Source organism: Maylandia zebra, linkage group LG4 (genome assembly GCF_041146795.1).
Source record: "Maylandia zebra isolate NMK-2024a linkage group LG4, Mzebra_GT3a, whole genome shotgun sequence".
NCBI classification, from domain to species: Eukaryota; Metazoa; Chordata; class Actinopteri; order Cichliformes; family Cichlidae; genus Maylandia; species Maylandia zebra.
Window position 1 is genome coordinate 32,665,206 of NC_135170.1, and position 62,151 is coordinate 32,727,356.

The following is a 62,151-nucleotide window of genomic DNA, read 5'->3' on the forward strand; positions in this document are numbered from 1 at the left end:
TCTGGATGTGTATACTAAATATTTTCCTATGTAAAAGGTCGCATATGAGCTCAGAAATCATGACCAGTGTTTGACATACCGGTTTCGTTCTCTTGATGTTAAATAGTGTTATTCTTCACCCCCCCCCCCCTCCCCCACACAAAAAAACCCGCAGGACGTGGCAGGATGGGTTAGTTTCGATTATGCATGTACATCCGTCTCCCCCGTACTTTGAGGTGGTGTGTTCGAGTTCATTTGGAAGGGAAACGTGGATAAAAAAAAGAGAAAGAAAAAGAAATCTGATAAATACTCGGCTGAAAATTGGGGCATTTTCAGGAAAACACGGTGTACAATAAACACTGTATCATAAAATTCTTTACGATTTAAGGGGGAACATGTTTGTTGTGTTTTCATTAAGAAAAGTCCTTTCAGTCACCACTTTTATTTTCCGATAACACTTGAAGGCAGCATCAGGAAACCAGTTGATCAAGACGAGCAAGTTGTTGTTGTTGCCTGAACGTCAAATGTCGCTACTAAACTTTTTCACCCTCCTTAACAAACAAAAGTCAGCTGACTGTCGATGATCCAAGGTGTTACACAAACAGGTGTGGCTCATAATGTGGAGAAATGAAAACGAAACTTAACATTTGTGACCGGGCAGTTTAATTACTGAGTGGGTATGCAGTTATTTCAGCAGGTCCACTCGAGGCGTGGTATTGGGAGCTTGTTAATTTCTACAACAGCTGGACTGCGGGCTTCAGATCCATCCTGTTCTTGTTTCCTTTGCGCAGATAAAGGTGAGACCTCCGCGAGGACCTGAACACAACACACAGAGAAGAAGAAGATGTCTGAGGCAAGGTAAGGCGGCTCATGGTGCACGGAAAACTTTTAGAGTGCATGTAGTAAAATACTTATATGTACTGATTAAGTGACAGACTAGAACAAAACACGGAAGAAACTATTTTAAAGACACACCCAGCGACTTTAAAAGAATCGTTGGAGGAACAGGACCACTTTACTTCTACGTATCTACTCTTTCACTTTAATCAGCTGCAGTTCCGGTTACATCCAAGTTTTCATGTTAGATTTAATTTTAAAAACTTGTGATGGGACTGCTGGTTTTTACACGAAAACGTGTCTCTTTGTTAGCGGTTAGACTTTTAGTCTTTTTTCATATTTTAATCTTTTAAACCTAAAAAATGTACAAATATGCAATGTCCCCTCCCAAAAAACATATCTTTGCTTTTTTCTTTCTTTTCATCACAATGACTCCTTACATAAACGTTTGGAGGGGCTATAGAAAAAATTTATACAGAGATGTATTAAAGGACAAAGTCTGTGGTTAAGTCATAAACACTGCAACTGTAACAGACATGATACATGAGCACTGTTGCATTAATATTAGCAATCTGCTAATGAGTGTGCTGCTAATTAATATCCCAGGTGTTTTTCTACCACTCTAAACATTGAGGCCTGAAGAAAATACCTCTAGGGCAAAATGACTTAGTCACATTAATGTTACCTGCTTATGCATGTCTGAAGTCGGGCTTTATAATAAGTAATAAAAGTCCCATCAGGACAGGAATTGGGTGACAAATATTCAAGTTTAAATAAATTTGAAACGGATGAAACAGAATATCCACAGTACACACCCAAAGAAGAAGAAGAGCTATATCTTCTGTTGGTGTACAGCAACAGCACCAGGACAAAACAGAGGAAATGTATAAAAAAGAGAAACCACAGAATTGCAGTACACCATTTTATTAAAACCTGTCCTAATAACTCCATTTACTGACCCATAGCCTTTTGTAATTTGGCGCCATCTAGTGGTTATATTATAAAAAAACAGCTACTAAAATACAAAATAGGGACTTTCAGGCCTTTGTTGGTACAAAACCAGTTTGTGTATCTGAGCTAATAAAAGTCCACAACTGGGAGACCCTTTGTTAATCAAACAATGACAAACCCTTGCTGAGGTTTAGTTGCATGTTATTTAAAAATCTCTGTAATAATAGTGCATCTTTAGAATAAAGACAAGAACTAGAACAATAGACACAATATAACAAACCCCAACTGTGTAATAGTATACCTACTAAAAATGGTTCAAAAAGTTTTCAAGTACTTAAATTACAAAACAAACATATAAATGTTTAAAGGGTACATTAATACCAAATCTACATTTTTACCATCAGTCTTAAGCAGGAGTAGGACTGTCCTTTGGTGCCAAAGAGTGCTGACACTTGTTGTCATCTTTTGCTTTCCCCTGGGCACTGTTATCACTTAAAAAAAACCCCAAAAAACAACCCCGTTATCGTTACTTCAAACTGACTATGAAGAAAGTCTATATGATTATTTTGGATCCTGCATCAAATCCACAGTGAGACATCTGTGTAGGCTCTCAGTCATCCAGGTCATGGTAGTGGAAGGATTTTTTTTTTTTTTTTTTTTTTTTTTGCCTGTCCCATTTGGTTCTTTAGCCGTCAGAATTGTTGTCTGAAGACCAACAAGGATACCCAATGGATTTACTTTGCCAAATGGTCATCACGGCCTTGCCGTATGGGTCCATTTGATTAACCTTTGTTGTTATTATTTATTTTATTTTATTTTCAGTTGTTACAGATGGGACAGACATGACTGAGGGATAGGAAAGGGAGAGGAAGGAAAAGAAAAACAGAAGGGAAGAGGGACAGTGCGAAAGGGCACTTAAAAAGAGAAAGACAATCCTGTGAGATGTTAGCCCAAGATTAAACAAAGATTCTTCCACAAATTGAATTTTTGGTACAAAATCTCTAATATTAGCTATTGTGGACAAAGTGCCTACCCACTTAGCACTACTAGCAAAACAAAATCTGAAGTATTTTTTGGTTTGTGTTGGACTCTGTGCTGTGCTGTACATTTTAAATAAAAGTGTTTAAACTATTAAAGTTGTTATGTAGTGCACTTTATACTGAGCTCTGCGACCGAGCTGTCATGTACAAGTTTTGTTTGAATTCCCCTAGAAACCTCACAAACAGATGATGCTTTGTGTTACAGAAAGGAGCTACAGGAGGCCTTGTGCCGCTACACCACAGACACCCTCACCTACATCCACACAGTGAGAGCATTCTGTGAGATGTTCTCTAAATGGATGCTCTGGAGAGACACCGAGGTAGAAATGATGAGGGATATCAAAGATAGACTTGAAGCACTTGACCTAAACGTCAACCATGTTACTAAATCAGAGGAAAAAGGTAAAGCCTTTGTGGAGTATATGAAGAGCAAGGTGACTGTGAATGTAGACAGCAAGCGTGTAGAGCTGGAGAATGAGCTGACTGAAGTGTTGAATGACACTGCAAGTGGCCTGGAGAGTCTCAGCAGCTTCCTGGATGCAGTGGAGAAGCTGGCAGTGACCTCGCTGCATGTGTTCACGGAGAACCAGGTGTTACAACTTCCAGAAGGGATCAGTCCTGAGTATGTTCAGGCTGTCATCTTGGCTGCACGAGTGATCTGTCCTCTGCTGCTGGAGTTTAAAAGAGACGACAACGTCTTCTTCCTTCCCAAACTCCAGAATGTGGAAGTGCTGGCATATCAGCTGGACAGATACATACAGACCTCCAAGACAATCTGTGAGAAGTTGGACAAAAGGTAAACAAATAAATGATATACAAAATATTAAGGAATTTTGCACATTAAGTATCATCTATTGTATAAAATAAGTTGACCTGCGTTCTTCACAGCTGCTTCAGTGACTTTGGTCTGAAGATGGCTGTAGAAACTGTGGTTGATCTTGATGTGGATTTGTCTGAGGATGACGTACAGAGAATGCTTGATCACGTAAATCAGCTCGATGAGATCAGGTAAGTTTTTCTGTTCCCAAATATGTGTCAGTGCAGAACTTGTTTTTTCTTTTTTTTTCTTCATCTCAGGGCTCAGATACTGCTGGTGTCCTACAGGCCTGCATAAGATGTCCTTTGATGTTGGTGCTGTGACGTAGACATTGCCGCTGCAGTGAGACCGGTTTCACTCCTAGTGCATCAGGGGTCTTGAACTCCAGGCCTCGATGGCCAGTGTCCTGCAGGTTTTAGATCTCACCCTGGGCCAACACACCTGAAACAAATGATGAGTTCATTACCAGGCCTCCAGAGAACTTCAAGACAAGTTGAGGAGATAATTTTGCCATTTAAATCAGCTGTGTTGGATCAAGGACACATCTAAAACCTGCAGGACACTGCCCCTCGAGGCCTGGAGTTCGAGACCCCTGATAAACATGCTTGCCTGGACACTACACTATACAAAAAACGATGTAGCTTCTGGATCTGAAAAGTGAAGCCAGTGTAGATGTTTCTTAACCTCCTAGGACCTGGCGTCCACATATGTGGACATAACAATTTGGGTTGTCTAGACCAAAATACAAAATTTTGCTCTACAAGGTCCTGATATCCACTTACGAGGACATTATACTGCCACTGCTCTATCAAAATTTAAAACGAATGTCCTCATATGTGGATCTCATTTCTCTCAGAAACAAAAATCAGGTAAAAAAAAAAAAAAAAATCAAGTAATTCTTTGTTTTTTACATTCACCAGGTCCCAATCAGCCCAAATAGCAAAGAGAAATTAAAAATGCATGACTTGAAAGAGTTTGGGTCGTGGGAGGTTAAACCTCTAGTCTTGTTCATGGGCTACAGGGAGGACTTATATCCCTGCAACCAAAAAAATGTTTTGCAGGACACGTGACATGTTTTTGTTGGTCATGTAACCTTAAAAACTAAACCTAAATATTGTTAATATTGCAATAACATGGTGACATTTTAAAATGTGTCACCCCACTAATTCTTTTTAAATTTCTTCTCTCAGGATGAACGAGCAGTTCCGAATGGTGTTCTTGTTCCAGGAGGAACCGTGCCATGGGTTCATTAGTGAGTTCGACAAGCGACAGCCCACCATGCTGCAGTTTCTAAAGGAGCTGGAGGAGACAGCTGTTCAGTTAGACAAAATGAATAAGGGGGCAAAGATTTCCAGTGTGGCAGGCAGCTCCGTGGGGGCAGTTGGAGGTGTGCTGTCCATTGTTGGTTTGGCATTAATTCCTTTCACAGCAGGAGTTTCTCTAGCTTTGACAATGACTGGAGTCGGGCTGGGAATCACCAGTGGAGTCAACAGTGTTGTGACCACTGCAACAGAGGTTGGAGTAAATGCTACACAACGAAAGAAAGCCTCTGAAGTCTTCAAGAACTTTATGGAGGATGTACAGAGTCTCCAGAGTTGTCTGGAGGAGGTTACCAGGCAAACCATCGCCAAACTGGACGCACTTGACATAAATATAGTTGTGGGAGTTGGCAAGATTGCCAAAAACGCTGGTGCTATTGGAAAGGGTATTGATGCACTTGTTGATAGCGCTTCTGCTGTTAAGATGTTACAAACTGAAGAGCTGCTCACGAGTGCTGGGAAAGTTGTGGCTCAAGAAGGACAAGCCTTACGTAATGCACCCAGGGTTGCTTCAGATATCCCAGATATTGGTCAGGCAGCAGCCAAAGGGACCCTTGCACTCTCCAAGTCAGCAAGAGCAGGTCTCATTGCAGTTAATGCTCTCTTCCTCGGCATGGATATTTTCTTCATCTGTAAAGACAGCATCAGTCTGGCTAAAGGCAGCGAGACTGAAGTCTCACAATTTATCAGAGCCAGAGCTGCACTTTGGAGTTCAGAGATCGACTCATGGCAGAAGATGCATGACTCTCTGAATGAAGGTTTGCCAACATCAGAAAAAAAGAAGGCTGTTCTGGAGACTCCAATTTATCTGGAGATGGAGGTGAAGAAACAGAGTGAAGCAGAAAGGGTAGAACCATCTGCTGAATGATTAAAAAAACTGCAATGAAACAGTTGTAAATTTCTGAGCACTGAAGTGCTCGACTCATGCTGATTGAAACTATGATCAGATCATAGAGCCGTTTAATGTGGAAAATGTTTGAAAGCAATCGTCAGACTGTAGGTCTTTTCAGTAACAGCACGCAGCGAGGCATCCTCATGCTGTAATTACATTAATTGCCAATAAGCCAACTGAAAAAAATGTATATTCTAGAGTTGTGATTACTGCAATATCAAGTATCAGAGAAAATATCTGTCAATGCCAAATTTGAATAATATATGTGATTTGTACATAATTCTGCTGAACATTTTATTTGCACAGTGAAATATAAAACCGTATTAATAACATTATTTAATCAAGTATGCAATAAAATAAAAAAAATAATTACTTCCAGATATAAACTTTTTTTGTAATAGTTCTGTTATTACACAGTAATTACACGAAGTTCTGGTGCATAGATTTTAGAACAGATGAAATATTCTTGTACCAGTCTGACCAGTCTGCTGTGTGTGTACTGCACTGGTAATTTAACAGCAGCACTAATCACATGTAATGATCATAATGTAAATGTAATCTGTTTCTTTTTGTATAAATACTTGTATCCTTAAATTGTCCCTCTGTTGATATATAAAGTTTTAACTGATCCAATGAAATGTGTTAATATCCAGAATTGTTTTAGTGAATATAATTAAAAAGCTATGCCTGTGGTCGATGATAGGCAGCAGATACTAGATGAAAACTCTAAAACAAAAAACAAAACAAAAAATAGATGTTGTAGTTTTTCTTGTTTAAGAATCAATATTTTACATAAAAATAGAATTTAAATTGTTGTCAGAACATTTAGTTGGACTCTCTGGTAATGTGATAAACATGGATACCTTTTCCGGTGGCCTCTTACACATTTGCAAGCTTCACTTATAAAACATGTCACAGTTGTAATTACAGTTTCAAAAGCAAATATATGATGATGATGATGAAATCTTCCAGATGAAGCAAAACAAAATTCCCACAACTGTGATGCTCTTAATTTTATTGCTACAGTATTTAACAAGGTCATTGTTGGTATATGTGCATATTGTCCTTAAAGTAAAACAAACAGACAAATAAACGTACAAGTAAAACCCACTTTTAGTCAGTAATTTGATGTGACAGTTGAAAATGTAAATTCCAACAACCAAAAACTCAGCAGTCATTGTTCTTGCTGAACGTGGTGCTGAGATAAAAGTACAAGGAAAAACAGAGTGAACAGAAAGTGAGTCAAAGAAAAAGAAATACAAAGACAGAGGTTATCAGAAGCAGATGTGGTTGTGGTGGGTGAAGAAACTGCTGCAAGATGCTGAAGCAACAATTTTAAGTAATGCAAGTATTGCAATATGTAACAACAACAAATGTTTCTCAGTTGAAAGCAAAGATTTCTTTTAAGATTTGAAATAAATTCATAAACTAATATATTTGCATGTATGCACGGTGCTGGTTGGATCCCAGCTGCTGTATCATCAGTAATGCAATAAGTTGCACTGTTCCTCCTCTTATGTTAGGTGTTTTACAGGATAATCAATGTTTCACGTAATTCAGTCAGTCATATGATAAAGGAACAGGAGCACAAAATGCAAACAGGGATTAGATGGTTTACAGTTGGCTGACATCATAGAAGTAGACACCTTTTTAAATCTGTTCTCACACCTAAAGCAACCTGTTACACTTTTGTTTGGTTTGCAAGCTTCAAATTAAAATCTTCCCACAGCTGTGGTTCCAGCCCGAGAGGCAGAGATCTGATATAGGCACATCCTGCTGAAGATAAAGTAAATTCAAACAATGGTGAAAGTAAATTTTTTTATCACATCGTGTTTAACATGACTATTACTGATATAACCTCACAGGTACACCTTGTTGTTACTACGTTGGACCCCTCTTGCCTTCAAAACTGCCTTAATTTTTGTAAAAAAGTAAAGAGGTTTTGTAAGCCACACATTGCTTTAATCAAGTATATGTACATTTAAACATGGTTTTAGCTGTCAAAGAGCAATACAAAGAACTGAATAACAATAAAAATTCACAGATTTTATTACTTAAAATATATATATGAAAAAATGAAAAAACATTGTTTTATTATGTTATATATTTATATCTCACCAGTGGAATCAACAGTGCTGTGACCACTGCAGCAGAGATTGGAGTTAAACGCACACAGAAAAGCAAAGTCAAAGATGTCCTCCCGAAGTTCATGGAAGATGTGCAAAGTATTCAGGATTGTCTGGGAGAGGTAATCAATCAACCAACTGCTGACAAAGAAGTGGGTTTTTATAAAGATATGTGCATTGGCTTTAAACAAGTTGGGTCAGTTGGACTGAGCATTCGATCACTGGTTAGAGATGCTTCAGATGTTAAATTGATAAAATCTAAAAACCTGATTACAGGTTGTGGTAAGATGGTGGCCCAGGAAAGTAAAGCCCCCAAGATGGCCTCAGAAATCCCAGAAGTGGGTCTGGCAGCATTCAAAGGGTCACTTGCTCTCTCAAAGACAGCCAGAGCAGCTCTCATTGCACTCAATGCTTTCTTTCTTGGATTAGATATCTTTTTCATCTGTAAAGACAGCATCAGTCTGGCTAAAGGCAGCAAAACTGAAATCTCACAGTTCATCAGAGCAAGAGCTGCACTTTGGAGCTCAGAAATAGACTCATGGCAAAACATCTGTAACTCTCTGAATGAAGGTCTGAAGACAGAAGACAAAAAGAAAGCTTTCCTAGAGATTCCATTTTATACAGCGATGAAGAGACAAGTACAGAAAAAAAAACAGTCTGTGTCTTTTGAGAACAAACAAAGGGACAGAGAACTGAAATTCCAAAAAGAATTTTATTTAATTATGGTGGTTCTAGGAGGCTTATTAGGGTTTGCTGCATGGGTCTGTGGCGCATTTAGGAATTAGACATGAGAGTACTTAAGGTGAGGCCAAAGAGTATAAAAGTGTGCCACTTTGTCTTTGGTCTTAGTGGCTAGTGTGTGGACCTATGTGGAAATTCTGACTGATTTCTTGAGCTATACTCTCTTTCTTGGTCAGGACCAAAGTTTTGCTAACATCTTTCTTGTTGCTCTCAGAAATAGCAGCGTAGCAATATTAATTTAGACTTTGTAATAATTTGTTTTGTTTCTGATTCTGTTTAAGACAGCCCATATAAAAGAAATAGTAAAAACTTATATGATTTACTCATGAAAGTGGCCACTTTCTCATTACTTTCATATATTGTTTTAGTAAATATCCAAAACATACAAGTTTCATTATATAATTTTTCAAGGGATCTTATATCTGTTTTCACTCTTGTATGCTTTTCATACAAGTTTCACACAAGACAGATACAAACTTTATAAGATTTATATATATCTTTTCCATATGGGAGACAAGTTCACTTATAACTTGTCTTTCTCTTAAATATTTACCCACCAATAAAAGCAAAAACAAATAACAAATATTTTATTTCAACAAATATATAAATCTCTTTTCCACCAAGGATGGACCCACTGGGACAGTTTGGCAGTATCCTTTGCGTGTCTTTAGACTTGGACTAGTGTCCAAAACACTTGATCAGCAAAAACGTCAGTCATTAATGATGCCTAATGATGAAAAACTAGGGATTCTACACTTGCCATTTTATCCTTTTATAAAGAGTTAGATTTTTAGAGAAAAACAAATTAAACTTTCGTCTGATCAAAGTGAAGCATAAATTTGAGTTATAGGGTAATCGATCAGTAAACAGACAGGACTGCATTAGATGGGAAAACTGAACCACAGTGTGCTTCACTGTTTTCTAAATGTATGCTATAGTGCAAACGTCATGCAGCAATACATTTTATTAATAATATTACGGAGATATAAATGATATAAATGTGACAATGAAAAGATGAATCATATCAGAATTTTTTCCCTTTTTCTTTTGTGAATTCTGTGATTAAGTTTAAAAACTGGAATCTGCTTTTCAAAGCTTTGGTCTTAACTGATTACAGGCTGTTTACGAGCTGTGATTTTTGGTCATTAGTTTGTTTCTTTTTTTGAAATTGTATTTGCAATGTGTTTTATGCTTTACTATTTTCATTATATAGCAAGTAACATTAAGTAAAATTCAAATTATCTGTACGGTACGTGGATTCTAAATTTAATAAAGATAAATCTTATAACTTTTGGAAAATTGGTTTTTTCATTAGATTAACGGAATTAAGACTGGACTTCGGTCTTCAGTACTGTTTGGAGGGCTGCGTGTGCCCCAAGACTCCTGGGTCCTCTGTCTGCCTCTGGCACCTGAGGGGCATTATTGAGTACAAACACTAATGCACATGTTTACCATATTTTTTTCTTTTTTTTTTCAGGTATTGCTTGTTTTTTGTAATAATCGTGAGCGAGATTAAAGAGATCAGCTATAAGGTCGTCATCATACTCAATCATATCCATGCCGTGCCATATCGCACCATCGGCCCCTCTGGCCAACACCAGTAGGTGGTAGAGTAAAGTGTCTTGCCCAGGGACACAACGACCAGGACAGAGAGCCCTTCCGGTTACAGATGTGCTTCCCAACCCCCTGAGCCACGGTTGCCCCATCATATAAGGCTTATAATAATATAAGGCTTACGTGATTTACTCATGAAAGTGGACACTTTCATATATTGTTTTAGTAAGTATCCAAAACACACAAGTTTCATTTATATAATTTTTCTAGGGATCTTATATCTGTTTTCACTCTTGTATGCTTTTCATACAAGTTTCACACAAGACAGATACAAACTTTATGAGATTTATATATATCTTTTCCATATGGGAGGTAGTGAAGCAGTGACGTGCTGAATGAAGCTTCGGAGGTCATTTATCATGTGACTCTGTTCAGACGAACCAAGTCTTGGCGCAGTGTTTCTGAAGCAGTGTGTTAATTTTTTTTACACATGCTCCTGAGCTTCAGCTATAAACGGGCCATCACTATATGGCGCAATAACACTACTTTTAGAAGTAAATTTTTCCAAACACTTACATTTACATGCATTTATTTAAATTTCCTTTTGTAGGGTTAGGAGTCGCCACCTCAGCATGCAGACAAGTTCTGTCGAGTCTTGCTGATGTCCTACTAATTTAATTCAGGTGTGTTGCAGCAGGGACACATTTAAACGTTTCTGGACACCGGCCCTCAAGGACTGGAGTTTGACACCTGTGCCTTACAGAGGAGCCACACCTTGAGATGTGGGCATGGTTTATATGTGGTTTTATCATTTTTAAGGTGAAAGCAAAACCAACCAAGTTGTAGCAATAACAGAAGCCACAAGCGCCAAGTGAAGAAAGTAGGAAGCTGGGGAAAAGGTAAAGACTCTTTACACTATTTAAAACTGGCAAGTTTATTTACAGCAAGGAATGAATAAAATAAAACCTGTACAATAATTTTGGCATGTAATACGTGTTCATAAATTATGTAAAGTATGTTCAAAGGACTGCACGGTGGTTAACACTGTTGCCTCGCAGCAAGACGTTTCTGAGTTCAATTCCACCACATTTCCCGTGACCTGACACTGAGTGCACTGTTTAAATTTAAGACCAGAGGGAACATATGGTTAATCTTTGCAGTAGAGTCTTGTAAATAAACATCATACAGTGCTGTTGCTTTTGAAGCATTAGGAAGAACATCACAAGTTTTCATTCAAAATATGGTTAGTTAGCCTCAATTTAGATCAAGGTGGTATACAGTTTAAAATACTGTTTGCGTCAAAATGTCCATTACAATTTTGGGCATCACAGGACAGTCTGAGGTGCAACCTGGTGGTGTCGGATGGACAGAAACATATTTTATGACTATTTTTTATTTAACCGTAGGTAATTCCATTGGGACTCAGTGTGTAATCTACAAGAGAGACCTGCTTCATAAACATAATGACCCAGAGATCTTCTTTTGATTAAGGTTAAGCGAATGTGGAGCCTGTCAGTGGTATCAGTTCCTTCATCTTACAGGAACTGCCTCCATACTCTCGCCCCATAAGGCCAGTCATTGTCGTGCAGCAGGAGAACCCTAGGATCCATATGGATACATAATGGCTGCCAGGGTGTCATTTTTGAGCCTGTGGAGGTGTTAGAAAAATGACAAATGACAAATGGAGACCAAGCAGAGGTGTAAAGCTTTACTTTACCTTGCAAGAGGAGTAACAGCATATATAGAGTCTATGCAGTATATACAGAAACATAAATTAGTCTGTCCGTCCCTCTTTATACACAGTGTTGGGAAGGTTACTTTTAAAATGTATTCCACTACAGATTACAGAATACATGCCCGAAAATGTATTTTGTAACATATTCCATTACATTACTTAATGAGAGTAACGTATTCTGAATACTTGGGATTACTTAATATGTTATCATGATTTTTATAACTACATGAATGTACTATTGCTGTGTGATTTATTACTATTACTTAAGGTTACTCGCCATACCAATTATTCTGCATGTGTATAAAACAGGTCCGCGGCTCCGAATCATAGTAAACCGACCTCTGGCTAATACGTCGGGCTCGTAGCCGAAAACTAGCTTTACTTTGTTGTCTGGGTCGACTTTGCTAGTGAGAGACAGAGAGAGACGTTGAAAGGCTTTGGAGGAAAACACGAACACAGCGTACAGTCGAGTCTTAATAGCTTACTTACAACTGGGCTCATCAGGCTCTCTTTTTGGCTGCAGTGGTTATTATTATATTTGCATGCTTCCATCTCAGGTTTCTGCTCGGTGACAGCTCGTACTTTTCGACTGTCCTTTTTCTTCCTCCTTCACGCTCACAGACACATAACGGGTATGGCAGTCCATTCTCCCTGCAGCACTGACTACACTGCCCATGAGGCTACATTCTGTAGGGCTATGCCTGTAACACTCTGGCTATTATCTTCATATTAGATCATTTTTTGAATAATCATTTAAAACCAATTTTTCACGTCATTATGCGGGCCACAAATAGAGCTGACATGGGCCGCGAGATTGAGACACAGGCATTAGAGCCTCTTAATGTGTGTTTTGTTTGGGTTTCCACAGGCGTGGACTTACCAAAAATAGAGAGGGCATAGCCTAACATATGAAACAGGAAAAGGCCGCTGTGTAATCCATTTATTTCAACAAAGTAACTGTATTCTGAATGCCACCTTTTTAAACGGTAACTGTAACAGAATACAGTTACTCATATTTTGTATTTTAAATACGTAACGCTGCTACATGTATTCCATTACTCCCCAACACTGTTTATACACTTAGCCCCGCTCCCTAGTGACACAACATAAAGAATTCCTTCCCCATATGAGGAGATGTTTAAACAAGAGAAACTAGTGGGAGAAAATGTGTTTGCGACGAGTGTTAGCTATGTTTAGCTGGTTCATCATGTATTGTATAGCACAACTGATTGAAAATCAAATATTGCATAACTCTTCCAGCATTTTTCATCAAAAGGTCTGTGTATCCCTCCATGGATATGCCTCCCCAGACCCACCACCAAACTGGTCATGCTGAACAATGCTCTCCAAGGCTTCTCCAGGCCCTTTCATGTTTGTCACATGAGCTCTAATCTATGAAAAGCATAGGATACCAATGGTGGACCTGCAATTTCTGGTATTAAATGGCAAATGGCAGTAAGGCTCCATGGTACCAGGCAATGAGTACAGGGCCCACCAGAGAACTTCAGGCTCTTAGGCCCCCCTCATGAGGTCTGTTTCTGATTGTTTGATCAGAGAAATTCACGCTTGTCTCCTGTTAAAGGTCATATTGGGGATCTAACTGGGCTTGTCCGATTCCTACTTGCAAAAAGGAACATATACCAGTCCTGCTGATGGGTTGAGGGCAGTTAGAAAAGATGAGGAGGGTAAAGATTTTATCTTTATCAGAAAAGAAATTATGAAATCTACATTGATTATTTATTTACTTGTTTTTTTCATTCATTCATTTTGTAAATACTCTGCAGTTGGTTTTTATTACGGTAAATCTTAACTGGATCTAATGTTTTCATTGGGTTAGGGTTAAATTTAAAATACAAATGGCAAATTCAGTTAAGATGTTATTAATATTAACTAAAATCTTGTAGCAACATTGTGATGCCTAAAATATGCTTCTAGTGATAACTTTAGATAAATGGATATATTCCCCTAACTAAACTACTATTACATTGTCTAGATCATAGGTGTTAAACTCCACTCCTCGAGGGATAGTGTCCTGAAACTTTTCTGTGTGTCCCTGCTGCAACACACCTTAATAAAATTAGTAGGTCATTAACAAGACTCGATAGAACTTGACTGCATGCTAAGGTGGCAGTTCAGCCATTTGATTCATGTTACAGCAGCTCATGAGTGAATGAACATGGTGCAATAACAGTACTTTTAGAAGTACAATTTTCCAAACACTTACATTTACTTAAATTTATTTAACATTACTTGAGTGGGGTAAGATTTGCCACTTCTGCATGCAGTCGAGTCCTATAGAGTCTTGCTAATGACCAGGTGTGTTGCAGTGGGGTCACATTTAAAAGTTTCAGGACAGCAGCCGTCAAGGACTGGAGTTCGACACCTCTAGTCTAGATGGTCATTTATCACACCAATGCAAAAAAACCAAAAGAAAAACAAAACCATTTTAGTACTTTTTGGCAACTGGAGAGCAATAGATCAACAGATCAATGCCTGTGAAGTACTTTAAATCTTAGTAGAGTCTCTACTCCCATAAAATCTGTAATTCATATGTTTATTTTCTTAATCACTTGTCTAGGTAAGGATTTAAAATTCATTAATTATTCACACAAAACCCAGTATTACATATATCAACACTCAAAATTTGACATTTATTAAATATGTTGAAATGTCATCTTTACAACCATGTTTTATTGTGGAATTTTAGTTCAGAGCCTCATCATAAATCTGCTAGTATGCTTATCTTATCTGCTCTCTGCTCTGCTCAACCCCATGCTCTTCCTGCATACCTGTTGAAGTTATCACGTGTATGTGGGATGACCCTATCAGAGCGTTAGGTGTTTGTTCAGATAAGTGGCTGTAGCCAGAGCAAAAAAATTATGCAACACATATCTAATGAGAAAAATATCTGAACAGTACTTACTATTACCTTTGGAGACACTGTTAATGGTTATGTGACCTTAACCCAACTGTATTAACGTAAAACTTCATGAAATTGAGTAAAATGCTTTTCATTGAGGGTTTAAATTTTTTTTTTAAGTTTTAAAAAAAACTTTTATCTTTGCAGATTATATATAACAAGCAGGAAATAAAACCATATTTAGGTGGGTAGGAACTCTAACCATACCATTTCTTTTTTTGAATTTTTTCATTGTCAATTATGTAAATTCTGTGTTTGTTGGTCATCATAAATCCATTTACATGAGGACATGGTCTTGGAAACACCGTGTGGAGTTAGCATGTTCTCCCTGTGTTTGCATGCGCTTTCTTCAGATACTCTGGCTTCCTCCCAGAGTCCAAAGACATGCAGTCAGTGGGGTTAGGTTAATTGGTAACTCTAAATTGTTCATAAGTGTGAATGGCTGCCTGTTCCTATGTGTTAGCCCTGCAACAGGCTGGTGAACTGTCTAGTGTGTATTATGCTGCGGTAGGCTCCAGCCCCCCGATAAAGGATAAGTGGAAGAGATAGATTTATTATGTACTACCAAGTACGGAGAGTTATAACATGATAAAAACAAAGTTAAAAGAAAGCAGCAAAGGGTATGTTCTGGTATGTGATATGATAAGTTTTTCTTAGCCATTCCTTTAAAATGTGATTTTTAAAAAAGAAACCATAAAAAAACTCTGGATTTTTTTCTTTTTCCAGCTGATAATTGAAGTCAACAAAAACCTCAGGATGTCAGAAACAAGGTAAAGTAAAAAACAAAACAGTTATGCTGAAGTATTAGCAAAAATGGTAATACTTAAATCTACTATATTAACAAAAATAATCACAGTCATATTCTAAGGATATTCAAATATGGAACAAGTCCAGATGTTTTTTCTACTGTCAACACATAACACATATACATAGGGAAATCAAAGACTGCAATGAATTATATGTATTTATTGTAGCTTCATACACTGTAATCACAACACTATACCACAAGAGGACAGTATTTGAAAGACTTCCAGATCCTTTATCTTACACCCCAGCAGCTTTTACCTAATGCTGTCAAAGGAAACCTATATAAGAAATCAAATGCATATCTCACCTTGGACAACACAGGGACAGCGTTAAAAACAGAGGTGTGACTGTCAGCATTTTTACACACCAGAGAAGGAGAAAGGACGGTCTGTAAGGGATACAAGTTACAATTTACACTTTCACTACTATCACTTTTAGATAAATCTGTGTTTTAAATATGCAGACATCCGTCTTATTATCATGAATCAAGGAAGAGCATTTCAATTTCATTGCTGAATTTGCATTAGCAATTATAAAGTCATATTACTGGCAGTGGCTGAATCATATCATAGAATACTTTGAATTCAATTCAATTCAATTTTATTTATATAGCGCCAAATCACAACAACGGTCGCCTCAAGGCGCTTTATATTGCACAGTAGATTATACAAAAATAGATGCAGAGAAAAACCCAACAATCATATGACCCCCTATGAGCAAGCAATTTGGTGGCAGTGGGAAGGAAAAACTCCCTTTTAACAGGAAAAAACCTCCGGCAGAACCAGGCTCAGGGAGGGGCGGGGCCATCTGCTGCGACCGGTTGGGGTGAGAGAACCCTTTTAGCACCCTGAGTTCTATTAGTAATTTAAATTTGGTTATTACTGCTCTTTGGGACCTTGGGGGTGCCTGTTGATATATCAGTCAATAAATAAGAGTATTCAGAAAGCGCAACTCCTCCCGATGGGCAAGAGCTATACTAAAACTTTTTTTTAATACAGTGGGATCAAGGTCAAGATTTAGTGAAAAAAGGAAACTGAAATCTGTCTTTAAACAACAACAAAAATTCTTCTTCAGATATTCATGTACATGCAGATGATGTTTTAAAACATACTTATTGCAATTCAAACATGTATAAAAGTAGCATTATTCTTCCATTGCCCTGTGTCCCATTCAGATTTAGTTAATAGAGGAATTTGTTAACTAGCCCTAAGGTCTAAGGGTAAACCGTCTTTTACGCTTCATTTTACTGAACACTGAGGTGTTTTGTGTCATTAAATAAAGAGTAGAGGAAAACCCAGGAGTACAGGAGTTCAATACTTCCGGCTGTCACTGTCAGTATAGGGTTTTCAACCATGTATTAGAAATAACCATTTTATTTACAGTTATTTATTTGTCCAATTGTCCTGCTTGAAAAAAACGAAAGAAAAAAGAAATTCAAATTATTCTGATGGTAAATGTTAAAAATTCTGATTCACTGAAATACATAGCAGTAAACAATTTACTGTGCATGTTTCAGTAAATGAGGCAAATTGTTGTTTTGTGTTATAGCAAAAGGTTCAACGAGGCCTTGTGCACATACATCACAGAAACATTAGGCCACATTGAGACAGTAGGAACTTTCTGCAAGACATTCCCTAAATGGATGGAAGCAAGGAAGACTGAGTTGGAAAAGCTCAACAAGATGTTGAGTCCAGAGAGCAAACATGCAGAGTTGGAGAAGGAGCTGGACGAAGTGTTAAAAAACACTTTGGATGGTCTGGAGAAGCTTGACCTCTTCTTGGATGCAGTGGAGAAGCTTGCAGTGACCTCACTGAATGTGTTCACTCAAAACCAGGTGGTACAGCTGCCCAAACACAGTGAACATGTTCAAATTGTCATCATACATGCAAAACTGACCTGCCCTCTGCTACTGGAGTTTAAAAGAGATGCAAAAGTCTTCTTCCTTCCCAAACTTCAGAATTTGGAGGTGCTGAAATATCAGTTTGACAGATACGTACAAGTCTCCAAGATAATCTGTGACAGATTTGAAAAAAGGTAAACGACATCATGAACAACAGAATTCCTCTGATTCAAATAAAAAAGAAACTATGCACTTTATATAAAACATTAACATATTTCATATTGTGTCTCTAAAATCAGCATCAGTGCCTTTCCCTTGATGATGAATGAAGTTCACGTAGACATCAACACTGATTTGCCTGAAAGTGACATACAAGACATGCTTTGTCGTATTAACCAGCTCAATGAAATCCGGTAGGAATGTCTTAATTACGTTGTTAGACCTCCCTCATGTTTGCTAGAAAGTACATTTTATAAGAAATATGTCATTTTCTTCTTTTCAACAGCCTTGATTTTGTAGGCCATAATAACAAAGTGAAAAGATGCTTTTAGACAGTGTTGTGAAGGTTACTTTTAAAATATATTCCACTACAGATTATAGAATACATGCCCCAAAATGTATATTGTAACCTATTCCGGTAAGTTATTCAATGTGAGTAACATTCTGAATACTTTGGATTACTTAATATATTGTCATGCTTTTTACAACTACATGAGTGTATTATTGCTGTGTGATTTTATTACTATTACTGAAGGCTACTTGCCACTGAGCTAACATTGTTAACTGGCGTTAGTTCATAGACTTTCAGAACTGCACATGATTATTTGCAGCTAGCAGGTTGTTAATGCTGTCCATCAAGTCTATGAACTAACCTCAGCTAACGCCAGCTATCAATTTTAGCTTGGTGGCGAGTAGCCTTCAGTAATAGTAATAACTCACACAGCAATAGCACATCGAAAACCCTGAAGTGGCACATAACCCAGGTAGCTACCACAACTAAAACAAGGTAGCAGCAGTAGGCTAACGTAAGTAAACAACTTACTTAGATGTTTCTTTAGGTTGGAGTCTTTTGACGCTGAGAGCAGCTTGGTTTCTGGCAAACAGAGTTTGCATTGAACGGTCAGATTTTGCCCACCGCTTTTTTGTTTAAATATGAAATGGTGTCGGAATTTCCGTGTAAGAAATGCATTCCTGTTCATGCACTGCTGGCTCCTTTGTGCTAGTTAGGGTTTTGCCAATGTGTGGAATTACCAAAATTAGAGAGGGGATAGCTGAACATATGAAACAGGAAAAGACCTCTGTATAATCCATTTATTTCAACAAAGTAACTGTATACTAATTATCACCTTTTTAAATGGTAACTGTAACGAAATACAGTTACTCATATTTTGTATTTTAAATACCTAACACCAGTACATGTATTCTGTTACTCCCCAATGCTGCTTTTAGATATATTTTTCTATTTACCTATAACCTCAGGTTTCAACAGTCTACTTGTGTCTGCCACTGAGAAGCTATCGTTGTTTTTTGTTTTATTGAGCCAGGAAGTCTTTCGCTGTTCTAGGGAATGTTTGAAGCTTTCGAAATTTATTTGAAGCTTGATCTGTATTTCACTTTAAATTTATCATGGATATCTACAGAGATTTTGCTACTGTTGATTTTCTGAGCTGGACTCATGTTCTTGATATATCTCAATCATCTTTATAGACAAAAGGACATATTTGAACCACATGCAAATCTATCCATCCATTTTCCTCCACTTATCTAATTCAGTTTAGCAGGGGGATTGGAGCCTATCCCAGCTACCATAGGGCAAGTGCAGGGTACACCCTCGACAAATCGCCAGTCTGTCACATTGTTTTCAAATTTAAAAAATAAATATTTTAATTTTATGAGAATATTTTATTTTTATTTTAAATGTAAATATTTTGTTTTTATTTTCTTTTACATTGTTCTTGTCTATCTTTTAACTAATCACTCTCAATTAACAGAATAAAATGAAGTTTAAAACTTTCCTCTTCTTTACTAAGGATGGACACAAACTTCCGGATGGTGTTTTTATTCCAGGAAAAGTCCTGTTCTGACTTCATCAAAGAGGTCCAAAACCGACAGCCGAGGATGCTGAAGTTTCTAGAAGACCTGGAGCAGTGTGCTGTTCAGTTAGATAGAATGAATAAGGGAGCAAAAATCTCTAGCATAACAGGCAGCTCAGTGGGAGCAGTTGGAGGTGTGCTGTCCATTGTTGGTTTGGCGTTAAGTCCTGTAACAGCAGGCGCATCTCTGGGTCTGTTAATAGGTGGGACAGTAATGGGAATCTTGAGTGGAACCAACAGTGCTGTGACCACATTCACAGAGATTGGAGTTAATCACCAGCAGAGAAACAAAGCCTATGATGCACTCCAAAAGTTCAGGAAAGATGTGCAAAGTATTCAGGATTGTCTGGGAGAGGTAATCAATCAATCAACTGCTGACAAAGAAGTGGGTTTTTATAAAGATATGTGCTTTGGCTTTGAAAAAGTTGGGTCAGTTGGACTGAGCATTCAATCACTGGTTAAAGATGCTTCAGATGTTAAATTGATAAAATCTAAAAACCTGATTGCAGGTTCTGGCAAGATGGTGGCCCAGGAAAGTAAAGCATTAAGTAATGCACCCAAGATGGCTTCGGAAATCCAGGAAATGAGTCAGGCATCATTCAAAGGGTCCCTTGCTCTCTCTAAGACAGCCAGAGCTGGTTTCATTGCACTCAATGCTTTCCTTCTTGGGATGGACATCTACTCCATCTGTAAAGACAGCATCAGTCTGGCTAAAGCCAACAAAACTGAAATCTCACAGTTCATCAGAGCGAGAGCTTCACTTTTGAAATCAGAGATGAACTCATGGGAAAACATCTATAACTCTCTGAATGAAGGTCTGAAGACAGAAGACAAAAAGAAAGCTTTCCTAGAGATTCCATTTTATACAGCGATGAAGTGATAAGTACAGAAAAAACAGTCTGTGTCTTTGAGAACAAACAAAGGGACAGAGAACTGAAATTCCAAAAAGAATTTTATTTAATTATGGTGGTTCTAGGAGGCTTATTAGGGTTTGCTACATGGGTCTGTGGCGCATTTAGCAATTAGACATGAGAGTACTTAAGGTGAGGCCAAAGAGTATAAAAGTGTGCCACTTTGTCTTTGGTCTTAGTGGCTAGTGTGTGGACCTATGTGGAAATTCTGACTGATTTCTTGAGCTATACTCTCTTTCTTGGTCAGGACCAAAGTTTTGCTAACATCTTTCTTGTTGCTCTCAGAAATAGCAGCGTAGCAATATTAATTTAGACTTTGTAATAATTTGTTTTGTTTCTGATTAAGACAGACAAGTTCACTTATAACTTGTCTTTCTCTTAAATATTTACCCACCAATAAAAGCAAAAACAAATAACAAATATTTTACTTCAACAAATATATAAATCTCTTTTCCACCAAGGATGGACCCAAACTTGGATGCTGCTTTTGTTCCAGGAAATGCCATGTTCTCACTTCATTAGTGAACTGAACAAATGACAGGACAACATGATGCAGTTTCTTAGAGCAGTGTGCTGTTCAAAAGCCTGCTTGTTCCACAAAGATGGTGCTGCACGAAAGTAAAGTAATGCATCTAAGATGGCTTCAGAAATCCCAGTGGGTCAGGCAGCATTCAGAGGGAGCATTCACTTGCTCTCTCTATCTAGAGCTAGAGCTGGTGCCATTGCATTCAGTGATTTTTTTCTTTTCACTGGCATGATGTCTTCATCTGTAAAGACAGCATCAGTCTAGCTAAAGGCAACAAAAGTTTTATCAGAGCGAGAGCTGCACTTTGGAGCTCAGAAATGGGATCATGGCAGAAGATCTGTGACTCTCTGCATTAAGGTCTGGAGACATCAGAGAAAAAGAAATCTGTCCTAGAAGCACCATTTTTTCCAGAGATGAAGAAATAAAAACCAGACTGTCTATGTGTAAGAAAATGAGTCACAAAAGAGGACTTTATTTATTTATTGCAGTTCTAGGAGGGTTACTGGGGTTTGTTATATGGCTGTGTGGTACATTCACCGTTAGAGAACTTAAGTTGAAAGAACAGAGAAGGCCACTGGGACAGTTTGGCAGTATCCTTTGCGTGTCTTTAGACTTGGACTAGTGTCCAAAACACTAGATCAGCAAAAACATCAGAATATACACTCTTTTCCTCATTAATGATGCCTAATGATGAAAAACTAAGGATTCTACACTTGCCATTTTATCCTTTTATAAAGAGTTAGATTTTTAGAGAAAAACAAATTAAATTTTCATCTGATCAAAGTGAAACATAAATTTGAGTTATAGGGTAATCGATCAGTAAACAGACAGGACTGCATTAGATGGGAAAACTGAACCACAGTGTGCTCCACTGTTTTCTAAATGTATGCTATAGTGCAAACGTCATGCAGCAATACATTTTATTAATAATATTACGGAGATATAAATGATATAAATGTGACAATGAGAAGATGAATCATATCAGAATTTTTTCCCTTTTTCTTTTGTGAATTCTGTGATTAAGTTTAAAAACTGGAATCTGCTTTTCAAAGCTTTGGTCTTAACTGATTACAGGCTGTTTACGAGCTGTGATTTTTGGGCATTAGTTTGTTTCTTTTTTTGAAATTGTATTCGCAATGTGTTTTATGCTTTACTATTTTCATTATAGCAAGTAACATTAAGTAAAATTCAAATTATTTGTACGCTGATTCTAAATTTAATAAAGATAAATCTTATACATTTTGGAAAATTGTTTTTTTCATTAGATTAACGGAATTAAGACTGGACTTCGGTCTTCAGTACTGTTTGGAGGGCTGGTGAAAATTAAATTAAAATTCCACCTGGTATCATCTCTGTGTTTCTGTAACATAAATAACAAGCCTACATTTTCCTCACGACACCAGCAAACAGGTCGACGGAACCTCGGTGTACCTGCATTCATCTTGCTCACCTGTTTAACCCCTGCTGCTGTCTGCTGCTGTCTCCCGAATCCAAACTGGAAGCTGGTTCCACAGAAGAGGGGCCTGAAAACTGAAGGCTCTCCCTCCCATTCTACTCTACTTTCGGCTCCGAACCGGCTCTTCAGGTTGTTTTGTTGCTTTAATTAATTTATTATTAACAATAATATAAAATTATGCACAAAATGAATTACTAATGTAAAAAAAGGGGTTTTATTTATATATGTTTATATATAAATATATGCGGTGGCCCCTAGAGACAAAACACGTACAAACTCCAAAACACATTTCTAGCATGAACTGAACTTCCAAAACAGAGCTACCTAGATCACTTAAATTACACAATTGAAAGCATGACAGCATATGTGTATTGTTTGTGTATTTATACACAAGCACTCATATATATTCAAATAATTTAAAAAAAAAGTTGATTTACCTGTTACTACCACACACCAAATCCGGTCGTTGGTACTTGCTGGCTTGTGTAGCCACTAGGTAACAAAAGCTCAATACTGCGCCTAGCATCCTGGAGCACTTGTGTTGTGTTTTGTACGTGTTTTGAGTTTTTATGTGCTTCTGAGTTTTTACGTGTTTTGGAGTTTTTACGTGCTTTGTCTCTAGGGGCCACCGTAAATATACTTTTATTTATTCACTCCACAGAAAATGTAATAAATCATATAATACAAAAACCAACTATTCACATTTCAACTTTTAACTATTTAAATTTTCAGCTTTTTCCCTTTAAATAAATTTAAAGTGAAACAACACAAAACACTGCAAACCACAGTGAAGCGGAAAAAAGTGCGAGAGGGTGCGAGAAAGAAAAAAAACACCCCACGGCTCGCGATAAGGAGTCGGCTCACGTCGTTCACGTCAAAGATCCGGTTCTAAGAGCCATTTTGCTGTGATATAATGAGTGGTCACGGTCACATAGCTTTCTGTTGACCTGGAGGTCCACCCATTTGTAGTTGGGCCCCAGTAGCTTTTGTAGTAGCTTTTGTAATAGCTTTAGCCCGGTCGGATTGGGCAGCGAAGGGCTGCTTAAATGCCGCAAACTCCTCTGCTCCTCCACTTGGACCGCCAGCGCTGGCCATAACTATCGCTTGACAGACTGACTATGCGCACCATACACATGCTTTTTTTCCTTCTTTTTCGAATCTTCGGATCACGTGCGTGCCGATCCGTGGAGTGGGATCGGTTCGGGTTACGGATAAACCGTGATCCGTTGCACCACTATTTATATGATTCAGTGAAATAATTTACTCCAAATCCTCCTTGGCCATGCCTCTGCTTAAAATTGATCTGAAATGGTAAAACACTTACTCCCATTCTTTAAACCAAATTCTCAGTGTCCTGAGCTTTTTAATAAATCACTCTTTTTGCAAAACATTGAACAGCTTTTGCTAAATTTGACACAATTTAGTAACTCAGTAACTCAGTGTAAATCATTAAAACCACTGTGACTCATTAAAGGACATGTGCACAGTGACAGCCAGGTTGAGTCAAAGGTTGAAACCAACAAAGCATAGAAACAATCTGAAAATACAGTGGCTTGCAAAAGCATTCGGCCCCCTTGAACTTTTCCACATTTTGTCACATTACAGCCACAAACATGAATCAGTTTTATTGGAATTCCACGTGAAAGACCAACACAAAGTGGTGTACACGTGAGAAGTGGAAGGAAAATCATACATGATTCAAAACATTTTTTACAAATAAATAACTGAAGAGTGGTGTGTGCGTAATTATTCAGCCCCCTGAGTCAATACTTTGTAGAACCACCTTTTGCTGCAATTAGAGCTGCCAGTCTTTTAGGGCAGCGGTCCCCAACCTTTTTTGCGCCACGGACCGGTTTATGCCCGACAATATTTTCATGGACTGGCCTTTAAGGTGTCGCGGATAAATACAACAAAATAAAACTAGTACCGGTACCGAAAAAAAGAAGATTTATTCATAACACACTTGAAAAGACCCAGGAAAACAGAGTTAACGATAAAAACGATAACAAAATAACGCTGAAAACCGATAAAAACCCTGAAAACCATACATTTCACACCTGAGCCTCAACTCTCGCGGCCCGGTACCAAACGACTCACGGACCGGTACCGGTCCGAGGCCTGGGGGTTGGTGACCGCTGCTTTAGACAGTGCACCTGAAGATCAGGAAGGCCAAGGGACTCAGCGTCTCTGTTGTGTAAACACGCCAGGGATTGGGGTAATGTGGGTGACTGTGTAGTGTAGTTGGTGTAATAGTTTTCTATTCCAAACAAACTCACTGCCTTGCTGTGGTCCTGCAGTGTATCCAGTAATGGTGACATGGGATAGGACAACGGCGGTAGGTCATCTGGGTTTCCACTCCACTTCCTTATTTCATACGGGTCCACATTACCGATGCACACAATTTTTTCAAAGTACCGTCTCTTGGCGTCTGGGCGCCACAATGCACTGCGGCGTGACGTCAACTCCAAAGCCCTATTCCTCTCCAACATCAACTGAACTATCAAAGGCTGAAGGTATCTCCCGTCTAACCTATGCTGCCCAGTCACAACCTGTAAGTCAATTAACAAATTATTATACAATTTTTTATGGAAAAATAAAACTCACTACTTGCGTAAATCAGTAGCTTTAAATTCATATGATAAAGGAGGTATAATTTTTTTTGATTTCGGTGCTCTTAACAACACCTTTAAAATAAACTGGATTAAAAAGTATTTAAAAAAATCCCACTTCTATCTGGAACTTTATCTCACATCATGTGTTCTCTAATTTAGGCGGCCTTAACTTCCTACTGCTCTGCAATTATAGTATTCCAAAAATACCACTGAAACTTTCTCACTTTCATCAACAAATTCTTTTGGCATGGGTGCTGATTTACAAACACAATTTCTCTCCACAAAACTGTTTTATTTGGAATAACTGCAATATTATTAATAAAAATAAAACTCTTTTTTAAATAACTGGTTTAATAATGGAATAATCTTGGTTAGTCAGTTATTTAGAGAAGATGGACTCTTATATAATTACTCTGAGTTCCTCAGGAGATACAATGTACCGATAACGCCTAAAGAATTCTCAATAGTGTTCGATGCCATTCCATCTGGTCTGTCCATGTTACACAGATGCTCCCACAGTGCTCCACTACAGGTTACTCCCCCGGATGTGTTACATTCTTCTCTTGGCAATGTTTGCTTTTCCTCTCATAAGTCTATAAATACCAAAATAAGATCTCTCTTTCAGGATGCAATGGTCTCTGTTCCATCAACCATATTTTATTGGGCCAATTTTGTAACAGATATTGAATGGAAAAAAGTTTGGACTTTACCACAAAGGTTTTTCTTAACAAACAAAATTAAAGAGATTTCCTTTAAGTTGATTCATAGGTTTTACCCTACCAAACAATATTTGTCCAAAATTTATGGCTGAAATAAATGTAAATTGTACCTTCTGTCAAGAGCAACCTGAAACAGTTTCTCATCTGTTTCGGTCATGTAAATTTACATGTAAATTCTGGAAGGATTTCCACAAGTTTATTACTGACTTTGTTCTCCCTAATCTTCAACTATACTATAAGGATGTTATCTTTGGCTATTATAATTTTAAAGACAAGGACAATGATGCTTTCTTCTTTATAAATTTGGTTTTATTTTTGGCAAAATTTCATATACACAAAAGCAAAGTCCTCGGCAGAAAGCCTGAACTTCTTGTATTAAAAATGGAACTTGCACAATATATAAGGACAATCTCCTCATCAAAAAACACTAAGGCTCTCAAGACTGTTAACATCTATAACCGACTGAAAGTGCTAACTTGATTTTGGCTCTTGCAAACTTTTGTTTATTTATGTTCCCCTTAATTTATTTTATTTTTTGTACTCACTTTTGTCTCACTGTCCTTTTCCCTCTCTCTGTTCCTCATTGTACTACCACAATGTCATCTTTTATGTGATTCCTGTTTTACTTGACTGTATGTCTAAAATGTGATAAATAAAGTTAAGAAAAAAGAAAGAAAAAAAAAACATCAACTGAACACATCGCGCCACAAAACACAGCAACACACTTCCTCCACACTGGGTGTGAGTGAAGCCCTCTAGTGGGCTACTTAATAAACACTCATAATTGCAATTATCATAGTCACATTAGGAGCAATGTTAGACTGTTTTTTAGTGCTAAGTGTAATTTACATTAAATAGCAATTAATATGAATTACTGAAATAATTTACTCCAAATCCTCCTTAGCCACAGTTGATCTGAAATGTTAAAACACTTCCCATTCTCTGAACCACATTCTCAGTGTCCTAAGCTTTTTTAATAAATCACTCTTTTTGCAAAACATTGAACAGTTTTAATCATGTCTGTGAAGGTTCTCAGTCATCCATGTTAAACACAATTTACAATTTAGTAACTCAGTGTAAATCATTAAAACCACTGTGACTCATTAAAGGACATGTGCACAGTGACAGCCAGGTTGAGTCAAAGGTTGAAACCAACAAAGCATAGAAACAATCTGAAAATACAGTGGCTTGCAAAAGCATTCGGCCCCCTTGAACTTTTCCACATTTTGTCACATTACAGCCACAAACATGAATCAGTTTTATTGGAAGTCCACGTGAAAGACCAACACAAAGTGGTGTACACGTGAGAAGTGGAAGGAAAATCATACATGATTCAAAACATTTTTTACAAATAAATAACTGAAGAGTGGTGTGTGCGTAATTATTCAGCCCCCTGAGTCAATACTTTGTAGAACCACCTTTTGCTGCAATTAGAGCTGCCAGTCTTTTAGGGCAGCGGTCCCCAACCTTTTTTGCGCCACGGACCGGTTTATGCCCGACAATATTTTCATGGACTGGCCTTTAAGGTGTCGCGGATAAATACAACAAAATAAAACTAGTACCGGTACCGAAAAAAAGAAGATTTATTCATAACACACTTGAAAAGACCCAGGAAAACAGAGTTAACGATAAAAACGATAACAAAATAACGCTGAAAACCGATAAAAACCCTGAAAACCATACATTTCACACCTGAGCCTCAACTCTCGCGGCCCGGTACCGGTCCGAGGCCTGGGGGTTGGGGACCGCTGCTTTAGACAGTGCACCTGAAGATCAGGGTCTGAGTGGAGCCCTCTAGTGGGCCACCACACAATTAACCTGACAAATGTCACAGATTAAATATTAACTGTTTATTTCCTGGTTTGTTATCTACTACACATCTGTTTAACCGTCACCAGTTAATCTGTGACACCAGTTAATCTGGAACACCAGCACATGAGTTTGCACTCTTCCGTGAGAGTAATATTCCAGCGTGCAAAGTAAAGACAGCAGACAGTGTGAGGAGAGGTTCTGGTTCGGTTGTTTTGGAAAATCACTCAAGATAAGGTAAGGTTCGTTCATTTAAATTCGATTCTAAGCTTGATAAAAGTCTGATAAAACCAATGCCTGCAATTACTGTCATGAAAGGTCCCTGGAAGGCAGAATTTCCAAGGTTGCAGGCCAAAACCGCAAGAATTACATCTTATATTAAACCGGCTGCAGCCTCTGCACCTGTTACATGAGTTACATGTGCAAAATGCCTGATGATGTTTTGTTAATTCCTGCTGTTTGGGATGCTATAGTCCTCTTATTAGGGATGTTTTTGTTTTCTTCAATGTGGAGCAGTGGCTTTACTCTGAGCCCTTCCTGGATGGCTGAACTCCTCACCCTATGTCTAAGGGAAAAAGCTCATTTATGCTGTTTGAGTCAGTATTCTCATTCTTTTGGTCACTACCCAAAGCTTGTGGCTATAGGTGAGGGTAGGAATGTTGATCGGTTGGTAAATTTATCTTCACCACAGCTGACCAGTACAGTGTCTGTATCCCTGCAGCCCCAGCACCAATCCGTCTGTTGATCTCCCACTCATTTTCTCCACTCACTTGTGAACAAGACCTCGATATACCTAAACCACTGCAACATCTGCAATATATAGAAACAGAACCATGAGCTATGTGCAGTGGTGGTCCTAGCCTGTTTGGCGCCCTGGGCGAACACCCCCCCCCCCCCCTCCTCCTACACACACACACACACAAAACCTATTAAGGATTGTAACATAAAACTGGTGTATACACACACACACACACACACACACATGAAGGGAGAGAGAGTATGCATAGTATGCAAACGGCTATCAAACAGCCATCATAATTCGTCATACAATGAGAACAGGACAAATCAACAATTGACAATGACTAATTAATATTAAAATCTGTAACATAATGTATTGTTTAGAGTTTAGTCTGTTACTGTTGCTATTTTTACCATTTCTTCTTGGAGCAACTGTAACCCACATAATAGATGCTGCCCTCTCCTCTCTGCGCCGCAATCAGCAGGCGCACCTCGCAAACGAAGGGCGCCCTTACTCCCAGCAAATGGGCGATAGAAAACCGATCGGTGCTTATGCCATTCCCAATATGCGCTGGCATGACGTCGGGGCAGCATGAGTACGAGTATTTTATTTTATTTTTTGCCGATGCCTGTGATGCCGCCCCCCACCACGATGCCACCTCGGGCAACAGCCCGTGTCGCCCGTATCTAAAACCGCTACTGGCTATGTGTGTTGTGCATCTGCTAGGGCAGATCTCTACCGAAAAAAAAAAGCAGAGTGCATGCCATTAACAAAATACCGCAGCAATTTCTTTCACACTGAACGAGTCAGATATCAAACAGACCAAAAGAGGGCAATTTGGTCTTACAGGTTAGGAAACCTATTAGCTGAGAGCAGCACATATTTTCCCCATAAAACTATGAAAATAATCAGTGACAAAACGCAGCTGTGGCAGAGTCAAACAGCCACCGGAACAAGTCTGACTTATTGCCAGTTGTTACCTCCCCCCTCACCACCATGGTGGGGGCAACACCAGACAACCTAAGCTAATGAACGAGAGGGACAACAGCGAGGTTAATAGTCAGACAGGATTTATTCATCATTTACCATGCCTTGACAATAAAATACTTGACAAAAGAAAAAATGCGGGGGCGGAGGACCAGGCGGTTGAGCCAAATCAAAGAAATTCACAAAATGAAAAGAGGCCAACACTCTCCCTAAAGTCTAAATAGAACAATAAACAAAACAAAAGGCCTGCCTAGCTGCTTGACAAAAAGGTCTGCCGCCCCATGCCAATAGACACGTGCCATTTTACTTTGAATTGGCCAATAGGTGGAGGCCTGACACCTGAAAGATAAGAGCTACAGAAAAACAACAGGGCTGCGTATCATGGCATGTAACACAGTGAAGCTCTTGCAATGGTTGCATAAGGATCGAATAAGGACCGAATGGCTCGTATGACAGCTCACATTCAAATTAAAATACATACACAGTACAACATGAAGTGAAATGTTTATTGCTGTGCAATTCCGGATCACTAAAAATACAAAAATAAAGTAAAATTCAAAATTAAGTATAAAATTAAAATGTAGAAAATGCAAAATTAAAAGGGTGTATGAATCAGTGGTGTGCAAATTGATAATAAACAGTCAAAAACAGTTTTTGAGGTATATTATTGCTCTTCGTCTGGTTCCTCACCCACAGTGTTGGGAAGGTTACTTTTAAAATGTATTCCACTACAGATTACAGAATACATGCCCCAAAATGTATTTTGTAAGGTATTCTGTTGTTACTCAATGAGAGTAACATATTCTGAATACTTTGGATTACTTAATATATCGTTATGTTTTTTACAACTACACTGAACTATTGCTATGTGATTTTTTTTTTTTTACTTTTACTGAAGGCCACTTACCATATCAATACTAACTAGATTTTTTTCAAAATCTTAATATAAAATGAGTAACAGTATGGTGGACACATTAGGCAAGGCTGCACTTTTTGCAGTGATCTCGTATAGAAACTATTTCTGTATCAGTAATATGTTTTCTTTTTCTCTGTTGATAATCATGTGGAACTGCACATGATTATTTGCAGCTAGCAGGTTGCTTTCCATCAAGTCTATGCAGTCTATGAACTAACGCCAGCTAACGCCAGCTAACAATGTTAGCTTGGTGGCGAGTAGCATTCAGTAATTGTAATAAAAATCACACATCAATAATACATTGAAGATATTGAGGTTTCGCCCATCCCTTTCTTTTTATGAAGTGGTGTTTTAATTTCCAAGTAAGAAAACCATTCATGCCCGTTCACTGCTGGCCCTGTTATTCTGGCTCTGGGTCCATTGTGTAACTGACGCCACCAACATTAACAGGATGCTTACATTAGAGCCTCTGATTGCACGTTTTGTCTGGGTTTCCAGCAATCAAAATCAGAGTATTCCCTTACTCCCCAACACTGCTCACCCAGCATCAACAAACACCATGTGACTCACAGATTTTTCGTTCCTGTGTATATTTTTTATCTGTCTTATGTAGAACCAGTATGGAGCAGATCAGAGACCGTGTTTTCAAGCATAAAAACTACAATTTTGTGGTCAGTCTTACAACTCCAGAGTACTCTCTTGAGAGTTTTGAAATAAAAGACAGTGATGTCTTCCTTGTCACTTATCCAAAATCAGGTTGGTGAAAAATTTCATACATTATTTATATTTGCTGTTTTGTGCTGGCCAGACTGATCCACTGATCACCTCTAATGTCTTTCCCCACATCAGGCACTGTATGTTTTATTTTAAATAATTCTGTGTTTTTCCATCCGTCCATTTTCTTCTGCTTATCTGGGGTCCGGGTCGCGAGGGGCAGCAGCCCAAGCAGAGAAGCCCAGACCTCCCATTTCCTCCAGCTTGTCCGGGGGAAAACCAAGGCCGAGAGATATAATCTCTCCAGCGTGTCCTGGGTCTACCCCGGGGCCTCCTCCCGGTGCGACATGCCCGCGAATCGCCACCTTATTGTGGTAAATGGTAAATGGCCTGCATTTGTATAGCGCTTTTACTAGTCCCCCCTAGGGGACCAAAGTGCTTTACACACTCAGTCATCCACCCATTCACACACACACTCTCACACACTGGTGGAGGCAAGCTAAAGTTGTACCCACAGCAGACTGACAGAAGCGAGGCTGCCATATCGTGCCATCGGCCCTTCTGGCCAACACCAGTAGGTGGTAGGTCTTGCCCAAGGACACAACGACCGGGGCTTGAACCGGCAACCTTCCGATTACAAGGCGAACTCCCAACTCTTGAGCCACGATCGCCCCATGGTGGTGGACTTCCGGTGGTGGAGGGGTTTGTGTGTCCCAAGGATCCCAGGGGCTATGTTGTCTGGGGGGGTTTTGCCCCCTAGTAGGGTCTCCCGTGACAAATTGGTTCTGGGTGAGGGACCAGACAAAGAGCGATTCAGAAGACCCCTATGAAAAAACCATAGAGGGAGCAGTTCACCCTGCCCGCACTGCAAATTATCTGGTGCTTGCCACGATTTAAAATCCTATTTTTAGACAGGCCAGATTATTTGCCTTGTTTTAAAAAAGATTTACTTGTTTCTAAGTCTGGATTTTAGATAATAAACTTAAATTGAGAATAACCACATAATTGTGTCTATATTAGTACAGAAATCCAGAAATGGGAAGAATAACTCTTAAAATAGCCTACATTAGGTCTCTCACCAGATTTCTCTCAAAATATCACTTGTTTCAAGATAGAGTGACAAACTCAATTTGCTTGATTTAGGAAATTCACCCAAGGCACCTGTTGAAAATATGATTTATTCAAAATCATGTCTGACTTCAAAGTTGTACATATAAGGGAAAAAAATTAACCACAATTTATGATACAAATCACATTTCAAAGACAGCTGTTTGTCACAGCATGCCAGCATTATGTGGTACAACATTGACATTGGTTTAGGGAACATTTAATGACTGTCAACTGATATCATCACAAACTACACTAAGCCAATACTTGGTGCAACCCTAATCTTAAGGGTGATTTCTATGGGAAATAATATCAGAAAGACTGTATTTGATTGGCACAAACACACTGTCCCTAAAACTAATAGAAAAGTATGAAGTATAATCAATTAGCTCATGGGCTAATTCTGTAGCTTGAGCAACAATGGGCACAGTTACTTCATATGCCAATAAGTCTTCATTTAAATTCAAAGTTTCATAGCGTTGGTACTCAAAAGCAATAAAAGATGAGTCAATCAAAAAGATATCCTTTATCAGTCCAAACACAGGGAAAGTGCCATCCACATCTGCAATAATCATGGACTTCCCAGCAATGTATTTATTGCCATTTAGAACATACCATTTCACTGAGACAACAGACTGCATGACATCTATTCCAAAAAATTCTTTCATTTTTTCCCTAACATATTCATTATTTTTAACAGCTGATACTGGCCCGGATTCCTTTTCTTTCGCAAAAATAGGATGTTCAGTGCCTATTTCATTTTGACAACACTCAAGAAATTGATTGTGGTTTGCAAGGGATTTACAAACATTTTTAAAATTTAACTTAGAAGCCCACTGTTTAAAATAGGAGTGCTTAGCCTCAAAGCGCATGCACATACTCCTTATTAAAGGTCCAAGCGATAAGATTTGACTGGGAAGATGCAACATATAATTTTGCTTAGGTATTATATTGGCTTCGGGAAAAAGTTGCTTGAACTGATACAGGTGTTCTTCAATCATACTTCTCAGTTGCAATACAGTTTGTAAAGAAATAATGGGAGCAAGAACTATTTGAACTATCATAATTAACTTTCTAATAAATACAACATACTCACTCTCCACACCATACAAAAGAAAAAGTAATATTTTTAAAAGAATTAGCATCTGTCCACAAGACTGTTTCAATTTGTTGTCGTTAGCCGCTAAAGTGCCAAAGCTAATAGGACATGGTTTATCCCGTATTTCAAGAGGTGAGTAAGGAAAATTTTGAATGTCTGAATTAAACTTGTCTAATTCCAATTGTCCTGAGAGAATTAGGTGTTTTAATACAAATTTAACTTCCATTGATGCAACACCTTCAAAAATAACATGCATTATGTCCTGTGGAGTTTGTTTGATCAGGTCAAATGCAGGAACATCAACTAGTCTGCTTCTTCTATTAATTCCATAAGTAGTTTTGAGGGACGCTTTCAATAAATCTGTGCTTGCTTTATCTATTTCAAAACACTGCCTGATATGTTTCTCCAGAGTTCTTTGAACAAACTTCTTCTCCTCAAAAACACTTTGCATATCATCAAAGTTGCATTCACAGTGTCTACATTTGCTATAAGCAAAACCAATCCCTTCTTTAAAGCCAGCAATCTCATGCTGGGCTAGCATGTCTCCGCAAATGGCTATAACAGCACCAAACAATTCCATTTCACCATTTGACATTTTAATCCTTACACCATTGTAAAGCAGTGATAGATCTTGAAGTATTCTTTTCAGTACAACATCAGTACCCCACTGAGAAATGTCATTTGCTTTAGCAATAGCAAGAAGTATTGCAGCTAACTTTGACCTAAATTTTGGATCAACATTGACCAATTTGTTTGCAGAAGCATGGGACCCTAAGGGGTTACATATTTCAATTTCATCTGTGTACAGTATTAATTGCAATGCATTTGGCCTCTGAGAAAACAAGGGGTGAGATGTAAAGAGGGACCCGTCTCTAAAATCATAGAAGAATCCCTCTCTGCTTCTTTGTGGTGCAGTGTTCAACATGGTAAAGATTCTCTCATTAGTCATTAACTGCTTTAGACTTTCAATTAATGGTACATAGTAAAAACTTTTGTTCCTTAAGGACATGACCCTTGAAAGACCTTGCTTTACCCAACATATCTTCTGGGATACTACTACTTCCTCTGCGTTGACTGGACAGAACATTTCCCCTATGGCTCTACTCTGTCCATATGCAATGGTGGAGAAAGGATCCATGAATTTATCAAATGTAGCCAAAGCCTCATCTTGAAGCTGAGTGGTTCCCTCGGCATTATCTTCAAACACTGTCTTCATTCTTTCCTTGAGCGTATCCAAAAGAACAGCCTGATACTGTTGCACTCCTGAGATGATATGTTTGACCGTTCTCTGTGAAAACATTTGAAACAAAAGTAACTTATTCTGCATTTATATATATAAAAAAAAAAAATTCTGAATTCCATTATGAACAAGTAAGACATTGATTGCCTTATGTAATGTATTGATCCATTAAGACTATAACATACCTGTGATAAGTGGCACTGTTCTTGAACACTGATAGCAAAAGCTGCAGCAGATCTGGTAATATCATGTCTGGTAAAGGATGTTGTAGCAACAGCTTCTTCCTTTAGAGCAGAAAAACAAAGTTACTCCAAACTCCTGGCCAATTATAGAAATTCTTACATAACAGGTATAATCAGTTACACCTAATGATTGGTCCATTAAAAAACAAAGTGCATGACAGTGACTAGTGTTACAGTTGTGAATATTCAATATAATATAAGATAATATAATATTCATTCTTTGGAATAAAGAAAAAAGAAGTGGAAAAGAAATCAAAGACAAAGAAACAATAAAAAAGGGGTTGTCCATTTTTTTTTGATGAGGCTAGGGATTGGATTCATGAGAATGAGATTTTATCTTTTTAAATAATGAATTTTTGTTCGCACTTAGATATTAGTTTCTTTACATGTTTGTTGTATTTATTAAATTATTTATGTATTTTTAAATCACGTAATTTAGATTTGCACTTAGAATTTATGGTAGTATTAGTATATGGATATATATTTTATTGTATGCATTTATTAATTTATTTAATTTTCAAGAAAATCATTCTTATCCATGTTTTGGCAGTATTTCTGGCCAACAGATTTTTTTTTACAGTGCTTCCAAATACTCTGTGTCTTACCTGAAACCGTATTCACCATTTCTAATTCTTACGAGATACCCAAATTGCTGCCACATTGAATGATTTAAGCGCGCTGAGAGTGTCTTTGATGCAAACTTCACCAGGAGACATGCCAGCCGCAGAGTGTGTGCCTTCTCCGGCTGCAGCATAGCCTGTACTATCTACACTGAACTGCTATTCTGTTTATTTATTTTTTATTTCATCCTGCAGGATGAAATTGTGATTTAAAATCCAACCATAGTGGAAATCGCTTGTAACAGTTTGAAGAACAATATCTAGCGGTATAATATCGCGAGATCTCGTTAAATTTCTCTTGACTAAAAATGGAGAAAAGGATTAAAAGTAATATAGGACCAAATACGAGGAGTTAGACATAGCTAAATTTGTCATCAGACGCCACACTACATTTTATTTAGTTTAACACTTACCGTGATCGGGCTGTCAACAACCTGAGGCTCCTGGACTTCAGCCAAAGATCCACCAGTTGATATTTCCACGGTGCTGGTTGTTGTTGCAGTACTACAGTTGGCAAAGACTGAAACACCAAAATTTTCCGATCCTAAAGAGTGGGATGTTGGGGGGATCCTCCATCCTCTTGGTGGGCTTCCATTCGTCAAATACAGAGGGTGCGTCCGTTTAATGTGGCGAAAGAATGAGTTAAAAACTCTTTTTCACAGCCATCTATTCCACAGTAAACCCAAAAATCCTGCCTTCGACCATGAGCTGCATTTATGTGGCTAAGGAGCACCTTCAGAGTTAAAGAAACAAAGATAAAACAGATCATACATCTCCAGAGCGCCATGGTGAACTGTTTTCGCGCTGTAGCAATGCAGCTTTACTTTACCGCTCTCCACTGAAGGCCACAGATGAGAGTGTGGGACCATGGGAAAGGCAATTTTAAAAATATATGTATCCTTAATTATCCAATTTTTCAGGTTTAAATTACATCAGTTATATTTATTTTTAGGCAATAAGTGTTTAAGACTGAATTTATATTTTCATTTTCTTTTTTTTTACTTAAAAAAAATTAAATATAAATAATTTTCTGCATGCGCATTCTCAGTTCCTGTCGTGACGTTACTTTCACGCGGGACAAACTCTTTTCCCCTGCTTTGTTAACCATCAGGACCGTTAGGAAGATCAAAATTATTTATCTAAACAAAGTGAACAGTAATTTAAGATTGGTAACATTAAGTTGATTTGAAAAATACTATGGTACAACGATGTTATTAAGATAAAGTCGTGTTTTGTGAGGGCTGCTACTAGTTAGCAGTCTAGCTAATGTGTTAACTTTAGCTAAATGATCTTATTTAAGCTGTAGGATATTTCCAGGTACTGTGAGTGGAGGCTTTGGAACGAACTAGAGAACTGCTGTCACGGCATGGACAAGTTTGACGATGCCATACTGTCTGTGTTGCAGGGTAAGTCTTATTTTTCAGTTATTTTGGTACGTTAGCTAAGCAGCCTTAACATCTGTTAGCATCATTTCTGAAACTTGGAGCTAGGATTGCACTCTACTCTGAACTTTATCCACATTATAGCCTTGAGCTGTCTTTGCCTAAATAGACTTGGAACATCATTCTTGAAGACACCCAAAAATAGTTTTATTGCATTCCTAAATATTTGATAAACTGTTTTAAGTTTGACATTTTATCCTGTTAATATTACTTATTGCTAAAATACATTTATTGACAAAAAATGACCTCAATATGTAATAAGCCACGCCCAGGAAAAGAGAAATAAATATCACTTTTGAAGTTGTTTTTCTCTTTTACAGCTGCGAATATTGATGAGGAAACTTTTAGAAGCTTTACCCGGGATGACCTAAAGGATCTTTTTCCGGGCCATGAAAATTTCTTCCATAGAAAGAAGATTTGGGATTTTATCAGCCAAAAGGTAAATACACATTATACCACTAAGAAGATGATTACTGTCCATATTGTCTAGCATTAATTTGCCTAATTGTGTATTTTTGTTTATATCCCACAACTGTTATAGTTTAAGAGTACTGACCAAGATGCCAACACTTTCCATCGAAGCGAGAGTAACCCCTTAGGCTTTGATGTGTCACAATGTCAGCCTCAAACTTCCACTCCCATTTCCTACACTGCTGACAAAAAAATGAAAATGCCAGACCCACCAGAGTATGTGGTGTATACAGATTCAGAGTTGGACATGGTGCGCAGTCAGTACTGTGCATTGCTCCACAGTGGAAAGGAAAAGGACTGTAGGATGTCGAAGGAGCTCTGTTGCAGACTTGTAAGGAACACAGTCACCAGCATGGTTGCAATCCTCCGTGCTAGTCCCATGGGGAAAGAAGTAACATACCCCTCCAAACTCGAAATGAGAGCAATGTCACAGAAGATTGTCGACTATTACCCCATGTTACGTGATGCTGACACACACATGCCATACGTAAGTCATTCTTTACCCACTACAATATCTAAAATTGAGTGAGATAATAAAAGGATGTACAAATATATATTATTTTACCACAGCTGACCATCTACACCAAACTGTACAAACGACTCCAAAATATGAAGTCTCCAAGGAAGAGGCAGGGCTCCATGCCACAACGAGGCAGGCCCAGGAAGACTCTTTTGTAAAATTGTATTTATTTAAATTTTTACTTTTTAATTATTTTACTTGCATTTTTAATCACTTTTATATTTAAATATATTTAAATGTTCATTTGCTATTTATCTAGGGATTGAGAGTAACGCAATTTCTATTCTCTGTATGTCCTGTACATGTGGCAGAATCGACAAATAAAGTTGACTTTGACTTTGACTTTTTTTTTCAGCTCAGATGACACAGACAATGGGACTGAAGGTGACCTAAGTGGTGAAGCAAGTGGTTCAAGTGACTATACCAAAGTTCTTGAGAGCAATGATGACCTCAGCGAGGATAACTCAAATGCAGGTGTGTACTTTGGTCTGCTGTACTAATGACTTTTGGACATCTAAAACTTCAAAGAGACCACAACAACAACAACAACAACAATCTTTATTTATAGAGCACATTTAAAAGCCTTGGGCATACCAAAGTGCTTTACATAAAACAATAAAAAATAAAACAGTTCAAACATTAACATCAAATACATAAAAGTAACGGATTATGTTCACAGATAAAAGCCACCAATAAGAGTAAACTGCAGCACATAGGTTATAGCGAGGTAAGACTGTACCACCATGATAAAAGACACCAATAATGGAAAGATAGCAGAGAATTTAATACAATAGGTCAATAGGTCACTGCAAGCAAGCCAGCATTTAACTGGTAGAAAAGGCAAGTTTAAAAAGATATGTTTTTAGCTGTGATTTAAAAGAATGAATAGAATCAGACGCCCGGATGCCAATCGGGAGATTGTTCCACAGCTCCGGTGCAACTAGAGCAAACGATCGATCACCTCTAGATTTCAGTCGAGATCTGGGCTGAACCAACAGTAACTGTGAGAATGACCTTAAAGCCCTAGCAGGAGCATATGGGTTTAAAAGTTCCTTAAGATAGCTTGGTGCAGTGTTATTGGTAATTTTAAAAGTAAACAACAAAATTTTAAATTGAATACGATATTTGACAGGCAGCCAGTGCAGATCAGCAAGGACAGGAGTAATGTGGGCAAACTTCTTGGTTTTAGTTAGAATGCGTGCTGCAGCATTCTGAACTGTCTGTAATCTATGTAAAAGGGAAGAGTGGAGACCACAATAAAGTGAATTGCAGTAATCAAGCCTTGACGTTATAAAGGCGTGGATGAGCTTTTCTAGGTCTTTATACGGGATATAGTGCCTGGTCTTAGAAATAAGGCGAAGCTGGTAAAAACTGGATCTGACAACAGCAGACACTTGTTTATCAAGTTTAAATGAGCTGTCAAATAAGACACCCAGATTCCTAACAGTGTCAGAGAAAGAACTAGTGAGAAAACCAAAGGCATCCCGAAGTTTGGCACGAAGGGCATTACTACCAAAAATCATAATTTCAGTTTTCTTATCATTGAGGATAAGAGTATTTGCCAAAAGCCATTTCTTGACCTCACACATGCATTCTCGAAAGCTATTCAAAGACAGAGCAAGATCATCGTTTAACTCAAAATAGATCTGGATATCATCCGCATAATAGTGAAAAGCAATGTGGTATTTCTCAAAGATAGCACTTAAGGGAAGCATGTACAATGAGAAAAGGGTAGGGCCTAACACAGATCCCTGGGGGACACCACAGCAAACAGGTACAGCCGAAGAAGAGGATGTGGCCAAATGTACCGAAGAGAGCCGATTGGAGAGGTAAGATTTAAACCAATCCAAGGCAGCGCCCTTAATGCCTACAGTGTGCTCTAGTCTCGCCAATAGGATGTTGTGGTCAACAATGTCAAATGCCGATGAAAGATCCAATAGCACTAGGACAGAGGGGCGTCCATTGTCAGCCATTAGTAAAAGATCATTGAAAACACGAAGCAGCGCTGATTCAGTGCTGTGATGTTGTTTGAAGGCCGATTGAAATTTATCATTTATATTATTCTCATCCAGGAAGGTCTGCAATTGAAGCAGAACCACCTTCTCAAGAATTTTAGCCAGGAAGGGAAGCTTAGAAATCGGTCTATAGTTGGCAAAATCACTATGATCAAGGTTCCTTTTTTTTAGAACAGGTTGAATTATAGCATGTTTGAGAGCTGAAGGTACATAGCCAGAAAGCAAGGAAAAGTTCAATATGGACAATAAACAAGGTCCAATTGCATTAAAACAATCCTTGACTATACGGGATACCACCTGCCCTCAGTTTTCTGTTCAGAGTGCATCACAAGATTTATACAGTGTTGAGTATTTTCCTTAACTTTCTAGCTATTCCCTGTTATTACATTCTGCTCATCTTCTGTTTTTTCCTCAGAGAAAGAATCCCAATTGCCGCTACCCTCCACTGTACCAACTACGTCAAACAATACTACGCTGGCTTTACCACTATTATCCAAGTCAGCCTCATGCTCTGCACCCAGGCCTGATATAGGTCCTTCAACTGCACCTCCAGATGATGTTGTTAGTAAGTCCACCATCACCCTTATCTACCTCTCAGTCTGACTGTGGTTCCTCTTACAGCTCTTTCCAAAATATGGTTGAAGCAATGAACCCCGTTCTAAGTGTTTATTCCATAAATCATAGTGGTTTGGCATTAACTCGAGTTGGTGTGTAAAATCAACAAATGATAGATCCGTCATTCCAGTTTGCCAGTTAGCCATAGTAAGTATTTTAATACTTTGTGTTGTAATGGGTGTTACTCAGTGCTGATTATTTACACATGTAAATCCTCATGCTGGTCACATCTATCATGCCTTATCACAGTGTTTCTGTCATAGATCAAATTACCTAAAATATTTTTATCCATCAGCTCATAATCACTGTTCACACTGATGTGAACGATATACACAGTAAACAACCTTTACCTTATTTTCACCACAGTTTTATTCACGGGCATCTTAAACTTTCGTTTTAATATTTGATTCTGTTCAATCTAACAATTAACATAAATCCATGATCATTATAAGAAAAGGACAAAGGGAAATGATCAGGACATATAGGGTCAGTTCATTACTCAAACAAATTTAACCTAAACATTAATTCTCATAAATATTATACTTAAAAACAACCATGCAACCTTACTAGAAATGACTGATTATAAAAATCTGAATTTTGTGAAGTCTAGTTACACCATGTCTTACAATTGCTCTTTGCTTTCCCTAGCAGACCATGACAGCCTGAAGATGCAGGCAAGACATTACAAAACCTTGAGCAACATGTACAGGAAACCCAATGCAAAACCCAACCAAAGTGACGTCGCTCAAATTTTGGACCTGGAGTTTGAGGCCAGACGAGCTTTTGTTGACGCAGATGTTACAAGGGAAGAAGACAGGCCTAGAAAAATATTTGAAGCATACCCGTGCTTCAAAGACATAGGAAATGTAAGTTCAACTACCGTCAGTTAAATTCCTTGCTTTCTCTGGATAGGTTTAGCTAGTTCTTGACTAACTGAGCACAACTTTGTCATAGGTGATGGATGAACTGCGTCGCATCATTGGTGGCTCCAACTGCAAATACATAGATCAAATGAAGGGTCGATGGGCAGAGTTTTGTTCGAAGGTGCAGTTCTATGGCATTTGGAAGAAGGTCCTGAAACCTCCTCTCCCCTTGGATGTACGTGGAGGTAAGTGGCCTTTGCATACATTAAATCCATACATCAGATATGTTCGGATTGCTTTGTTGAGATACTTTTCTCCGTTCACAGTGGATTTTACTGTCACTCTCTTCAATGCACTTCCATCTCTTTTTCCTTCAAAAACTACACCACCAAAGCGGCTGGGAGGTGCCAGTGAGGCTCTCCTTCATATCCTCAAGGTGCGAACAGCTGCAATACCAGCCACTGTAACTTGTACTCCATTTACTTGTATTGTTATTATTAATATTATTATTTTGCTTTTCCTGCTTAATAAGAGTGGGTTGAAGTTCAATTCAGCAGGGATTAAATTACTCCTTATTCAGGATTTCTTAATTGTTATTCAAAACCTACTCCAGAGAGGCAGCACAGAGCAAAAGCACATTGCAGTTAGGATACAAGTAGAAGCAGTAAAATGATATATTTAAAAAGGCCTTCAAAAACTAGAATATGTAACAAAGTTAAAAGAAATAGTTTTAAAAAAAACAAATGAGAAAAAAAGCACAAATAGACATGATAAAAATGCTGCAAACTAGAGAAAATTCATGCTCAGAATTAATACACAGCAAAATCTCCAGTGTTAAATTAACACTTTTGACAGTGTTATATGTTTAAAAGTAACCTAGTCGGTTTTGAAGATTAACAATGGCTAACACTGAGCAGTGCTGATTTTCTAACACTAGAATATTTCTAACATTTTGAGTTATTTTCCAGTGTTAGAAAATCAGCACTGCTCAGTGTTAGCCATTGTTAATCTTCAAAACCGACTAGGTTACTTTTAAACATATAACACTGTCAAAAGTGTTAATTTAACACTCAACAGTGTTGTATTTAACACTCAGAGGTGTGGACCCATATAGACACTCTCCAGTGTTAATTTAACACTGGAGATTTTGCTGTGTACATTTCCAAAATTTCATATTTATGTAAGTCAGATATTTTATATTTATTTCTTCTATTCCAACAGTAAATCAGTTGGAGCATTCTAAACTCTTGATATTGCTTTTTGTGTCTTAAGCTGTTTGGATGCACAGCAACCCTTTCATTTAAAATCTTGAAGAATTTGTCCTTTTTTTGTGCTTTTCTAGCCGGGTGAAGATGCAATGCTATACCTGGAGAAGCGGCCTCTCTCCTCCCCAGTGCTGCTTTTTGATGGAACAACCAGCATTGTTGCTGTAGGAAACATACCAGTGACCACTCTCCCCTTGGAGGATTTCTGGGAAGGAATGTTGGTGTTGATGGCATATTACTACACCTTGCACTTAACATACCCAAAATGTGTTGCAACAGTCCTCTCTGTCATACAAACTGAGGTAATCACTGATGCCATCCATGATCAAGATGCCACTAGTGCATATAAGAAAGCAATAGCTGAGTGGAAGTCGTTCTTTGAAAAATAGGTGAATACCAAGCAGGATTTTATCAGGTCATTTGCAGTTTGTTTAGTTTTGTAGTACGTTTGTACAACTTTGTTCCTAATTTGCCTAGCAATGTCCTGAGAAACGGCTGTACTTATAATGCTTTACAAATGAAAGTTGTTATTTTTTTTTCTTAGTGACACTTTACCTGAGGCATGTAAAGCTTTAAGTCAGTAATGCCATTATTTACAACATTGTGAGACTATGTGACTGTCACAAAAGTTTAAGGCCAAAAATGTAATTTCTTTTCTCTGTTTAGGCCTTTTAAAGGGTTGATTTAGACTTTTAGGGATTGTGCAGCAGCCCTATATTGTTTAAAAAAAGGATTTTGTTCTCATGAGAGAAATAAATGTTGACATATATCACTCTTGTCCTGGTTGTGATTTCAGTAGAAGCCAAGGAGTATTCTAGGAAAAAGGTCTGTTTTAAGGTTTTTTTGCCTGGATTTAATATTGATTCGGCTCTATTTTAAGATAAGCCAACCTGAATCAAGAAACAAATTAATCATACTTCACTAATATTGAGTAGTTTTTCATAGTATTAGAACAATTTTTCTTGTTGCAGTGCATTCATTTGCTGCAAGTAAGAACTCAAAACATAAAAAAAGACTGTAATTTAGCATATTTAACTTAATTTTGGGACTTGATATCAAGTAATTTTATCTTAAATTGAGCTTTTTAAAGCTTATTTTAACCCTCTTCAATTCTCAAATGTGTTCTTTTATTTCTGGATTAAAAAATCTTATTTCAAGATTTCTTATTAAGTAAAATAAACTTGCTGCATGGACAGATAATTTCACTTGTTTTCAGTGCTTTTTGTATCAAATGTAGTATTTTTTTCCTAAATATAGACTAGCCATTTTTGCAGTGCGGGATAGGGTTACCGGGGCCCCGCCCTGGAGCCAGGCCCTGGGGAGGGTGCCTGAGGACAAGCGTCTGGTGGCCGGGCCTTAGTCCATGGGGCCCAGCCGGGCACAGCCTGAAAAAGGGACATGGGCCCATCTTCCTGCAGGCCCACCACCCGCAGGATTCCCCGTAGGGGTCGGGTGCAGTGTGAGCCAGGCTGCAGACCAATCTCCGTCTACCAAGACTGGCAATTCTGTGTTTTTATTTCAGTATATTTTTTTTTGTCCTTTTCCTTTCGTACAATGAGGTCATTGCAGAGTAAGGCTACGTTCACACTGCAGGCGAAAGCGCATCAAATCTGACTTTTTTGACCATATGCGACCCATATCCGTTCATGGTATGACAGTTTGAACAGCAGAAGTCCGATATTTTCAAATCCGACCTAAGCTACTTTCGTATGCGGTAGTGAATCCGATACATATCTGATGTTTTAGAAACCGACTTCTGTTTGAATGGTCATGTCGCATTAAATCTGTCTTTTACGTCACTGACACAAGACAGATGCCAATTATCAGCGCCCAAGAAGACATTGTGAACGCTTCCTGGCCATCCAGTGAAACTATTGGGAATACAACGTTGGAGAAACGTGAACATTTTATTTGTACTGTATAATCTGCAGATTCTGACAGAAATCTGCAACTATCCCTATCCTTTGAAGCATCGCTCCTCTCTAAAACAGCAATAAGGATCATTATTAGGCCATTTGTAAATAACAAAATAACTTTATAACTTAAAGCAAAATTGGGAAACGTAAAGTCAGAAACAAGTCTTTATATTAAGGACCATCAGTCAAACAATACTGTTTGGTCTGGGTCTAAACAGAGCGCGTTGTGTGTGATGTCTTCTTTTGCGCATTCAGGCCACTTTGAGGGTTCACACTAGAGCGCATTTGCTGTCACATTTTATTTGTAGTGTGAACAAGCAGACACAAAAATCAGATTTGATCAAAAAATTGGAATTGAGCATTAAGACCTTCAGTGTGAACGTAGCCTAAGAGGTTCATCAAATCAAGTAGAAATAGGAGAAAAAGAGCTATAAAAATGTACAGGCTTTAAAACATATTTTAAAAGATATTATTTGAAATCAAATTTTGACCCTAAATTTTAAATTGTTTTTTTTTAATTAATGACTTTTACAATTTTTACATTTAAGTAACAAACTGTTAATATTCCGATTTTTAAAAAATATATATATCAGATCGTGTATTTGATGAGGAATCCAAAGGACAACGTGGTGTCAAAGCTGGAAAACTCCCGAGAGCTTTCACCAGTTTTTTGAGTGGTACATAACAGGAAACGGTAAGTTTCCTCACTTTATAGTAATCAGTAATTGATTCATCATTATGTGTGGACCCTCTGTTAGAGGGCCTGATTTAGTACCCAGTGATTTTGTGGTGCTGTGCTACACAGCAAATCCAGCATGTCCAAATTAACACTGTCGGATTTGATTTCAACACTATTAAAGTGTCTATATGGGTCCACACCAGAGAGTGTTAATTTAACTCTTTTTGGAGAGTTGGTACGTTAACTCTGATTTAGTGTTAAACACCAAATCTGTCTGGAGTTGATAATTTAACACTTGGTGTTAAGAGTTTATATATTAACTCTCAAAGAGTATTTTAGTTTAACTATGTAAGATTTATCTTCTAATTAATTCTAAAAAGCGGGAATTTTACTGTTCTGAACTTCTAGAAATTTCTTTTGGAAATAAACATTTACTAAAAAGACGCAATGGTTTTTGAAAAACATTTATTCTGAACTGTGCACCACAATTTCAAAACATTTTCTGAAAGATGTAACAGTATACATGTTCTCACTTTCATTAGAATTTTGTTTATCAAAAGGTCTGACATAGGTGAGCTGGTAAATGCAAATAACAGCATTCTCATCACTTATTTCTTCAATACAATATGCTTGTCCTTCATTCATCCCTTTGTGGAACTTCAACGCACTTCTGCTCTCCCCCATATTCCATCTTCACAAGCATATCCTGTGCGGAGATCGAATAAAAATTAGTTGACACTAATTAATGGCCCAAATAATCCAGTAAATAATTGCAGCACAGTAAAAAAAAAAAGGAATCCTCTTTGAGCCATTACTTGTGTAAAGTATTTTCCCAAAAGACAAGGACACAGGCAACAGGTAATACTGAACTAAATGTAAAACCTCAACCTTTTTCATTTTTACCTAAACCGTGTGCACAAAACTCTGGAGGGATCTATGCTAACGTAGAATCCAGTCAGGACGTCAGCTACTGCTGTTTGCTCGTTTGTTTGTTTTTTATATGTGCGATCGTTTTCAGGCTTCAAGTAGCACCATTATACCAACATTTCACATTCTAGACATTGTTTTAGGTGTATTTGACCAAAAGTTTGACTGAAAATTCACATGCAAGCTTTTTTCAAGGCTGTGGTATTTGCCCGCAAACAATACCTTTCAGCTAGCTAAAACAGAATATTATGCTATCACCGAGCAACATGGCTAATGCCTTTCACACAGCTTTGTCTCAACTCCAAAGAGCCACAGAAGTAAAAGCTAATAATAATAATTGAAACAATCTTTGAAAAAATGACTTACCCAAGCATGGCAAACAACTCAAATATGTAGAGCAAAATGTTCTGAAACGGCTTCACTTCAGCTTCGATTGGAGCCGTGCTGGGGGCGGAGTCTGTGAATTTACTTTATTGGTGTCGTAGCCCCTGTAGGAGTTCAGAGTTAAGAGGTCAAGAGTTAGTGTTTCCATTGTAACACCTCCAGATTTGACAGAGAAACACTCATTTTTAACACTCGATTTTAACTACTATCATTTTACACCTCAGAGTTACATTAAAAGAATGTGACTCTGCTTAGAGTAAAATTAACTCTACTTTTGCAAGAAGACTATTAACACCAAAACATTTAAAACTTTTGAATTTGCTGTGTAGTATTTAGCACCGACTCCAGTTTTGTGTGTGTGTGTGTGTGTGATGTGTGGATTGAGCACATTGACAAAATCTGTACTACATTCGGAGGCACACTACCACTGCATGATTAGCATGGGGGACTGATCATGCCTGCAGTCATGCTGTAGGTAACTACAGAGCTTACACTTGAGCTCCTCCTCTGACATGAGGGTTGTATGTGAACTCAATTAAATGACAATGCCAAATGACTGGATGCATTATGCCACTACACAGTTTTTGCGTCATCCTGGTTTGACCACGTCAGGGAGTGGTATTTAAACAGAGACCAGTACAACATCCTCTTCCTGACCTACGAGGAAATGATTTTGGTAAGATGTTTCTTCGCATTTTTTGTTGTTCCTAAGGAAAAGCAAATAAAATATCTGGCAGAGTTTAAGGTTCTTTTTCTGTTGCGTTCCTGCTTTTCTTTCAGGACCTGAAAGGATCAGTGAGGAAGATCTGCAACTTCTTAGGGAAAAACCTGACTGAAGCCGCCATCAGTCAAGTTGTGGAAAAAGCTAAGTTTGAGAAAATGAAGAAGGACTCGAAAGCAAACTATGAGCACATTCCACCAGAGAAGTTCAGTGGAAAATTCCTGCGCAAAGGTAACATAACAGACCTGCAGCTGCTGTGCAGAAAAATGTTATATCAGGGTTTCAGGTGTTGTGTTTTTGTCTTTATTACAGGTCAGATTGGAGACTGGAAGAACACACTGACTGTTGCACAGAGTGAAAGAGTGGATCAAGTCCTTCAGGAGAAACTTGGTGATTTGCCTTTGAGGTCCATCTGGGAATAAGCAGAGCAGCTCTTCAGGGTCTCCCAGGAGCTTTAAAAGCATTGATTTCTGTCATGATATGAGGTAATTAGACGCAGGGTTTCTTCAGCACAAACTGATTTTATTGAACCGTAGCAGCAGTGTACGTGGCTACATCAATAATCTAAAAAAAGATCTGCTATTTAAATAATAATAAAAAAACAACATCAACAAAAGATTAATGTTTGCTCACCCAAGATGAATTCATGTCATGTAGATCATGATTCCAGAAATCAATAATGTTCATTAATAAAATGTTTATCAGTCAACATATCTGACATGCCTGAAACCAGTACAGTGCGCTTTGTATTCTCATAATTTCTGAATAGTCACTAACTGTTAATTGTGTTTTTGAATCACACTGCTTTTGAATGTAGCCTTGACCTTCAAATATAAGAAATTTCTTTACATAAATGTACTTTTGCCATGAAGACAGTCTGACTTTTGGTTTACCCACAAGTGATTTCTCCTCCCATGAGTCAACATTTAAGACAGAAGTATCTCATTTATTTGTGTAGAAGAATCCAAAGGAAAGGATTCTTTTTTGGTAAGAAACAAAACATTACAAGAAGAAATTGTGCAATTGCAGTGTAATTTTGGTTAAAGACGTGACATTCTTCCTTTATTTGATCTGATACAGAATCAAACCTCAGACCTGCAAACAGCATCCACTGAATATCATGTAATTAATATGTACAATACAGGTTCTTAACACATGATTTATGCAAGATAATAGACTATTAAAAAATAATAATAAAAAAACAAAACAAATCTAATTTGAGAATAGCCAACTTTTACATCCAAGTTGTTTGTCCAAGTCTTCAAATTAATTTTCGTGCAGCATAACACACCCGCTTGATACCAAACACAAACCTAAGGTGCACTTGATATCATTGTTACATGCTTATAGAGCTGAAGAAAATGAGGAGGGCCTTCATAAATCCAACAGACCTGTAAGAACTCATTCTACATATTATTATTTAAATGCAGAATAAAACACTTAAAGATTGCGTGACCTAATTCAACATGTTATATTCAAAAAAAGAGTTACTGTGCATGAAAATTCAAAGTGCACGTCTCCAAAGTGTGTTTTGAGCTGTTAGAGAACCAAACACTATCATATAAGGAGCTTATTTTGTCACAGCCTGCCATAGCTCAGGTTGTAGAACCAGTTATCCAATACAAACAGCGTTCAGTGTTCCTCTTTCACATGTGCTGTAGTTTTTCCAAGCTGATTCATATAAGAGGAGTGAGAAGTGAAATTCTCTGGTGTGAAAAAACAAAGACTGAACTGGCCTAAATGCTAAGCGTTATGGAATGCACTGCAATGCCTGACGTAGGACAAGAAGTGTTTGCCATAGTGATGGGTGACGTGGCGTCTCCACATAAGAAGATGCCCAGAAAGCTGCAGAAGAAGCAACGTGAGGCAAAGTGTCACGGTGCGGCATGGCACACCGTGGAAGGAGTGGGGAAGGAGGACCCAGGCGCGGTACTCTGTGTATAAACAGTGCGTTTATTTACAGTGATGGAAACAATAACAGTAAATCCCCGTGCTCTCCCGTGACTCCCGTGTCGTGTCTTCCCAAAAAGTCCGTGCTCCGTGTTCTCCACTGCCGTGTGTCCACACACACCCCGTGCCTGCTGCCCTCCGATGTTCCACGCTCCTCCTGAGGGGAAAATGACAGAGGGAGCCGTCAAGACACTTAATTCCAGTAGGCATACACTCAGACTTTAACTAAGCAGAAGACTAACGTGGAGTCTCATGCAATTGTGGCGAGACGAGGTTGGGATATAAAGTAAATACTCTTCAGTTTTAAAGAACGACAACGCCACCCTGGGAATTTCACCCAGAGAATACTGGAAATGACACTAAATCACCAAAAAGGCACTTAGGTTCGCTATACTCAATCCAGAGACGAGGTTCAATAATAAACAAATTGACAATTTATTGGTAATTATTTAAAACACCGAATAAAAACATAACAGGGCTCTAGACTAACTTTTTGACATGGGCGCACCGGTACGCCTAACTTTAAAAATTTAGGCGTACCGGCACAAAAGTTAGGCGCACTCAAATTTTTCAACCGCATCGCTTAACACCGCAGTTTTACATGTACACTTTCTTTGGGGGGGGGGGAAGTCCATACAGACAATATTAATTTCTAAATTATTAACTAACAAACTTGTGCTTAAAGTGCTTTGTCAATATTGTAGAAAATGTTAAAAACTTAATCATCATCTTGGCCTCCTCTGACGACCTGTTTGCTGCTGTCTGCTGCTGAAAGGCCGTGGGGAGAGGGGACACTTGGGCAGTGCATTTACTGCAGCATATAATGTGTTTTCTGGATACACTGTGCTTTTTCAGCATTCAAATATTGATGGCACCGTGTCAGAGCACTGGCTATGAATTTCAGACAGATCAGGCCTTAACTTAACAAAAAAGTTATCAATAGTTCTTTTCATCTTTTCTTATTACCCACAGCTACAGTACATCCACTTCTCTCAGGCCTAGGCTGCTCACTAGGGCTGAGTATCATCACTGATTTCTATAATCCATTCAATTCCGGTTCTCAAAGTCCTGATTTGATTCAATTTAGCCTCAGACAGTCAGAAATATTATAATTCTGATCATTTATCAGTACTGATACACATGAGACTTCATCAGAATTGTGAAAATCACAGCAGATGCCTTTGTGTGAAAGTAACTGAGAATAAAACACAGGAAAACATGAAGGAGGTTTTCCTGGTCTGGCTTTTTATAGCAGATAACCTTAAATATTCTGCAATTTTGCATAATTTTAAGAAATTTAAATTTCTTCAGTATTGAACAGCAGAAATTAGGCTTTGTCCGAGGTCATTTAAGTGAAAAAAGAAAAAGCGCTGTAAACAACGCTAGACTGGTGGGTAATAAGCGAATGAATAATGCAGAAAACAGATTTGAGACGGGAAACTGTTCCTGAAGTACAGAGAGAGAGAGAGCTGTGCAGGAAGTGTGATTTTTATCGTGGTGGAAGCAAAACAGCAAAAGTCAGAGGGAATTCATGACGACATTGATCAAATGTGAAGCGCAGTTTGCTGCTTCTTTTGCTGCAGGCTCGGTGAATTTTGGTTGGAGAGAGACAAAACCTGCAGCTCAGAATCAGCGCAAAAAGACGTAAACACAGCGCGGACCCGAAGAATCGCTAAGCTCCGACAGCGTGTCCGTGTTCAGGCCGTCGGGTGAGAAAGCCGAGAAAGACGAAGCTGATTCTGATGTGTTGGGTCCGCTCCGTGTTTAGGTCTTTGTGTGGAATCCGTTAATGAATTGATATCGCTTTATTCAAGCTACTCACCTCTCTCTTCCACCTGCACTTTCAACTGGACCACGGCCAATCAGAGAGGTCCCGCCCCTGACTATCTCTGATTGGTTTAGTCCACGATAGGGGCATAATGTGTGTCTGTTGTTGACCACACGGAGAGTTACAGAGATTTTTTTTTTTTGTTACCGGAACAGTTGGTCGCACCTGTGCGACCAAATATTTATTTTTAGTCGCACCACTGAAAAATTTGGTCGCATTTGCGACCAAATTGGTCGCACTCTAGAGCCCTGCATAATCATAAATATTCAAATACAAATATGCTTAAAAAGGTATTCAGAGCTGAGGCTTACCAGTGGAGGGGCAGGGATGCCACACACAACTAAAGAAAGAAAACACACCAAAACACAAGTGCAACACACTATCACACACTCACACTAATAAACTAGACAAGGCAGGTGTGTACACTCAAGGGATCCCACCACCAAGGCACCCTAGTCTCCTCCACGTCGGCACTCCGCATCTGAATAAAAGAAACAAAGAAAATGTTAATATATTACAACAAACTAATGTGTAGCACCGGGGGATAACCCAACTGCAGGACCACACTGGTGATCCACAGCTAGAAAAAGGGCCTCCCACCAGTGGTGTAACAGAGAATCCAAACTACAAATCAAAAAGCAATAAAACAACATACAATCTGAATAAAACTCTAAAATCTGGAGCAAACGGAATCGCCGTACTGCTCCAACTTGCCGTCCACACGACGATAAGTTAACAGTCAATCAATATGCACGCCAGCTGACTCCGATAACCGGCATGCATATGGCCGTTGTCCACGCCGACGTCCACTGTAAAAGCTGACAGCAGCAGGGAAAGAATTCTCACAACGGGAACAGACGGTAAAAGCACAGCAAGGCAAAACAGCAGCACTTCAGTTCGCGTAGCTTGGCGCAAAACTAAGGCCCACACTTCCTGCGAAACATAATAAATAATTACTATAAAAGAACAATAGAAGGCAGAGAGCGTAACAAAAGTTGATTACGTACCAAGTAAGCCGGGTCACAGAACGTAAGCAGAATAGCTCAGAGGAGGCTTCTATAGCTACGACCAGCCGCGATGGAGGCTTCAGAAGAATAACCCGCAAATGATCTCCACCACACCGAGGGGAAGTCAGGTGACCAAAAAGGAGATCACAGGCAAGCGACGCAGAGACACTCAATATAATACATGACTGCTCAGGGATCCTGGGTCGCCCAGTCCCAGGACCCTGACAGTACCCCCCCTCTAAGGGTCGGCTCCCGACGACCCCAAAACCAAAACAAAAAAACAGCACAACCAACCCAGGGCGGGCGGCGGGGGGAACCAGGACGGAGGGCCAGAACCAAAATAAGCAAAAACAACAAAACAACAAACCGACCCAGTCCACAGTCTCAGAGTCAGACCGCGCATCCCGCAGCGGTGCAAAAAGAAAACGAAAAGACGCCACAAACAGTCACAGGCGGCCCATCAACAGAACAAGAGAGTTCAGGGGGCCTACCTCGAGCCCAACGGCGGCGACGTAGCAGCTCCGGCGGACGGCCCCGGGTCCGGCAGCAGCAGCAAAACAGTTCAGGGGGCCTGCCACGGGTCCGGTGGCGGCGGAACGGTTCTGGTGGCCTGCCACGGGTCCGGTGGCGGCGGAACGGTACCGGTGGTCTGCCACGGGTCCGGTGGCGGCGGCGCTGCTCCTCCGGCGGCCTGCCATGGGTCCGGTGGCGGCGGAACGGTTCTGGTGGCCTGCCACGGGTCCGGTGGCGGCGTCGCCGCTCCGGTGAGCAACAGCGAGGCGTGGCACCAGGTCCATGACGCGCCGATCGCTGACGTGGATGCACCAGACATGGACGGCGTGGAGGCCGCGCTAGACGTGGAGGTCCCTCCGGTCCGCTGACCTCCGGCTGAGCGGGACCCTCCTCGGCCGGCAGCGAGAGCTCCTCCTCGGCCGGCAGCGAGAGCTCCTCCTCGGCCGGCAGCGAGAGCTCCTCCTCGGCCGGCAGCGAGAGCTCCTCCTCGGCCGGCAGCGAGAGCTCCTCCTCGGCCGGCAGCGAGAGCTCCTCCTCCGGCTCGCTGAGCCCCTCAGCTGGCAGTGCGGGCTCCTCCGGCTCGCTGAGCTCCTGCTCGGGCATGCTGAGCTCCTCCGGCTCGCTGAGCTCCTCAGCTGGCGGTGCGGGCTCCTCCGGCTCGCCGAGCTCCTGCTCGGGCAAGCTGAGCTCCTCCGGCTCGCTGAGCTCCTCAGCTGGCGGTGCGGGCTCCTCCGGCTCACCGAGCTCCTGCTCGGGCATGCTGAGCTCCTCCGGCTCGCTGAGCTCCTCAGCTGGCGGTGCGGGCTCCTCCGGCTCGCCGAGCTCCTGCTCGGGCATGCTGAGCTCCTCCGGCTCGCTGAGCTCCTCAGCTGGCGGTGCGGGCTCCTCCGGCTCGCCGAGCTCCTGCTCGGGCATGCTGAGCTCCTCCGGCTCGCTGAGCTCCTCAGCTGGCGGTGCGGGCTCCTCCGGCTCGCTGAGCTCCTCAGCTGGCGGTGCGGGCTCCTCCGGCTCGCTGAGCTCCTGCTCGGGCATGCTGAGCTCCTCCGGCTCGCTGAGCTCCTCAGCTGGCGGTGCGGGCTCCTCCGGCTCGCTGAGCTCCTGCTGCTGCTGGACGAAGTCTGCGGATTCCCGAGCTTGCACTACCCCCCGGGCTTTACGCAGGGTGCAAAGGCAGGCGGAAACTCCCTTGAGCTGGCCAAGGTAGGGATTCCCCTCCAGGATCGCCTCGATGGCGTTTAACCCCACCACTCTTGCCCTTGTGTTGGTGGTGTGAGTTACCCAGTCAAACAGGCGTTGGACGCGTGTGAGGTCGCTCTCTCCGGACAAGGCCGCTGGAGTGGGTAGTGGAATGGAGGCTGCTGCTGGTGGAGAAGATGGCTGAGTGGGTGATGTGGATGGTGAACAGGATGAAACGGTAAGCGGTGAGGTAGATGTCGCGGGGGATGATTCAGCAGGTGACGGCTGGATTACTAGCTGGGTACAGCGACCAGCTGGGCCGCGGGCTGCGCTTTGGCTACCGGCTGGGCAGCTGACCGTATAAACATAGCCCCAGAGAAAACAGTTGAGGTGAGTGACGATGAATTGTCCATATGACTCACCACAGCCGGCTGTTGAGATGTCTGTGGATGTAGCTGCGGTGAGGAACGCTGGCGGCGCGAACGTCGTTTCCGTGTCGGCGTCGGGGCCGGCGTCTCAGGCAGTGAATCCACCAGCTGTCCGAGCTGGTGGGCAGCCTGAGGAGGAGAGTGGAGGTGGAGGGTGGAAAGTAGGAAGTCCAGGACCACCGCATTAAGGGAGTCCACCAGCCAGGGGAATTTAAAAAGCATCTCCTGCAGCTGCCTCTCCACGGCGTGACGCAAACCTTCCGCAGGCTTCTCCCACCATAATTCACACATGCGGTACACTTTGTCCATAATTTCCCTCCTGAGCCTCTCCTCGGAGACCGCTGGGTCCATAAGTGGCGGGATCATTCTGTCACGGTGCGGCATGGCACACCGTGGAAGGAGTGGGGAAGGAGGACCCAGGCGCGGTACTCTGTGTATAAACAGTGCGTTTATTTACAGTGATGGAAACAATAACAGTAAATCCCCGTGCTCTCCCGTGACTCCCGTGTCGTGTCTTCCCAAAAAGTCCGTGCTCCGTGTTCTCCACTGCCGTGTGTCCACACACACCCCGTGCCTGCTGCCCTCCGATGTTCCACGCTCCTCCTGAGGGGAAAATGACAGAGGGAGCCGTCAAGACACTTAATTCCAGTAGGCATACACTCAGACTTTAACTAAGCAGAAGACTAACGTGGAGTCTCATGCAATGATCCCGCGTCGGTGGGAGCTCCAAGACTCTCCTAAGTAGCTCCCCCGACGAGCCCTGATCAGCGGCAGGTGTGTGGCTTCGGGTGTGGCCAGTCCTTCCGCAGGGCCACACCCCTCAGGCCTGCGGGTGGCTGAGCTCCATCCTCCAAGCATCCCCGCAGACATAAACACACACACACTCACATCTACAATCATGGAGGAGAGCAGCAGCAATACCAAAATACATATAATAATCATAATAATAATATAATACATGACTGCTCAGGGATCCTGGGTCGCCCAGTCCCAGGACCCTGACACAAAGTGCTTCAGCCATTTAAGGAGAGCTGCGGGTTTCAGATAAGATAAGATAAGATAACCTTTATTAGTCCCACACGTGGGAAATTTGTTTTGTCACAGCAGGAAGTGGACAGTGCAAAAGTTATGACGCAAAAATTAGAATACAATAAGAATAAATACAGTACACAGCTGTACAGAATAGAATAAAATAATATACTATATACAGTAGAATAAAATAGAATAAAAATATACAATAAGATAAAAATAGAATACGAATGCTATATACAACTGAGTAAAAATACAACGATGCCAGAAAAGATTATTGCACTTAGTATTATTGCACATGTGTGGATGTGTGTGCTTGATCAGTTAAAGTCTTTATTATGGAGTCTGACAGCAGTGGGGAGGAAAGACCTGCGAAATCTCTCCGTCCCACACCGTGGGTGCCGCAGTCTCCCACTGAAGGAGCTGCTCAGTGCTGTCACAGTCTGCTGCATGGGGTGGGAGATGTTGTCCATCAGGGATGACAGCTTAGCCGCCGTTCTCCTGTCACTCACCACCTCCACTGGGTCCAGAGGGCATCCTAGAACAGAGCTGGCCCTTCGGATCACCCTGTTCAGTCTCTTCCTGTCCCCAGCAGAGATGCTGCCGCCCCAGCAGACCACACCATAAAAGATAGCAGAAGCCACCACAGAGTCATAGAAGGTCTTCAGGAGTGGGCCCTCCACCCCAAACGACCTGAGTCTCCGCAGCAGGTACAACCTGCTCTGCCCTTTCCTGTAGAGGGCGTCTGAGTTATGAGTCCAGTCCAGTCTGTTGTTCAGATGAACACCAAGGTACCTGTAGCTGTCCACAGCCTCAATGTCCATACCCTGGATGTTCAGTGGTTGCAGTGGAGAATGCTTGTGCCTGCGGAAGTCTACCACCAGCTCCTTGGTTTTACTGGCGTTGATCTGGAGGTAGTTCAGCTGGCACCAGTCCACAAAGTCTTGAGTCAGTCCTCTGTACTCCTTGTCGTCCCCATCAGTGATGAGGCCGACTATTGCAGAGTCATCAGAGAACTTCTGCAGGAAGCACTGGGTGGAATTGTGGGAGAAGTCTGCAGTGTAGATGGTGAAGAGGAACGGAGCCAGAACCGTTCCCTGTGGGGCCCCCGTACTGCAGACGACCCTGTCCGACACACAGCCCTGAGTCCTCACATACTGTGGTCGGTCGGTGAGGTAGTCCAAAATCCAGGTAGTGAGGTGATGGTCCACTCCAGAGTTCTCCAGTTTGTCCTTCAGAACCGAGGGAAGAATAGTGTTGAAGGCACTGGAGAAATCAAAGAACATGATTCTCACAGTGCTTCCAGCGGTCTCCAGGTGAGCGAGGGAACGATGTAGGAGGTGAATGACGGCATCATCCGCTCCAATGCCAGGCTGGTAGGCAAACTGAAGTGGGTCCAGTGATGAGCTTGTTAGGCGCCGAAGCTGAGCCAGGACCAACCGCTCCAGGGTCTTCATCAGGTGGGATGTCAGAGCCACCGGCCTGTAGCTGTTGAGGTCCTTGGGGCGTGAAGTGTTTGGCACTGGTACAACACAGGAGGTTTTCCAGAGCTGTGGGACTCTTCCCAACCTCAGGCTCAGGTTGAAGAGGTGCTCCATCACCCCACACAGTTGGTCCGCGCAGGACCAGCTTCCACCAGCTTTTGAACAATCATCTTAGTATTATACATAATAAAAATCATTACTGTGTGGGTGCGGTGCTCTTTGTACGTTTGGGTCTCCTAAGTGAAGCAGAGATTCATGGCAGCCATTTGTTCCCCTTCAATTGCTTAACAAGTTTACGAAAAAGCACTTTGAGCATACTTGTCTTCTATCGCTCATAAAATGAACCAAACATGAGCCAACAGCACTTGCAACCACAACACACAACAACATTTTTTGGAACATGAACTTAATTGCTTTCTTAAAACATTTTTTTCTGCATTTGGTATAAAACAGACTCCAATTTGGACAATCTCAGGCTCCCTCCCCACCGGAGAGGTGACACTCAATGTCCCAATTGTCAGTCTGGATAGCCCTGACCACCACCCAACATACAATAATGTCATGAAAGCATCATTTTAAAAAGGGCAATGCTAACATGGCCAATAACTTTCATTCTAATGATGTGCAAAATGATTTGGGCACAAAACAAAAGAAAACTTGCAGACTTCACTATTTACAGTGTAGACCCTCTAAACTAAGTTTGGGGGATGTGATCTTTCAAGAAATGCAAACCAAACTGTTGTTGTGTGTTTACTTACACAGCATGTCTTGTAGAATTAACTGGAGTCACCAGCAACAGCATAGTGCAGTCATATCTCAAGTCTAATAACAGAAGACAGGAAAAGATCAGTAAAGAATCAACTTCCCCAAACCAAAGCACAAAAACAATAAGTAAAACAGGCTGTTCTAAAGTATGATTAAAGTCCAGCCTGATTAATATAAATGTCACTGACAGTTGCTAATATATTGGAAAACCAAAATACTTACCACTGAGTTGATGTCTTTCTGTCCAACAGCAGGAGTGCTGGTCCCGCGCCTCAAAGACAGTAAGAAGCAAGCAGAGGGAGAAAAAACAGAACATTTTTTAGAAACTGATTTGATCCTTAATGGCTGTGCAATCATTGTAACATAGAGTTTGCTTATGTTGTTAAATAAAGGCTAGATTTGACACGTCTCTGAAAACTTCAGCGCATTTTTGCAAATATGTGATGTCTTGATAAATCGAACAGATATTTGAACTTTACACAGCTACATTCTCGCCTGAAAATATCTTAAAAGTTTATTTTGTGACCCAGGAAAAGTAATACGTTTTTTAGCCGCGCTCCTCCGCCATTGCCGCGCTTACAAGTACGCACAGGTTCCGACAGCCACAGCCGACAAATGCGATCCTCCTTTTCCCCAGACTACCCTTTCTGGGTCACAAAATAACCTTTTAAGATACTTTCAGCCGAGAATGTAGCTGTGTAATGCTCAAATATCTACTTAATTTATCAAAATATCACATATTTGCAAAAGTGCTTCCACGTTTTCGAAGAGCTCTGTTATCCACCAGCGCAATAGCTGACCGGGAGGTCAAGGCTTGATAGAGTCCGCGAGCACAGCTAACTCCTGGAGTATTGTTTTCAACTCCCTATGTATATATATATATATATATATATATATATAAAAACACCCAGCACGCCCCTGCGGGCGGTTTATCCTTCAAGCTCGGGTCCTCTACCAGAGGCCTGGGAGCTTGAGGGTCCTGCGCAGTATCTTAGCTGTTCCCAGGACTGCGCTCTTCTGGACAGAGATTTCCGATGTTGTTCCCGGGATCTGCTGGAGCCACTCGCCTAGCTTGGGAGTCACCGCACCTAGTGCTCCGATTACCACGGGGACCACCGTTACCTTCACCCTCCACATCCTCTCGAGCTCTTCTCTGAGCCCTTGGTATTTCTCCAGCTTCTCGTGTTCCTTCTTCCTGATATTGCTGTCATTCGGAACCGCTACATCGATCACTACGGCCGCCTTCTTCTGTTTGTCTACCACCACTATGTCCGGTTGGTTAGCCACCACCATTTTGTCCGTCTGTATCTGGAAGTCCCACAGGATCTTAGCTCGGTCATTCTCCACCACCCTTGGGGGCATCTCCCATTTTGACCTCGGGACTTCCAGGTTGTACTCAGCACAGATGTTCCTGTACACTATGCTGGCCACTTGGTTATGGCGTTCCATGTATGCCTTGCCTGCTAGCATCTTGCACCCTGCTGTTATGTGCTGGATTGTCTCTGGGGCATCTTTACACAGCCTGCACCTGGGGTCTTGCCTGGTGTGATAGACCCCAGCCTCTATGGATCTTGTGCTCAGAGCTTGTTCTTGTGCTGCCATGATTAGTGCCTCTGTGCTGTCTTTCAGTCCAGCTTTGTCCAGCCACTGGTAGGATTTCTGGATATCAGCCACCTCCTCTATCTGCCGGTGGTACATACCGTGCAGGGGCCTGTCCTTCCATGATGGTTCCTCGTCTCCCTCCTCTTTCTTGGGTTTCTGCTGCCTGAGGTATTCACTGAGCACTCGGTCAGTTGGGGCCATCTTCCCAATGTATTCTTGGATGTTCCTTGTCTCATCCTGGACTGTGGTGCTGACACTCACCAGTCCCCGGCCCCCTTCCTTCCGCTTATCGTACAGCCTCAGGGTGCTGGACTTGGGGTGAAACCCTCCATGCATGGTAAGGAGCTTTCTTGTCTTTATGTCAGTGGTTTCTATCTCCTCCTTTGGCCAGCTTATTACCCCAGCAGGGTATCTGATCACGGGCAGGGCGTATGTGTTGATGGCCCGGATCTTGTTCTTACCATTCAGCTGACTCCTCAGGACTTGCCTGACCCTCTGCAGGTACTTGGTGGTTGCAGCCTTTCTAGCGGCCTCTTCATGGTTCCCATTTGCCTGCGGGATCCCCAGGTACTTGTAACTGTCCTCTATGTCTGCAATGTTGCCTTCTGGTAGTTCAATCCCCTCAGTTCTGACTACCTTCCCTCTCTTTGTTACCATCCGACTACACTTCTCCAGTCCGAACGACATTCCAATGTCATTGCTGTATAGCCTGGTAGTGTGGATCAGTGAATCGATGTCTCGTTCACTCTTGGCATACAGCTTGATGTCATCCATGTACAGGAGGTGGCTGACAACTGCTCCGTTCCGTAGTCGGTATCCGTAGCCAGTCTTGTTAATGATCTCACTGAGGGGGTTCAGGCCTATGCAGAACAGCAGTGGGGACAGAGCATCTCCTTGGTAGATCCCGCACTTGATGGTAACTTGTGCTATGGGCTTGGAGTTGGCCTCTAGTGTTGTACGCCACATCCCCATTGAGTTCCTGATGAAGGCTCTTAGGGTCCCATTGATCTTGTACAATTCTAGGCATTCCAGTATCCAGCTGTGGGGCATTGAGTCATAGGCCTTCTTGTAATCAATCCAGGCAGTGCACAGGTTGGTCAGTCTGGTCTTGCAGTCTCGGCTGATTGTTCTGTCTACCAGTAGCTGGTGTTTTGCACCTCTGGTATTCTTGCCAATTCCTTTCTGTGTCCCGCTCATGTATTGACCCATGTGCCTGTTCATCTTAGCCGATATGATACCTGACAGGAGCTTCCATGTAGTACTGAGGCAGGTTATTGGTCGGTAGTTGGAGGGGACCGGTCCCTTCTTGGGGTCCTTGGGGATCAGGACCGTCCGGCCTTCAGTTAGCCATTCCGGGTGTCTTTCGTTAACTAGCAGCTGGTTCATTTGTGCTGCCAGACGCTCGTGGAGTGCAGTCAGCTTCTTTAGCCAGTAGGCGTGAACCATGTCGGGCCCTGGTGCTGTCCAACTCTTCATACTGGAGACCCTTTCTTGGATATCTGCCACTGTGATGGTTACTGGACCCTGTTCAGGGAGGTCGCTGTGGTCTGCCCTCAGATCCACTAGCCACTGAGCATTGCCGTTATGGGTTGCGTCCTTCTCCCATATGCTCTTCCAGTATTGCTCCGTCTCCAGCCTTGGTGGTGCTGTTCTCTTATTATTATTGTTCCCTTGCCACTGAGAGTACACCTTTGCTGGTTCTGTGGAGACCAGCTGGTTTATTCTCCTGCCTTCTATCTCTCTGGTGTACCTCCTCAAGCGGCTGGCCAAGGCTGTGAGTCTTTGCTTGGCAGTTTCCAAGGCCTCAGGTATGGACAGCTTGCTGTATTTCTTATGCACTTTCTTTGTCGCACCTTTCTGCAACTCCGTTAGTTGGCTAACCTCCCTCCGTGCTACTTTGATCTTGCCCTCTAGCCTCCTTCTCCATGGAGGGTACTGCCCCTTGTGGCTGTTCAACTTGTAGCCAAGCATTTCACTGATCACTGCTACCGTATTGTAGATCAGCTTGTTAGTGTCGGTAATCGTGGTTGTAGGTATTGTCCGTAGTGCTGCATTAACATCATCTAGCAGACCTTCTGAGGGTACTTCACGTAATCTTGGTAACCGGCTACAGGGGATCCAGGTTTCAAGCTTGGCCATGATCCTATTTTTCAGGTCAGTTCCTCTCGCACTGAACGATCCTTCTCCTATCGCACTTGGGGCTATGTACCCAATCTCGGGTGTGGGTGATGATATCTCCCCCCTGACCTGGCGTCCTGACTCCTCCTTGCCGTAGCATTTGTGTTGTACCTCATCAATCTCTAGCTGTGAGAGCAGTCCCTTCTTTCGAATGTTGGAACACTGAGCTACTAGTTGTTTCGCCGTCATTGTGGATGTTGGGTATCGAAGAATCCATAGGTCCCTCATCCTATTCATGTAGCCCCCCATGTAGCATGTAGAGTTCTAATAACAAAGTGATAAAAACTGAGTTCAGCCTATTTAATATTTTTAATTAAACACAATATTACATTTTACAGTGTACACATTTCACATTGTCAATGAAAATGTTTATTTCTATTTCTTAATTTTAACACTAACGTTTAATTTAACGTTTGTATATACCTTATATTCTAATATTTTTATTTGTCAACCTCAGATTTGACTGTCCTGAAGCAACATGTGGAAGAGCCCTCCTCTCCACGTCTAACAGATACATTGTCTGTCTCAACCACCAGCGGTCAGAGCAGTGACACAAGTGATGCCGGACTTCAAACAGTACTTAATTGACTTATACTTGACTCTTTAGTTGCCATTACTTGAAAAAGCTTAAACACGAAGATAAAACAGATTAGAGAAAAATTATTTAATATAGTATTTCATGTAGTTTGCTCTGCAACTATAGTGTGTAATAAGACTTGCTCTCTCTCTCTCTCTCTACAAATATATAGCTGTTTTTGTTATTTATGTTAACCATGAAACGTGTTTCCATGATCAGTGTCCTGCTTTTCAGGTAAATGAAACCATTTCTAAGAAGATACTGGTCCTAGAAAGGGAGAAAGTAAGACATTTCAAATGTTTTGATGCCCAAATGTCATATGGGTGTGATTCACAATTTTATGTTCTGTGAGAGAGTTGCATTACTTAATTTGTTGGCTTGATGGAGACTTTACAGTCTTCCTCACATTAACACTGCATTACAAGAAGTGCTTATTCTTTAGTCATTT

At 40.5% G+C, this 62,151-nt stretch overlaps 3 protein-coding genes across 7 annotated transcripts; all 3 read left to right on the forward strand.

Moving 5' to 3' along the window:
* The first annotated feature begins 200 nt into the window (after positions 1 to 200).
* On the forward strand, positions 201 to 22,398 carry apol (apolipoprotein L). Of its 5 annotated transcripts, none has more exons than XM_076883427.1 (5): positions 201 to 584; positions 771 to 837; positions 17,267 to 17,752; positions 17,858 to 17,971; positions 19,589 to 22,398. In XM_076883427.1, the coding sequence occupies exons 2-5, from the start codon at positions 824 to 826 to the stop codon at positions 20,529 to 20,531; spliced, it is 1,557 nt and encodes a 518-aa protein (XP_076739542.1). In that variant the 5' UTR covers positions 201 to 584; positions 771 to 823; the 3' UTR covers positions 20,532 to 22,398. The 5 variants fall into 5 exon arrangements, with proteins under 5 accessions (XP_076739542.1, XP_004552574.3, XP_076739543.1 ...); XM_004552517.5 differs by lacking the exons at positions 17,267 to 17,752; positions 17,858 to 17,971; positions 19,589 to 22,398 and adding exons at positions 3,013 to 3,603; positions 3,696 to 3,815; positions 4,815 to 6,896 and having other exon boundaries at positions 429 to 584; XM_076883428.1 differs by lacking the exon at positions 201 to 584 and adding an exon at positions 15,638 to 15,681 and having other exon boundaries at positions 593 to 837.
* Positions 22,399 to 27,853: 5,455 nt separating this feature from the next.
* LOC143412323 (uncharacterized) lies at positions 27,854 to 43,300 on the forward strand. The gene is made up of 11 exons (XM_076883430.1): positions 27,854 to 27,921; positions 36,666 to 36,754; positions 37,111 to 37,229; positions 37,332 to 37,748; positions 37,832 to 37,935; positions 38,137 to 38,255; positions 40,212 to 40,361; positions 41,060 to 41,277; positions 41,366 to 41,519; positions 41,601 to 41,710; positions 42,617 to 43,300. The coding sequence occupies exons 2-11, from the start codon at positions 36,715 to 36,717 to the stop codon at positions 42,926 to 42,928; spliced, it is 1,743 nt and encodes a 580-aa protein (XP_076739545.1). The 5' UTR covers positions 27,854 to 27,921; positions 36,666 to 36,714; the 3' UTR covers positions 42,929 to 43,300.
* Positions 43,301 to 44,352: 1,052 nt separating this feature from the next.
* On the forward strand, positions 44,353 to 47,599 carry sult3st1 (sulfotransferase family 3, cytosolic sulfotransferase 1). The gene is made up of 5 exons (XM_076882800.1): positions 44,353 to 44,426; positions 45,094 to 45,149; positions 47,027 to 47,121; positions 47,226 to 47,397; positions 47,479 to 47,599. Exons 1-5 carry the CDS (start codon positions 44,353 to 44,355, stop codon positions 47,586 to 47,588), a joined length of 507 nt encoding a protein of 168 aa, XP_076738915.1. The 3' UTR covers positions 47,589 to 47,599.
* The last annotated feature ends 14,552 nt before the right edge of the window (positions 47,600 to 62,151 follow it).

What these genes read in the sequence shown, in the direction of transcription:
- apol (XM_004552517.5), top strand. An exon ending in TGTGAGAAGTTGGACAAAAG is followed by an intron (nt 3,604 to 3,695) that starts GTAAACAAATAA and finishes CGTTCTTCACAG; the next exon opens with CTGCTTCAGTGACTTTGGTC. An exon ending in AATCAGCTCGATGAGATCAG is followed by an intron (nt 3,816 to 4,814) that starts GTAAGTTTTTCT and finishes TTCTTCTCTCAG; the next exon opens with GATGAACGAGCAGTTCCGAA.
- sult3st1 (XM_076882800.1), top strand. Translation starts at nt 44,353, where the DNA reads ATGCCAATTATCAGCGCCCAAGAAGACATTGTGAACGCTTCCTGGCCA. An exon ending in GTGGTACATAACAGGAAACG is followed by an intron (nt 45,150 to 47,026) that starts GTAAGTTTCCTC and finishes GCCACTACACAG; the next exon opens with TTTTTGCGTCATCCTGGTTT. An exon ending in CCTACGAGGAAATGATTTTG is followed by an intron (nt 47,122 to 47,225) that starts GTAAGATGTTTC and finishes CTTTTCTTTCAG; the next exon opens with GACCTGAAAGGATCAGTGAG.
- LOC143412323 (XM_076883430.1), top strand. Translation starts at nt 36,715, where the DNA reads ATGGACAAGTTTGACGATGCCATACTGTCTGTGTTGCAGG. An exon ending in AGGCCCAGGAAGACTCTTTT is followed by an intron (nt 37,936 to 38,136) that starts GTAAAATTGTAT and finishes TTTTTTTTTCAG; the next exon opens with CTCAGATGACACAGACAATG. An exon ending in CGAGGATAACTCAAATGCAG is followed by an intron (nt 38,256 to 40,211) that starts GTGTGTACTTTG and finishes TTTTTTCCTCAG; the next exon opens with AGAAAGAATCCCAATTGCCG.